Genomic DNA, 72089 nt, shown 5'->3' with positions numbered 1-72089 from the left:
ATATTGCCTCTGTTTATCTAGATATGGTGTGACCAATACATTTCTTAAATGTATTTCAGACTATTTGCATATACAGCAGATGCATGCAATTTCCAAAAGTATATTTGAAAACATATCCGCATTTTCTTGTGTGACATAAACATGAATCCTAGCCAGTGCATGAAACATACAACGTCGCAGAAATGAAGGATCTATCAGAATATTCAGGCATATAAATAGTTTTATTTTTATCTTGTAAACAAGCACTTAGATTACCTGTACTGGCTCAATGTTCAAGACTTGGCCCAAATTCACCTCTAACACACTATAGGCTCCAGCTTTGGAGTGTGGCATACACTGTCACATAAATAGTCAGCAATCCAACGATCTGTAACGTTTCAAAGAATATCCTGATGCGCCCTGCAAACTTTACTTGAGCTGGACATAGATGTGGAAAGATGTATCACTGGGATGCACATGAGGTATGAAAACAAGAAAGAAATCTGTTAGAGTTCCACCTGCAAATAGAATGGTTACTGAGAACACTGTTCTGGTTGGCATGTCTCCAAGGTATGGCTGCCTATTCCAAGTGTTGTATTCAACCCTGGAAGTACTCCTATGTACATGCATGTAAAGGGAGATGCATGCGAGTCTCGGTCCCATTTGCTGGTCAGTTGGAATAGGGACAAGGCCGGAATAATGACAGCTGTTGTTAATAAAAGACAATAAAGTTGACCTCAGATGACGTCTCTTTGAAGTTATTTCCGCTTATTTCCTTGATAAAAGTGTTAACCTGATGTGATGATTTGCTGAATCAGACTTGCTTGATAGTCGGATATGTCGAAACATTGATAGTCGGATATATCGAAACATTGATAGTCGGATATGTCCAAACAGTTACAAATGTCACAAAAGTAAGTTACATCGAAAGAGTAAGTCATAAAAAATAATGCCGCTCTCTTATGTCACTGATAATTCGATAATTAACGCAGATAACCGAATAATATGTGTGCTTTACTTTGGTGGCTTTTAATGTGCTGTTAATTGTTTGAATGTGACATCCTTTTTCATTTTGACTATATGAATCCAGTCTAAAAATGAATGGATAGACTGAATGCTGTTTCTATAGATCTAGCCATTAATTCGTTCAGCATCATCAGATTTATTGCTACATTTTTTCGTTTTTAATTTGCTGCTGAAAACTTTACATAGTGTAGTACTTGCTAAGATGGTGTTTGTCCAGGCCATTAAATAATGTATTGTAATCATTCATCTTCTTTCATCTTTTTATTCTTTTATTGAAGTTAACATTAAAAGAGACACCTTTTTCCTTTTGTTGTTATTTTTAATTTTTTTATATTTTAATTTTATTTTCTTCTAGTCGCTTTCCAATAAGAGTTTCCTCTGTTTATCCGAATTCTATGGGATATATACGTATCATTGAACATTATGCGAATCAGCTGTCTCAATGTCAAGTCGACTGAATGACTTAGATAGTAGTAGATAGAGTACCGAATCTCTGTTCAACACGTCTTAAGCTTATAAAAATCTTTCTTCTGTTCTTGAGAATCTGTTTCTACAGCTCTCTGATTCTGGTGTCTCTGAGTACTTATTCTGTTCAATAACGCTAATATTAGTAATGTATTGTCAACTTGTTATAATCATGTCCTGATGTCTTGCATGTTGTTTTCATTTAATTAGTAGAAAGTCATCGGTGTGAATCTGTTTTCAAAATCTGAATAAGATGGGCATTGTGAAAGATGACAAGCATATTCTACTTGACTATTCTGTCAAACACACACACACACACACACACACACACACGTTCTTGCAAAACCTACAAAATGGGGACATATGATTTTGACTATGAAAACGGGGACTTTTTTTAGACAAATAATGAGGGAAACATATTAATTTTGCTATGCATTTAATATATACATCTAAATATTGCAGTAATCTCACCGCATGAACAGTTCCCATCGCTATTAAGAAACTAATGACTGTAGTCATCGGGTCCCTAGATATAGGGCAAAAGAAGGAACTTAAAGCCAGAAAGTAATCAAGCAAACAAGAAGGAAGAAAGGCAGAGAGAGGACAATGTGGATATATCGATCGATCGCTCGATCCATCGAGAGAGAATATAAAAAGGTACTGACTAAACCAGGACAGAATGAGAAGTGTTCAATAATTGACCTTTGAGTCAAACGAAATTTATATTATTATTTTGTTTCACATTATTTATGCTTCAGCTAGCATGCACATTTAAGATACATCGATAAACACTAAATAAGAGTATGAACAATTTTATTTTCAGCATCTTAATTGGTGTCATGTACAAGTTCTTACAAATCTTATTTTTATTCCTTATTGGCTCAAGCTTGTCTTGTTGGATTTAACTTTAACGTGGATAATTGGAGGATAGAATGGTGTTATGTTTTTTTTTTACCATATAGACTGTTCGTTATGTTGCTTCCAACCACATTCGAATGAACTAAGATCAATGTTGATTTATTCCTCTGTATTTCTTATCCAAATTTAAATGGCTCAGAATTAAATATAAGTTAAATATACAATAATAGATGAACGACTAGAATATCTTAAACCGTGTATAATATCCGTTCTAATTTGGCGAAATGTGTTCTGAACGTTCGACTAGAAATTAACATACATATATATCGATATTGCGCTGTCTGTTAAAAATAAACTATTTCATACATATTTGTCTATGTTTACATAAATGATTTCAATCCTGTTAGCTCTTCTTGATGCCATCTTCGGTGAGTATTTCTGAAGCAAAGTGTGCAAGCCGACAGCAAAACTGTGTGAATTTTTACCGCATAAACGTGGATGCAACAAGGGTATTTCTTTCTAAGAAAGTCACTGGTGTGAATCTGTTTTCAAGATGTGATGAAAATGGGCATTGTGAAACGAGATAAACATCTTCTACCTGACTCTTCTGTCACACACACACACACACACACACACACACACACACACACACACACACACACTCTTGTAAAACATACAAAACAGGTATATATGACTTTTACCATTTTATTCAGTTTTCTTGTGTTCTTGTTCTAATTTGGCGAAATGTGTTATGAATATTAGACTACATTTAATAAACATGTATATCGATATTGCTCTCTGTGTTAAAAGAGAAACTGTTTCATTTATATTTGTCTATGTTTACATAAATGATTTCAATCCTGTTAGCTCTTCTTGATGCCATCTTCGGTGAGTATTTCTGAGGCAAAGTGAGCAAGCCGACAGCAAAACTGTGAATTTTTACCGCATACACGTGGATACAACAAGGGTATTTCTTTCTAAGAAAGTCACTGGTGTGAATCTGTTTTCAAGATGTGATGAAAATGGGCATTGTGAAACGAGATAAACATCTTCTACCTGACTCTTCTGTCACACACACACACACACACACACACACACACACACACACACACACTCTTGTAAAACATACAAAACAGGTATATATGACTTTTACCATCTAAACGGGGAGATTTTTATCATAAAGATCTATTTTACTATGCATTTGATATATACATCTAAATATTGCAGTACTCTCACCTCATGAACACAGTTCCCATCCAAATTAATAAACTAATGTCATCGGGTCCTTAGAAATAGGGCAAAACAAGGGACATGCAGCCAGAAAGAAATCAAGCTAGCAAGACGGAAGAAAGACAGAAGGAACAGAGCCGAGAGAGAGAGAGAGAGAGAGAGAGAGAGAGAGAGAGAGAGAGAGGAGAGAGATACAGACAGACAGAAAGAGAAAGAATATTAAAAGGTACTGACTAAAAGTGGTAAGAATGAGAAATGTTTGATAATTTACGTCTGAGTCAAACAAAATTTATATTATTATTTTGTTTCACATTATTTGTACTTCAGCCAGAAAGCACATTTTAGATACATCGAGAAACACTAAATATGAGTATGAAAACTTGTACTTTCAGCGTCGTGACTGGTGTCATGTACAAGTTTTTACAAAACTTCTTTTTATTTCTTATTGGTTCAAGCTTAACTTCTAACGCGGTTAATTGGAGGAAAGAAATGGTATTATGTTGTTTTTTTTTTTTAACACGTAGACTGTTCGTTATTATTCTTCTAACCACAGGAACTAACATCTATGTTGATATTTTCCAGTGTATTTCTTATCCAAATATCAATTGCTCAGAGTTAAATATAAGGTAAATATACGAGGAACAGATGAACGGCTAGAATCCTTTGCCCATCGAAAAACCGTGCATAACATATGCATCAAACCTTTTATTCAGTTTTCTTGTGTTCTCGTTTTAATTTGGCGAAATGTGTTATGAATATTAGACTACATTTAATAAACATGTATATCGATATTGCTCTCTGTGTTAAAATAGAAACTATTTCATTTATATTTGTCTATGTTTACATAAATGATTTCAATCCTGTTAGCTCTTCTTGATGCCATCTTCGGTGAGTATTTCTGAAGCAAAGTGCTCAAGCAGACAGCAAAACAGTGTGAAAGTTTACCGCATAGACGTGAACACAGTTTTCCGACTGATACACGCAAAGTTTTGAGTCGAGTGATACGTGGATATTGTTGTGTATAACATAATCTGAAAAAATGCCGACAAAACAGAGACATGCTCAGATACGCCTATTTCAAAGTTTGTATCATTAGGTACCGGACTGGCATTCCATTTAAGCCGACATTACTAAAGTGTGTACATCCCGGTTTCGAGGTGTGTACCCGCACTGTTGGTGTGTATTCACATATATGTCCCCATTTCGCACATTTTACAAACGTACACACACATATGTTTGTATGTATGTATGTATGTATGTATGTATGTATGTATGTATGTATGTATGCATGTATGTATGTATGTATGTTAAATAAAACAGAAAAATATAAAATTGACTGTAGCGGAATGCTTTTTGTCATTTGTTTACATTTTAATTCCATTTCTGAATTAAATTATCTTTAAGATATCATTTTCCGAAGATAAATATAACTACTTTGTCATCTCCAAGAACCTGTACGTACGTATTATAGCCCAAACCATGTCGGAATTGTATGCCCTTATCTTGCGTAACACACTTGACTTCGACTTCCTTAGTTCGAATCTGTTCATATTAATAAAAATTCAACAGCCTGTAATGCATGTTTGTGCAGACTTTTGCGAGTATTTGGTATTCTTCCGTTGCTTTCTTCCAAATAAGTGTCCGAATGAAGCTTAGTACGTTGAATTTATTCACTAGATATCACCTGCTTTTATTTACCGTATAATACCACTTTTCCTTATTCCTCAAAAATACACTATTTCAGAATACACTAAGTTCAGTTTTTGTCTAAATTAACACATTCCAGAAGGTCACAGCATAATGTTTTTTTTGTATTTTATCTGTTTAAGGAAATTATTAACGATATCTTAAGTTTTCACCTTTCGTTCCTACGGTGGACTTATGGAGTGCATACAATCCTATTAAAGTCCTTCTTTTTAGTTCAGGAATATATTTTTGTGGGACAAACAAAATCTATGACTTATGCTAAATTTTGTGAATAAGTGAATGGAAAAGACTTCAACAAGAAGCTACAAATAAAGATTAACATATTTTTCAAATGCACGATAGTGTGACGACTTGATACCTTCGACAATTTGAGCAACAGGTGTTAAGATACAACTTCCTGATGGAACTAGCCTCCAAACGCCTTTAGTCAAGACGAACTTGTTTAAAATTTATTTGTACAAAAGACTTAAAAGACTATTACTCAATGAAATCTTCTCCTTTTGGATCATGAAACAACCAGCGATTATATTACTTAAATTAATACATCAATATTGTACCAATCGAGTACTATCTACGTTTATTATTAGAACAAATTTTGCATCAAAGACTTCGACTAGCTTGTAATATAATAAATGATTACCTATTCATATGCTTGAAGATAAACAATTTTAATTTTGTATTTACCTGACACATCTAATTTTACACTCACTTAAATCCCCGCATTAATCACATCAATAAGCTGTGCTGAATATAATGAAAGAAAATAATTAACCTTTTTGCTCTCAATGCAGTTTGCATTTAGAAATGTTTTCTAGACCAATTATTACTTGCAAAAGATTAATCACAAAATACTAATTATTTTTGCAGTTTTCCTGCGGAGTCTGAACTTGTAAGCGTTTTACAATTTATTAGTTAACTTACTGTTTACTAGGATATTAATAACTGTTTTGAGTTGTGTGGGTACGTGAGATCAGGTCAATTGGTGCTCCTACAGTCTGTTGTACACTCGACAGCAAATGCCGGTTGCGTTTGCTTGGTCAATGCAGGATGTGCTGCATTTTCCAGATTTACCTTGTTCACCTTTCTGTCTGACTCTTCAATTTTCATCAGTTCAAATTCTTGAGCTCCAGCATGGATGAGACTGCCCCAGGGGAGGGATCCTGTGCGAGATCATCCAAATGCTCAAGGACAGTGTTGAAGTATTTTAAGGATGACTTGAAGGAATCTGTGAAGCGTTAATTATAATCACTGTGAGATCACTTTCCCTCCTTGAGCTGAACATAGACGATCTTCTTGTTGGTAGCCCATCTGAGATCCTGATATCCTGGCGATGGGGCCTGCCTGTCTCCACTGTAATTTCATTAGCACAGTGCGTATAATTGGAATGTTTGCGCGTCTGAGAAACTCAGATGCTGCGACCCTGTTCTGCCATCTTATCCTCACGAGTTTCCTCAGCAGCCCATGAGAAAACCATTGAACGTCGTGGCATACGCTAACATATAACAAGTTTGGCAACACGGTGGCTTTGTAGGCCTTCAGTTTTACGTGTAGACTGATACCTCTTCGCTCCCACACGTTTGCGCGTATTCTGCCAAAGGCCACACTTGCTTTGCCAATTCAGCCGTTTCATCATCGAAGTGGACAGTAGGTGACAGTGTGCTGCCGAGATAGGTGAACGTGTCACTGGCAATAGTGATTACACATGTGCTCTAATGGTTGGCTATATGAACTGATTACCTGCTGTCGTTTTGATAGATTTTGAGACCGTAATAATAACAAGCTACAAGAAATGATCCATACCGTTTTACATGTCAAACTTATAATTGAGATTCAGGGAACATTCGTCGGCAAATATAAGGCCACGAACAGTAATATTCTGTAGCTTCGTATTCGCTTGCAGTCTGCGTAGATTAAAGCAAGCATGCCATGATGGGATAGATATACGACCCCACATCTCTTTGCTTAAAAGACTAAGTCAATTTCGACGAATGTGTGAATATCATTTTGTTTTAAGCTGTCCTGTATTCCTCTCACATATGGAATCTTGTATTGGTCCTTATTATTGGAAGACACCAAGCATGTACAAATTACTTTAATTACCCCAAAATGAAGTTTTACCAACTCTAAAATACTTAGGTAAATATGTTGGTAATGCATTCCAACTTAGATGATTTTCTCTCGCTGTCGAGTTCTCACTTTGTCTGTCTGTCTATCCCCAAACATTTATTTGCACATTTTTTATTGCCATTATTAATTTATGTATTCTTTTATTTAGGAAACAGAGCATTTGCAATGAATTATGTACTATACTGACTATGTGCTCTTTTGCACACATCAAATCAAAGAATTGTTCTGTTGTTATGCAGACTTTATGATCTGCATACACAGAAAATGTAAACTTTTCTAAGCGTCGCTGGTTGTGATCCGTCATTTGGTGAAGAATATCACAAGTGCAAGGGACTTAATGCTTCGGGATGTAGTGAGTGTGTCAAAATAATTGTAAACGCTAAATAGTCGGTTTGGTGTCAGGATAATGTTCCTGGGTTGGACATGATGCTTTATATCTGCGGCATGATGTCTCAGGGGGCCCCGAGTGGCCGAGTGGTCTAAAGCGCTCTCCGTTACGGATCACTGCCATCTCTCCTTTGTCTGCGTTGGTTCGAGTCTCGGATTCGGACAATGTGGGTATGTGAGAAAGCTTGCCAGTGGCTTCTCGTGGGTCGGTGGTTCTTTCCGGGGTTTTCCCGGGTTCTTCCTCCACCAATAATACTGGCCGCCATGTATAGCCTATGGTGTGCTGAAAAATGGCGTTAAACCCCACAACAACAACAACAATGATGTCTCAGTTCTAGACACCACTATAAACTGTCAAACTGCAGACATCGTAGCGATATGACTGCAAAATTGCTAAAGCTAAGTTAAAAATACAAATCACACACAAATACACACTACATTAATAAACGCCCACATTAATAAAATTGTCATGCCCTTGAATGTACTACTTAATTACTCCCCCACAATAACCGTGTCCTTGATTTTACTACTTCATCACTTTACTTACTACTAGTTAAGTGAGAACAATTGAAAGACATCAAATGATGGAAGGTACAAGTGGACAATGAGTTACTAATAAGGCTAATTGAATAGAATGCCCAGAAAATCCACCAAAATCTCAGTGTTGTAGAAATTGAAATTGATTTACAAGAGCATAAAACAGTTTTAGAAGCTGAAGGCGAGTCAAGATAGAAATTCAGTACTTTATTCTACTGCTATTCAGATCATTCAATCGACAACACTAAGAGCAGATGATTTGCTTCACCACGCATGATATATACAACCCATGGAATCGATTATAAACAGAGATATATGTTCTAGGCCAAGAAATAATAAAAATTGAAAAAGAATTAAAACATATCAGGATAATTCTGACACTTTTACTCTCAACTTGAACATAAGAATCAAAAGATAGAAAAAGATGAATTATTTCAACTTACACATTACTGTACTGGAAATAAATATCGTGTTCGGGCTGGATAAAACGAGAAAACGTAAAGATAGGAAAACTTTAAGGTAGACGAATTGATGATAAGACTATAAAAAAAACACGCAAGCTCAGCAATAACAACATGTGTACATTACATGTCCACTTTAAAATATGTAATCAAGCCATGTATTGTTTCTTATTGTCATTTGATTATTTCACCTTTGTCTATATATATATATATATATATATATATATATATATATATATATATATATATATATATATATATATATATATATATTCATCTTCTGTATACATTCATTATTTATCCATCTGTCTGACCATCCACGCATCCATTGATTGATGCCAACATGGCCTAGATGCCTCATAATGTGTTGTGATTTACTGGCACATGTGTATGACTGCTGGTATTATATCCAGTTAAATCACTAGTTTGTTTTTAGATAAAGGTTTTTACGTGCTAGTTGTAGATGTGGCTTGAGAGATTATTATCTAGGTCAATACTATATATATGAGTTACTTTGGCTTTGATACCTGAATTAATATGAAATTTGTGTATCACTGACTATTAGATTCAGATTCTTTTTACCTGATAAATTCCTCAGGTGTACCAGGGTCTTAAATGGATAAAGCTCAAACCTATGTTGCAGGGCCAGATATATTGTCTAACACTTTATATTCTGGGTCAAAGGAAAATGTACATGTAACATCAGCCAGAGATGGATTTGATACAAGTTTTAATATGGTTACGTTATAGGAGACAGAAAGAGTGACTATCCTGAAAACGTTCAGTACATTGTAGCACGTAGGATCCCATGATCAAGGTTGGATGAGAAGAATGTAATGAAAAGGAATTCAGCTTTCGAAGCTATGATGATTATAAGAGGAAAGTTTGGTATTTTATCATGAACCAATAAATTCACAAGAAGTCTCTTAGTAATTAAGGTACTTACTCACAACACTGAATGTAAGATATATTTTATTTCATGTATGGTTGATCGCCATGGAAGAAGGTAGAGACCTTGAGGACTTCAGCAAGATTTGATTGAGAAAATCCAAGAGCAGAAGGTATAATGGATTGAAAAATTTGGTGTCGTCCGTGATTTCTCTTTCCAGGATGTGAGTGAGTCACATGAATGCATAAGGTACCACCCTGGTAGCCTAAGTGGTTAGAACATCTGACTCGGATGTTGGAGGTCGCAGTTTTGAACCCTGGCCAAGTCATACCAAAGACTTATAAAAATGGTACTTGCAGCTGCCTCACTTGGTGCTCAGCATTAAGATGTTAGTGTTAGGACAATTTGACTGGGTGGGAAATGATGCTACATGTTTTCAGTATGATGCTCCAGTGTTAGATATCATATAAACTACCACACTCTAGATATCGTAGCAGTATGACTGCAACATAATTACAGCTACGTGAAAAATTCAAATCACACACACGCACAAACACAGAGCCAAACATAAGGTTATATTTGTGCATCAGCTCACATTGTTCACCGGCTTGGTTGATGCTATTTTGATTATGATTTGCATGGCTTCCATCTGCCCTTAAACATGTTAATGTTATCGGGATAAATTGAGTAAATTTAATAAAATATTCAGACCAGTAGACGCATATTTAATACAGACTTCATATACATTTAGTACCAGTATTTTATCTGTAAGCTTTTGGAGAAGTGTAAATGACACCAGTCTCTTGAAGATATATTGACTTGATTCTGTTTTAGTCTTAATTTGCTAATATGTTCTTGTGGATCTAATAATTTCAAAGATTAGGAATAAATATTGGTACCTTGGATAGGACATAGTCATTAGAAACTTTTATGAAGTCCATGATGTCATTAATTGAGATGTTTGTGGAGTTATGGTTATTGCCATCATTATTTGGGGTAATTAATACATTTCAGCTTTTAATTATTTTCATTTTACTGCTATGTTAAGTTATACATATTTGTTTTAATTAGTAACCTAAACAATGGAAAACAAGGATCCATGTGACTAATATCAAAGCTATATATATGGATAATACCATTGTGATACATCAAGACTGCTGACATATCAGATCAATAAACACGACTGATACGTAGGCACATTCGAATCCTGAATTTATTCGAAGCATTCTATCTTTTTTTTTTGACTTATGAAAGAATTTTCAGGATTATTTGGGATTTTCTTCACAACACTGCAAGTTTCTTTAAAAATTTGGCTTTGTATTCAATGGAAACACATTATTTGTTGAAGGTTACTAAAGTGTTTGGTATTGCTTTCTCTGTTATGTTACGACCTATACTCTTAAAGTACAAATCAGAAAAGAGTGAAGACAAAATGCGTTGTAAAATTAACAAATATTTTATTTTCCTAGAATACAAAATGAAAATGAGAAAAAAACTTTGAGTATTGCGATTTAAATCAACCCAAAAAATCCAAGAATTACAGACACAAGTCCTAGTAATTTCAAGTCCTGAATAAACTTCAGTAGTAGTCAAAAATAAATCCAAAAACTGACGGCGATGATGTGTCTTTTATAACTCTTAGTGTGCCTATGTACCAACAGTCTTTTGTTGTGTCACAGAAATATAATTCCAGGTTTGAATACACTATAAATTGCAGTGAATGTCTTTATCAAAGAATTATATCAGAGCACTTTTGTAGTTCCAGCGAAAAAAATCATTAGAATAACTACTTTTTTCTATGATAAAAAAACAAACTATTACCTGATGGTAAATAACCTAGTAAGAAGAACCTAGATTATGTATAATTTACTTCTCTATTAATAATAATACTGATTTTAAACCCATCCATACTGAGAATAAATAGTTACGTATTAGTTGTTTACAATTAATAAAATAAAGAAGTTAATCTGGGTCAAGCAGAAATGAGCTGAATTTTGGACAAGGTTAAGAACAACATACAATGTTACATTACAATAGCATGTAATGCAAAAATCTAAAATAAAACTAACAAACAAAGCTAATTAAATATTCATAACAGTTACTTAGAGTCTAAGAATATTTTGTGTTAGTGTGAATTTAATTTGCATATTGTGCAGGCTTTCTGGCACTATACATACTCAAGATGTTTAGATTTTGAATATCATAACTTGTAAGAAGAAGGAAGAGATATCACAACTAGTCAAATATTTCAATCACAAAAACTAGTTCATCATTCAGACACAGAGCAGCATTAAACCCAGTCTTTGGAGGATAGTAAACTACAGTGAAAACGAAACATGACGATTCTCTTTTATATGATGATTCAATAAATATCAATGATTGGCGAGTGGTGTGATTGGGAAGACATAATCTGTTGCAATATATTTTGACATTTTGTAAACTATTTTATCGTATCTGATCGCAAAGCAGTTCCGATTCAGCAAAGCACAACATTAGGTTTATCACTTTTGTCAAGGAGGGAAGGAGATATAATTTCTCGGTGGGGCGATTGGTTTGAAATAAATTAAGCAACAATTAATTTCCACTACTGAAAATTGATGCCATTTTTAAGTTGTTATTGCTCAAAAAGTGCATTTTTTCTGCATGAATAACTTCTGCAGGCACACACAATGAAGCGCCCAAAGATATGATGGAAAATCTGATATTTTCATCTATAAATATACAAGGATATTTATGCAAGAGTGAAAATATTGGAATCAGCAATATGTAATTATTTCACCAACAATAGGTTATACAGTTCGCACCTAAGTATATGATGGAACGGTACCCTGTGTCATCATTATTAGGTATAAAGTTTAGTACTTTGATGAGGAGATGCTTATTTTAATATGACAACTTGTGATGGAATACTTTCGTCTTTTTGTATCTTTCTAAAATTCTGATTACAGTTTCGTTAAGCAGAACCTCTGTAGTTGCCTGCTAAGTGATGGTCACCACTATTTGTTTGAAGATTCTCACTCGCCTTTGATAGGAAGTATTTATCTGTTACTGATATTGCATAGTATTGCTGACTTAAATGGGATGGAAGCACCAACAGATGTGTTTGGAGTTCTCCAAATCCATTCTTCACATCCGCAAATTATCTTTCCCTGGCAATTAATTTCATTTTTATTTCTTCACACATGGAATTAAACAAATACAATGCTATATTTTTCTGTCAGATTTTTTGTAGATCTTTGTTTGTTTTCCCTGCAAAAGTAATGGGTTCTCCCCTTATCAAATGATATAATTTGGTGTAGTAAACATCATGCCATATGTAAAACTATGAACATTGCACACATCAAAATACTGAGTGGTTCTCGTGTTCTCCCTGTTCCATTTATATCTGCAGATGGCTGTACGTGACAATAACGTCAACCTCCACTTCAATCTAGCAAGTCCCGCTTTCTGATGTAGATTATGGACGTTACTTCTTTGATCTGGGTAAACCAAATTATCTGATGAGCATTAACATGCATTACATCTATTTCTCTTGATATGGTGTCACCAATTCATTGCTCAAACGTATTTGCAACTATTTGCATTTACAGAGCAAATGCACGAAATATACAGAAGTAACTGCATGCTTATTTTCTTGTGTCTCATAAAAATAAATCTTTGCCAGTGCATGAAAATATACAACTTTCCAGAATTGACGAATCTACAAGAATATTCACACAAATAAATATTTTAATTTTTATCTTGTAAACAAGCACTTAAATTACCTCTACTGGCTCGATGTCCAAGACTACACCGGAATTCACCTCTAACACACTATTGGTTCCAAAACGTGGACAGTGGCATGGACTGTCACATCTACCATCAGCAATCCAACGTCCTGTAGATTTTTCAAAAACTATCCTGATGAGCCCTGCAAACGTTTCCTAAGCTGGCCATAAATGTGGAAAGATGTGTCACTGGGATTCTCATGAAGTATGGGAAAGGTAGTCTTTCTGTTGCAAGTGTTTTATTCGTCCCACCGGTTGCACTCCTGTTTACTTGTAATCAAAGGGCCATGTACGAAGGTCACGTTCCCTTAAACCGGTATGTTGCATAGGTACAAGCCCAGAATAATGACAGTAGCTTCCATAAAACACAATAAATATTACCTCAGACATACTGGTCTCATGTAAAATCCATTATATATCAAACATGGTAATAGCACCGTTGGCGTATTGGTTAGAACGACCGCCTTGGATGCGAGAGTTCGCGGGTTCGAACCCAGGCCGAGTCACACCAAAAACTAATAAAAACGGTACATGCAGCTGCTTCGCTTGGCGCTCAACTTTAAGTGGTTCGTGTTTTAACTGGTCGGTCTGGTGTCAGGATAATATCTGCGGGATGATGCATCAGTGCTAGATATCACTATAATCTGTCAATCTGGAGACAGCGTAGCTATATTGCTGCAAATGTTTTTTAAGCTACGTTAAAAATGAGAATCACACACACATACGCACAGCATGGAATTCATTTTTGCTAAAGACATTTGACTCGCACCGTTGGGGTCTCTGTGAAGTTATTTCCCCTTACTTCCTTGATAAAAGTGATTACCTGATGTGATGCTTTTCTGAATCAGACTTGCTTGTTCGTCAGATATGCTCATATTGTTCACAACTTCCAACAATGCAATTTACATCGAAATTAAATCATCCAAACTCCTACCGCTCTCTCATGTTACTGATATTAAGATGATTATCCTATGAAAGCAAATTATGATATTTTAGTTTCACTTTGGTATATAATGCTACAAAGATTTTTTTTGGGTTTAATACTGCTATTTGCGTGAATCATATACCAGTCTTTGTGATTGAGATATCTGAGTCACGAGGAGGAATATCGCTTCCTTGATAAGAATTACGTATTTTCTGAATGTATACATATTAGTTATTTACTGTGCTGAAAAAGCCTAGAAGCGATGTAAAGAAAATTGACACATACAAACAATAAGTATTCGTATCTCACGTGCTAATCACAAGGATTGAATAAATAAATTATCTGAGGTGGTCTTTTGTTTTCAAATATTGTCTTATGCCACGCGTATCAACATCACAATACGTAGACGCATATATGGAAAAAGAACCGTCCAGATTGCTCAATGTACTTAGCAACCAAACCATGCTTTCTCAATCCTTCAATCAAGTCGTCAAGTGTCTATGTTCTGTTTTCACCGTATTCGCAAGTGTTTTGCCCGTACTCTTCATTTCTTTCAGCAGTTCGATCAGTGAACTTGAATAGATATTTGACTTTGTTTTGAAAAGTTAGACCGTCAGTTATGTATCCTCCACACATACTTTGATACTGGTTCCAATAGTTGTTTTACATGCTGACTGAAGAGGTCGTCTTTTCCGCTGTAAATATTAGGTACTGATATGTGTCTAATGTCTTTTGAGTATGCAAGAGTTGGTTGCTAACCTCAAATGCAATGGAAGAAATGAGGCACAAGGATTTTACATGGTCAATACTGAACTTGATAAAAGTTGTAAAAGAGCTTTGTTTTTAATGAAAACTATCCTTCATCTATTGAATGTAACACTTGTATTCAGCAAAACGTGAAACTATAGTTAGATTAGTGAAATGTATTTAATTAATTTATATATTTCTTTGTTTTGCATTGTTTTGTTATATTACCAAATAACCCATTTATCACTTGAAATAATTTTCTTGTCTACTAATTACAAGTGTACATTTAAGTAAATCGGTTAATATTACAAAAATCAGGATACTCATGACCAGGAACAAATGCGAAAATTGTAAAACAATATGACACTGGTATTAGTTTCATTTTGCATAACTCTCTTGTTTGTTTTTATTGATCGATTTTTCATTTCACCCTTTCAAGTTAAACGCAATATTCTTGATGCCCATTTTCCGTGTTTGATTCGGTCTGAATATCTGTATTTCCTTTCTTTCGGCTTTAATTGCATGAAGCCTAACACTTAATGCATACATATTTTCACCCACTTGGGTATTGATTCCACCTAAATCTATTGTAAACTTTGATCGAAATCATTTAAATGTTTTCTCATTCTATCGTTATGTTATCTATTTCCCAAATACTACCATGCACAACATCAATATTAAGAGACCCCATTCCGATCTTCAAAATCGTTTGCATGTGGTTTAGATTGTGACTTGTATCGCGTTGCAAATTCTTGGAATGTAACATCTTGTTTCGTTTTGATTAAATCAGTGGAGTCTGAAAATGAATGGATAGTCTGAGTGTTGTTTCTATAGATCTATCCATGAATTAAATGGCAAGATCATTCTGCTGCCTGAACACTGTGCAAGAGGTAGTGCTTGCTATGATGTTGTTTGTCCAGGCCATTAATTATTGTAATCATTCATCTCCTTCGATCTTTGGTTCTCCTTTGAAAGTTCATATTAATAGAGGCACAACTTTCCTGATCATTTCTCCATTTTTAAATTTTTATTTTGGTTATTTATTTTATTTTCTGCTTGTCGCTCTCCAATAATATTTCTCTCTCTTTATCCTTAATTCCTTGGGTTGTATATATCAATGAACGTTAAGCGAATCATCTGTCTATTTGTCAGGTCGATCGAATGACATAATTAGCAGTATATAGAAAGCTGGATATTTGTTTAACACTTCTTAAGCATATACAAATCTTTTCTCTGTTCTTGTAAATATGTTTCTACAGCTCTGTGATTTTGGTCTTTCTGGTATTATTCTGTTCAATAATTCTTACATTAGTAATGTATTGTCAGCTTGTTCCAATCATGCCTTGATGTCTTGCATGTTGTTCTCATTTAATTAGTAATAAGTAAATTGCTGAAGTAACAATGTCAGGAAGTTCATTAATACAGTAGCAAGCAAAGTAGTCACGTAGTGAGATATTGGACATGGTGACATTTTTTGTTTTGTTTTGCACTGAAATATACGGCAATAGGTTAAGTGATCTGTTCTCTTCCTTGGTGGTAGTATTCTTTGTTTTTCACAAAGTAGTAAAGAAAGTAGACCAGCATTTTTTTGTTTGGGAGGTGGTTTGTGGTGGGATATTGATGCACTGTATGGAACGTGGACTCGTAATGTCCTTTTCTTTACGCAATATAAAATGAAAATGACAGCCATTTTATCTGTCTGTATGGAACGTGGGTTCTTGCCTATCATGTCATTGAATTAGGAAAGAAAGTGGCTCAGTCCTACTGGAAGCGTGCTAGTCTTGTCTTGTTGTTGTTCTAGTTGTAGTTTGTTGGCTCTGCACACAGTAGTACCATAAATGGTCTATGCCAGTTCTTACTATTTAAATTAAAAAAAGACATCGACATTCTATACATTCCTCGATCTTTACTAGGTCTGTCTACATCATGCCCTAAAGCGATTAAAAATGAACAGTGTTGCTTTCACACTACAAAGACGTCATTGCATAAAAAACTCTCAATAAAAAATTAAATTCGTACAATTTGTATTTTTGTTTACAAAAATATTGATTTTCAAAATCAAACGAATCAATTGAATAATACGCAGCAGAATTTAAAACAAATACTGACTTGTATTTTGTTTTTCGTTCGATATGCTATCATTTACCATTCTACTAATTGTGCCTGCTCTATGTTCATTTCAAGAATGGTGACCTACGCAGTTTCGTTCGTTTTCAGAAGGTGATATCAGTCCAAATATATCTTCAGAATATTAACAAAATATCAGGATATGAGAAATAAATCAAATTGTGTCACATTCGTGTATCTCATTATGATTTAGTTTCCTTCTTTGAACTTCTTTGAACAAAAACGTATTCATTATGAAACTACTTGTGGAGACCAACGCTTTATTCTCAGTAGTGACACTAACACATCCACACGTACACATAAATATTTACAGGGCTGTCGAAATCATTACTTTCTCATTTTTGAGCTATGCGTACACATTTACATGCAGTAGGAAATAAGACTTGCTGACGTTTTATGTTGGAGATAATATTTACGTAAACTGATACAATTCTGAGCGACGTAGATCAAGACGTTTCGTCGGGTCTTGCGTCGGGGTTCAATGTCTGTGTTTTCTTTGTAGTAAATTCATGATAAACAGTTAGCATCTAAAAGAAAAAGAATGCAGATAGTTGTGTTTAAGTTTATTTCAATTCTAGCTTATAATAAGGCTCAAAGAAAATACTTTGTTTTATTCAGACACTTGCCCAGTGCAAGTGACTGTATACAAATCACCAGCACTGTTTCCAATTCTGCTAGTGCAGTCGTCAATTCATTGAGCTCAAACGGACCTATTCCTCGTTAGTATTTGGACCTAACTTGAAATTGGCAGTACTTTAAATATGAAAAGAATAAACAAGATTCATATTAAATTGACTCACTCGCCTCAGAATATATTTTACATAAAGGAATGTTTTTCTCTAGGACCTCATAATAACCACTGTCCAATTGTTCCATTGCTAACATAGTGTTTCACACACGTCCCAGTGCAAATTTCATTTAACAATATTACCTACCATGACTTAAAATCTTCTTGCCCGAGATGGCCTTAGCTTTTTCTGTTATTTTACACACTCATCCCATCCACACAAAAATAATCGTATGTCCCTTATACTTGTGATATTGCTGACTGAACAAGGCGCTGAACTGAACTGGCACTGAACTATTAGACCACAACGAAAAAGGTTTCCAAAATTTCACATGCGCTGATAGTAAATTCTGAATAACTGTGCTACACAACCATGCTCTTGTAATTTCTGACTATACCCACTGTTTGACGTACAGAGTGTATTTTGTCACGATATTTATGTAGGGATAGGCATTCGGGAGCCTTTGAGTATTTTCGCTTTTTAACGAGTTTTTGATCAAAGTTCAAACAAGAAAAGAAGTCGGATATTCATTAATAATTTTGAAATCAATCATTAGAAAAGGTAGCTTTAAGTTCGTAATTAGTTCCTATAATAGGAATGTGTCAGATATAAAGACAACACTAACTCAATAGCAGTCAAATCAACGGCTACCAAGTCTTCGAGCTAAATTACTTTTTGTAATAACCTCAGGACCATTAGATCAAAGAAAAAAATTGTCTTGTGGGATTTTAAAAGTTTCTAATCTCCTAACTTAGTTTGATTTTCAAACAATCGCATGGGCACTGCTGTATATATTTAACCAGCAATATATTACCACGCTCGAGTGAGTAATAGACATAATATTGTTATTCGAAGCTGTTCATGTAAGTGCAAAGCATATGAAATACGTCTAAAAGAGACGATACTCTTTCCCCCATTCCAATGATACCTGCTTCAATTTTGTACACAATGAAGAATTTTGATGTGGATAAAATTTATCAGACGATCTTTAAACGTTGAGGGATTTACAGACCGGGTCCTGCAGGGAGCTAAAGTATTAATGCTTTTAAATGTCTTTCAAGACCTCCAAACTAAAATGCAGCATTTCTTTGGCGGGCTCAATGTTCCTTTCAGACAAATTATAATCATTCGTAATGTGAGAGATACCCGATCTTCATTTTAATCGACCCCGTGAGTCGCCCTGTCCACAATACTGAAACTACTCTTGTAAAAGTAGTTAATGACATTCTCTCTGTGTTGGATAGCGGAACGATTACAGTCCTCACCCTCCTTGATTTGTCAGCAGCATTTGACAAAATAGACCATGATATATTACTTCACCGTCTCCAGCATGTATTTGGCATTCATAATACAGCCTTAATGTGTTTCAAGTCCTACTTGGTCAACAGGACACAAATTGTATCTGCAAATGGAATACAACCCACCCCAGTTGATATATGTTGTCGTGTTCCACAGGGGTCTGTTCTTGGACCTGTTCTCTTCATTCTTTACACTCAGTCGCTCTCAAGTGTCATAGATGATCATGAAGTGTCTCACCAATTGTACGCTGATGACGCCCAAATATACAAATCTAGCCACCCAACTGAAGTTGATGCTACCATCCAAGGTGTAGAGAGGTGCATTTCTGATGTGAAATCATGGATGACATGTAACATGCTGCAGATGAATGAGGATAAAACTGAGGCCATTCTGATCACAACACAAAGACTTTCTCATTCATATCCTTTACCTCAAACAATAAATATCAGTAACACCAACATTAAATTCACACAATCCGTACGAAACCTAGGTGTCACTCTGGACAGTACCCTCACATTGCACCAACATGTCATGAACATATGCAAGGCTGCATGTTTGAGCTGAGACGCATCATCTCAATTCGCAAATATCTTTCAGTTGATGCCACTAAAACACTTGTATGTTCATTAGTACTTCCAAGACTGGACTATTGTAAGTCAGTTCTGTCTGGTTCATCTCAATATCTACTCCAGAAGCTTCAAAAGCTTCAAAACACAGCTGTTCGGATCATACTAAGAGTATCACGATCAGAGCACACCTCCCCGCTGCTCTGTACCCCACACTGGCTATCCATTCGATCCAGAATCAAACACAAAATTTGTTCTCTGTGCTACGTTTCACCGTCGGACTCTAGTCCAACATACCTATCTGACCTCACCAATGTGTACACACCAGCAAGATACTTAAGCTCCTCTTCTGACAATCGTATACTCATTATTCCCACTATGAAAACAAAGTCATATGGATAGTGTTCTTTTGCATACCAGGGCCCAGCAACGTGGAATGAATTGCCAACTGAACTTAGACACAAAGACACAGTGATCACATTCAAGAGGGCTCTGAAAACTCACTTATTTCGACCGCAAGAACAAACCTAAAGACCTAATAATGTTTCCTACCTGAAATATTCTCAGCATGGTTTTTATTTTTTAACGTTTTTCTAATTTCATGGTGTTTGTTTTTGTAATAATATTATTATATGTTTTTATCTTATAGGTGTTGTCTAAAGTTGTAAAGCGCTTCGAGCTTCTAAAGATTATGCGGTATTCAAAGTCCTCATTATTATTATCATTATTATTATTATTATTATATAGCAACTGTGAAAGCGCCAACGCAATGATATTGAAGTTCATGACACTTTAGAAATTTCGGAGATTTAAATACGGAATCTGCGCAAGGTATAATAACTTATTTTTTTCTTGTGTGAAACTAATAACTTTGAACTTCTTGATTAACTAAGAAAGGCGATCAGTGTTGTATACTGGACTGCATTTTAGCATCGTTGTAAATTTTCCGGTACTTAACATTATTTCTGGATTTGATACTTTCAGATTTTGTGTACCTGTTTTATTTTATTTGTCTTCTTTCATAAATGATGAAAATGGAATCTTTTGTATGCTGCATCACATATTCTTCGTGGATTTTCCTAGTTAGCAATGCACTCGAGTATGCCAAAGAGTCATATGGTCTGATTTTACCTAATAGAGTAACTTTCTGTGACGTCACAATTACGGTTACGGGATCTGAATGAATCAAGGACATCAACCGAAAGCTTCGACTCCAGGAAAAACAATTGTCTCCTAAGTCCTCTTATTTTTCCTTTAAAAACTCTCAGGAGTCTAAAAACAGCAACCATTCCCCAGCAAAAGAACCTAAGCTGCTGATGTTTTATTGCTTGTACGAAACTATGTTTTACGCCCATACTTATGCAGCACAGAACGTATGGATGAATATTATATTTTATCATTCCTTAAAATGTAATATTTTGCCACATTTTGCAATACATAACAATATTGTTAACTGAGATGCTAAGGAAGGTGCTTGTTGAAATATATATATGTGCAGATATTATTCTTATTCGGATCGTGGACTCACGATTGTACGTTTTCATGCATGTGTAAATCCATTAATAGAACAGGGAATTTCATTGCCATTCAGAAAGAGTGTCAACTTGCTATAATAATTGAAATAGATATATAAATATGCAAAACGTTTCTATAACATTTGATCAATCCGTTCGGTCGGTATGGGAGGGGAGGGAACTAGGATGTTATTTGCAATCGTATATGTAACGCATGTTCTGTTTATTGCAATTAGCATCAAAATAGTGAAATTAAAATTTGGGAATAATAATAAAAAAACAAAACAAAGAAAATAAAAATGTAGTATCATACTTTCAGTAAAATATACATATTAATTCTAAACTATCTCCATTCAGACAAACACATGAATTACAACTGCATCCGTTTCAAATGCAATAGGAACAGCAAAATTAAAAGGTTCTATAAATTGATCATAAATGCGTCCCTTTATGAAGAAGGAATATTGTAATAACTAAAGCGGTTTATTGCGAAAGTCGCGATTAACACGAATCAATATGGACCTACTTCATTTTGCAGTATCCTATTTGTACAAATACCTTTTTTTCCCGCGACATCTTAATAATTTTGTATCATTCTTACTGTGAAACTTTTCTCCTTATTTTTATGTCTGTATATATCATGGATGTATGATATCCGGCATATGTATACCAATTTATTCCTTCTACATGATTGGTGGATCCGTAGATTCCATTTAAGTTTGAATAATGGCAAGCATTGTACCACCAACCGCCTTTGTAGCTACTGGCACAATTTGATGAATTGGTTTTGTCGTTGTCCCAATCCTTGGTGGTGAATTTCATATCAGAATGATAAGAGAAAGAGTCGCCTGCTGTTCCACTGTAGCCTTTTACGATGAGACGATATCCACTACTTTCGTCTCCAACCGAGAAAGTATCATACATGGCAAAGCTGGTATTTGTATTTGAAACAGCCAAGTTTATATGCAGCTGGTAATCGGCCTGAGCCGTGAGGTCATGTATATTGTCATTTCCGAGCCACATGTTTCCATTTGGATCACCAAAACCCTCTTTATAATCAATCCACTCACGAAAGAAATCAACATCTCCGCTGATTCTTCTCTGAATGACAGTCCATCTTCCACCGGCTGTACGCATGTCACATCGAACGTAAATACCATTAGTATGTCCTTTGGGATAAATAATGTAGCCTCCAGTCTTTGTAAAACCCATTTGGTAAATGTCCTGGCAGTCAATTGGTTTTCCAAAAGAGACATTTTGGCATATAGATGAAGTGACGTTTCCACAATTAATTTGAGGATGTCCGCTTGTAAGCAATTTAGAGAACGTCAGGAAAGCGAAGAATAAGCGAACCATTGTCACGGTAAAGAACACTGAACAAAACATTGTCAGTTAAGGATTGTTCTAGCGTATAGCTGGATGTTGAAATGTTTAAGAGGGCTGTCCATATTTATAAGAAACATAAGTGGGAATACACAAAAAGGGGGTGTTGCTTGAATAATAATTATCCAATTCGACGCATTGATTTCATTGGGTAAGAATGCTAAGACGGATGTAAACAATCCACTATAAATTCATCCGAATAGACTTTGTCAGCATAAAATATAACTATTTTTCTAGACGAGAAAGTATTTTTTCTCCAACGAGGTGAATTGCAGCCCAACTAATACAGTGAATTGTACAAATTAACCTCACTACGAATAAAGTGATACTCAAATACGAAATTAAGTTCTGGCATACAGAAATAACATAACTAAACACTGCGGCTAAAATCTAGTTCAATATACACCAGAACTAATAATTTCATATTTTCGTAGAAACAAAACCTACAGAGCTATCTGTACTATCTCTTGGCCTTCATAAACTATTTTGGATGACATTTTGTTTGCTATATAATATTAAGTTCGTACTAAATCACTCGTATTTATATACATTAGATTTGGAGTGAAATATGGAACTTGGAGAGAGACTGTGAATTTCACAAGCGGTAAGGTTTTAGGGTTATAAGATAAATGATGGATAAAAAAATATTAACCAGGTATTGAAATTCAACCTGTCTCCTCATTCTTTTCTGCCTTATTTGGACACGTAATATCATCAACTTTGGGCTAATAATATAATCAAAACGAAACGTGAATAGTGAAAAGGTCCTTCTGCTGCTGGTAAACACTCTTATAGTTTTATCTCGTATACATCATTTTTGACATGCATTGTGATTGAGATATTGCAATCGTTTAAAACCAAAGAATAATAATGATCATTTTACTATCCATACCTTCTGCTGCAGATGCTATCTATTGCAATGTCCATGAAAGCGATATTTGGAAATGTGGAGCATAAACATACACCAACATAACAATGGCTCAACAATCACAAATGTAACAGTGAAATGAAAAAAGCGAAAAAATGAAGAATCAATAGTAGAAATACTTTTCAAGACGACATTGGAAAAATATCAAATATATATTACATACGGGTGAAAGAGATATGGTGTGACAAGTACTAATTAGTGAATGATATTTCCATTGAAGCTCTTCTCTGGGATGCTGAAATGCCATATGGTGCAAGTTGAGATATTACGCCTGAATTCGTTTGAGAAAATCCCTGTGGAGAATATGTTTTCACGATCTGAATAAAATGGGCATTGTGAAACATGATATTTGCCTTGTGTCTCACACTCACACGCACACAATGCTCAATATATACGCTACTCTAAAGTCATTAAGAGATGCGTTGGTTACTCAATGGCTACGTGTAATGCAACTGTAGTGGGATGCTTTATGTCATTTTATTACGTTTGAATTCCATTTCTGAATTAAATTGTCTTTATGATATTTTCAGATGGTAAATACTACATCTACAGTAATAGGTAAAATAGGACAACTTTGTCATCACCTACAGCCTATACGTACCTGTTATAACCCAAACCATGTGGGAAGTGTATACTATTAAAATTTGTAACACATTTTGACTTACCTGGTTCGTCGAGTTATTTTCAGTGTTCATAGCATTGTCATGAATAGCAATTACCATCCATCATAATCCAGTATTAATTTACAGTAATAGGTAAAATACAGACGTACTTGGTCAGTATTCTCATTGTGTCAGCAGGGAGTATGCTTGTTTTCTAGGAAGATTCCATATCTAGTAAAACTCTTACCATTTACGTTTTCAATTGCTTATGAATATTGTAGCCAAATATCAGCGGCATCTATTAATACAAATGCGATCATATTAATAACAGTTCAAATATGCCTAATGTATTGTACAAAATAATCCATTTTTGTGGACACTTTGCGTGTAATGGGTATTCTTCCTTTACTTGTTTCCAAATAAGTGTACGAGAGAAGTTTAGTCGCATGTATTTATAACCAAATATGATATGGACTTGTCTTCCGTATAATACTACTTTTCCATATTCCTCAAAACTACACCATTCTAGAACGTCACAATAATATTATGTTACTTTGTCCGTTTAAGGAATTCTTTTACAATATCTTAAGTGTTCACTTCATGTCTTACTGAGAGCCTATGAATTGCATACCTTCCCTTAAAAGCCTTTTTTTATTGCAGGAATGTTGATTTGTTAGACATCAAAATCTATGGTTGATTCTCAAATTTAAGGAGGAACAAAAAAGAAAAGATTGCAAGAAGAAGCTACAAATAAAGAATGAACACATTTTTCAAATGCGTGATAAAGTGATGATTTGATACCGTCCACAATTTGAACAACATGTTATAGATAACGATTGTGTGATATAACTAGTCTTCAAACACCTTTATGGGAAGACAAACCTAGATCAAAATTAATTTGTACCAAGGTGTATTACTGAATGGAAAATTCCTGCATTATTCCAAGAGTTCGTTGTGCTGAATAGTGAAGAAACAATTAACCTTATTGCTTTGAATTCAGGTTGCTTTTACAAATGGTTGCGAGGCCAATTATTACAGTTTTCATGTGCAGTGGTAAGTTATACATTTCCCATTTCATAAGTTAACTTGTTGTGCATCCTATGAGTTCGAAGATGACTAAGATATCAGTAACTGGTTAGAAGTCTGTGAATACATGAGATCAGGTCAATGTGTGCTATTTACAGACTGTGCCACACTTGGAAGCATGTGCAGGTTGGGATAGATTGATCAATGCAGGACGTGCTGTAGTTCCGAGATTTACGTTGCTGGCGCTTCTTTCATGCCTCTTCGTTTGTCATCTGTTCAACGTCCTTAGCACCAATAGGGATGAAACTGCGTCAGGGGAGGGATCCTGTGCGAGATCATCCCAAGGCTCGTGGTCAGAGATGAAGTGCTTCAAAGATGTCTTGACGGCATCTATGAAGCGTTTCTTTTGACCACCCTTAGATCAGTTCCCCTCCTTCAGCTCAACGTAAAATTGCTTCTGAAGTAGTCGCTCTTCTGACATACTACCATCCTGGCGATGGGTCCTGCCAGTCTTCACTGTGATGTCATCAGCAGAATGTGAATACTTGGAATGTTTGCCCTTGTGAGAGGCTCATTTTCTGAAACCATGTCCTGCCATCGTATCCTAATCAGTTTCCACAGCGGCCAATGTGAAAATGATTAAGCTTCTTAACATAGCGTTTTAGCAAACATATAATAGGATTGGCAACACAGCGGCTTTGTAGACGTTCAGCTTATTTGTAGAATTCGCACCCACACGTTTGCTCGTAGACTGCAAAAGCCCACACTTGCTTTAGCAATTATGGTGTTGGTTTTATCATTGATTAGGACTGTAACATAAAACCACCACCTTCCCTTATCAGTTTAGGTCTGCATCATTCACAGCACAAACCAAACAATATAATAATTGCAATAATTACAAGCTGACAACAAATGATCCATAGACTCAGATGAGGCATTCAGGTAACAGTCGTCGGCAAATAGTTGACCACGAACAGTAATTTTATGTCTTAGTCTTCGCTTGCACTCTCCATAGATTCAAGATCTTGCCATCAGTGTGGTATCGGATACAATCACACTGTCATGGTCACAGGAAGCATAAGTAAGCATAGCAGAGAACGTCATACTAAAGAGGATTGGGGCCAACACACAACCTTGCTTGACTCCATTGGTGACATGGAATGATTCACATGACTATTCGTCTTCTATGCAACGAGCGTGCATGCCATGATGAATTACCGAACTATCACGATGAATTTATCTGGGCAACCGATATTTGTCATAGGACCCAATAGCTGACTGCATGCAAGACTTTCTACATACTTCATTGGTTACCTAAAATTAGCTAATCCTTGTACAGCAAGAATAATATAATTTGATATATGGCTCACTCTGATATGGAATACATTGATGACAAGAACAGTATCTATGTGGTTGTTTGACAAATAAGCAACGGTAGGTGATTAGAGATAAATAAAAAGTCCCCAATACAAGGTTACTGTTCAAATTTTAAAGGAAATGAGATCTTTACATGGTTTTTAAGTCGATTTAGTTTACAGAGTTATAACAACTGATTTGATTGATACGAAGTGAGTGTTTTTGTATATGTGACACTTCAACAGTACTATCACAGGAAATGCTCACTAACTTGAAGCCACTGGTTTTGTTATTACATTTTGATTAATGATCAATGCCTCTCCGACTTCAGGGCATACAGTCAGACTTTGCAAGAGCAGAGGTGTGCGCCACATTACTTCTGAATAATGCTAACATTCTAGAATGTCTGGTAAATATAATGGTTCAATTATTTGAAAATTCACGTCTCCAATGTTGTCTTATGGCTGTGATATTTGGGGGTTAGAAAACAGATAGTATATGACGGGTACATAGAAAACATTACTTCTGAATAATACTAACATTCTAGAATGTCTGGTGAATATAATGGTTCATTTATTTGATTAATTTGAATCTCCAATATTGTCTTATGGCTGGGTGGTTTTGAAAGCAGATAGTATAGGACGAGTACATAGGAAAAAGTGCATGTAGATACTAGATATTATACATCCTGCCAACAATATGTTTGAAAATGGATAGCTGGGCCCACATGTTCTTTATTTAAATATATACGTGCGCATCATTAAGCATTGGTTAAAACTGCTAAACACAAATAATTAAATTGTTAAAAAATATAACAATTAATGCTTACAGATTTTATAAGAGAGAATTGTAAAAACTGGGTTTTCAGTGTGATAACTATTTTATTGACTTCACGGTCATGGAGATGTGGTAATATCCTAATATATCTTGCCTTTTATTGTTTTGTAACCAGAGACTAAAATACATATTTCATTTTAATTTATTTTGATCCTTATTACTGGCAGAAACCAGGTATGTACCAATTACTTCAATTACACAAAAATGAAGATTTAAGAACTCTAAAACACCTAAGTAAATATGCTGATAATGCATTCCAACTTAGATTATCGTCTCTCGCTGTAGAGTTGTATTTCTCTCTGTCCATCTCCGATGATTTATGCGCACATTTGTATAGGCATTATTGAGTCAAATATTCTGGCATTTATGCAACAGTGTATTGTGCATGAATCATGTATTATATTGGGTATGTGCTCTTTTGCACAGGCCAAATAAAAAAGTATGTTTCGCTCTGTTATTCAGATTTTATCATCTGCATATGCAGAAATTGTGAACTTTTGGGAACCTCGTTGGATTTGAATTCCTCGCTCAGTGAAGAATATCAGAAGTGCATGGAAGGTAAATTTTTCTTGATGGGGTGAGCGTCGAAATAATACTAAACACTAAAGTCACTTCGGTCGTGTGCGTGTGGCGTTATCGGGAATATAACGTTGGTCTACATCTATTTCAGGTTGAGTTCTCGTTACAGGTCCTGTTGTCACGAAAATTTAATGTAAGGTAATCAAACAAGTTACATGTTGAAAGATGTTTTATAATCAAACGTAGGTCAAAGTGACAATGATGTTGCTGACAGAAATAGTTTCTTCACTGTAGTCATAAGTGTAGCATATGAATATACATAGGATTTAATTACAGTTGATTCTGGAGGAAACGAGTGTGCAAATGATTATTTTATTTCTGCTATCTAGATTTTAAAACTTATTTGGAAGCAATTGTTTGAGTGGTATACATTTTTTAAATCTATAGGAACTACGATGATCACCGTGCTAGAAATAAACATGGAACAACTTAATTATTAGAATCATAAATGATACCATGAAAACACAGTTCTGTTATTTTATTTTTATTTGTTTAATTCTACTACACATTACCCCAATGAGTCACTTGATGTAGCAAACCCACACAAATAATAGTTAACTACCTTCCTCACTACTGTATCATAAACAAAGCAAAGCCACCACAATTTAATATACCTTACAAAAGAACCACGTTCCGTATTTCTTAGGGTAAAATAAAGAAACAAATCAGATCGTCCTTTACTTCACTACATGATTAGCTCACTTTCAGCAGCAATAACAAACACCCCACAAAACCATGCCTTTGAATTTACTACTTGATTACTTTACTTGCTACTAGTTTAGAGTGAACGATTTAAAAGACATCAAGAGATGAAGGGAACAGGTGGACAATAAATTACTAATAATCATTATTTAATAGAATGACAAGAGAAGCCGCCACAATTCCATGGCTGTAGAAAGACATCCACCAGAGCAGAACAATTTTAGAAGCTGTTGATGTGTCTAGATAGAAATTCAGAACTGTATCGACTACTTTTCAAGTCATTGGATAGACAAGACAATCATCAGAAGATTCGCTTTATCTTCGATGATATATAACCTATGGAATCGAAGATTAACAGAGATATATGTTCTTGTTGAAGAAATAATTTTAGAAAAAAAGTATTCCAAAATATCGGAAAATTCTGACCCTTTAAATCTCAACTTGAAAAAAAGAATCAAGTTATTGAAAAAGATGAATGATTTCAGCATATACATTACTGGCCTGAAACAATCAATATCGTAGCTAACACCGACAACAGCACAGTTCCCAGGCAGCAGAAGAAGAGACTTAGAAGAGAAATAGAACAGTTAAAGAAATAGAAGTGAATTAATTCATGGTAAGATATATGAAACTGACATGCAAACTGTCCATTCATTTTATACTGGATTGATGAAATCCAAACGATATAAGATGTTAGATTCAAAGAATAGTACAAAACATAAACTATGCAGTCTAAGTCGTGATCGGGATGTTGTGTCTTGATATCAGCGTGGTGGATGACAGTATTGACGAAATAAACAACAGTAGAATGATACACTACAGTGGGTGTTATTATAGAAAGGTAGACAGATGTAGCTTTACAATGATACCAAATAATCTGGAATATCTAGAAAATGCAGATTAAAAAAATAATTTTTGGCTCCGACTGTCTTAAACCCAAAATTCGCCAGTGTTTTCGGAGACATTTAAATGATTTGTAAGGAAGGTTTATAGAAGATACAGGTTCACTCAAGACACAAGTGGTTAACAGACGTATGCATTAAGTGCCCGCTTTAATGCAATTAAAGGCGACAGAAAGGAAAAATAGATATTTCAAATAGAATACAACACGGAGAAAGTATTACATTGTAAGTAAAATCGGTTGAATTTGAAAAATTAGTTGTCAAAATCGAACAAGAATGTTATGCAAAATGAAAATAACACTATTTTGAAATATCTCTTCGAATTTTGCATTGTATCCTTTGCCACTAGTATCCCAGCTAAATTATATTAACTGATTTAATTAAATGTAGATTTCCAATTTGTAGACGAGATAATGTATTTCAACTGAAACATGCGTTAAATGATAATTTTGTAGCTGAATAACACTAAACAAAGAAATATATAAAATAATTAGCTGCATTTTATGGACCTATTTATGCTCCTATATGATGTGCTGAATACATCTTATACCCTATAGATGAAGGAGATTCGTCATTAAAAAAATAAAGCAAGATCGTTCACAATATTTGTCAATTTGAGAACTGACAATTTAAATAATTTTGGCTTTGATTTTATTATTTGGACCGTGGAAATCATACAACAATTCCACTCGAAAAAGACATTAGGCAGAGATCATTGACTTAAATTTACAGCGTTAAAAGAAAAAAATGAACAAACTAATTAATAGAACTCTGTTTTAGTCATTTGAGAGTAAAACAAAAGAGAAGGTCTTGAATCAGCATGTGATACTAGGAGCAGTACTAAAGTTTGTTCCTCTTGAATGAAGCCTATAGCCTCAGTAGCAATTACTACAGGAGAATCAATAAGTAAAGATTTCGCATTTTAAAATAAAAGCAACTTTATATTCAAGTTAATTATCGTTATGCTGAAGAAATAAGTTAGGCATGAAGGAAATAAAGAATAAATGAAAAACATCGATAAAACCTAAACAGTTGACTACTTGAGTGAACGATTGAAAAAGCAACTTTTCGTCGCTAACTATATTTAACAATCGGGACGGTCCTTTTCCTTTATATGCGTCTACTCATAGTGATCATACTAGTCATGGTTTAATCGATACACTAATACCCGAGAAACAAAGAGCACGTGAAATAAAGGGTTTACACGTACATTGTGATTAGCAAGTAAGATATGGGTTCATATTATGTATATCTGTACTGTGTATTTAATTTTTGGCCATGACTGAAAATTGCTACTGTCTTTTGTATGCAACACATTATATAGATAGCACATGTCCAGTATTGTAGATTTTACTTTTAGATAATATTCATTTGTAAACAAAATGTTTAGTTAGATTTGAGTTCAGTACTCTGATTTTCTCCTTGGAAATTGTATATGGTCTCCTTAGTTGCTTTAGCTGATGCGAATAGACATGAATATATTTACGAATTTGATGGAAATTTCCATTGAAAATTATCATCATCCTGAACATCTTATTGCGTCTTATACTTTTATATAGGGTTCTGAAGTAAACAAATTGATCTTTGCTATTTTATCACCAGTCTGGGAAGATTATGTTTACTTGTATAAGATGTAATTTGAGAGGAATTATTTATTTATATTATTAATTGAAATTACTAAGTGCTCACTGACATTTTAGGCTAAATCATTCTATTGGATTATTGTGAATTCATTGAAAGATATTCTAGATTATATCATTGTGATACATCAAGACTGCTGACATATCAGCTCATTAAACACTATTGATACTTAAGCACAATAAAAACCTGGAATTCAATCAAAGCACTCTATACTTTTGGGCTTATGATAGAAATGTTAAAATTGTTTGGATTTTAATTCTCAACATTAAGTTCTATTTAAAATTCCCTGTGTATTTTAGAGAAATACATTATTTGTTGAAATTTACTAAATTGGTTTAGCTTGCTTTCTCTGTTTCTTAGAGTCAAAATATTATTTTATGTTAGTGTGCATTTTTCCAGATATTGTGTAGGTTTTTTGGCACAAGAAATACCTATGATGTTTACATTTTGAATATACGTAAATCTTATTAACGTAGAATAGAGATATTGCTCCGAATCAAACAAGGAGGAAGAAATATTGCTCTGAATCAAATATCTCAATCACAAACTCTATTATATCATTTACGTACACAGCAGTATTCAACCCAGTATTCTCGCTCTCCTCCGATAGAAAAATATTTATCTGTCACAGATATGTTATTGATAAGTTAAACGAACTTCAAGTACTTATACAATTTTTTTAAATCAGTGTTGGAAACACCCATTGACGTTTTTTGAAATGCTGTAAATTCGGTTACTCAGATCCTAAAAGTTTTGTTCCCTGGCAATCAACTGATTTTTATTTTTTTTGCACATTTAATTAAACATATTAAAGCATATTCTTCTGTCTGATTTGATGTAGGGCTCTTTGTTTGTCTCTACCCTGTAAAAGTAATAGGGTTCTTCCATTATCAGTTGGTGTAGTAAACAATGTGCTATAAACACATCTATGGCAACATGCCACACTTCAAAATAGTGAGTGGCGGTCAGGTTCTTCCTGTTTCATTTCTATCTGGACATGCTTATATGTGATATTAGCTTCCACATCTACTTCATAGTTCGGAAGATTGTCAATCAATCTAGGAACTCCCATTCGCTCCATGTGTATTCTTTTCTTTGCTTCTTTGATTTGGGAAAAACGAATTAGATGAGCAACATTAACATATGTTACCTTTGTTTATCTAGATATGGTGTGAACAATACATTTCTTAAATGTATTTCAAAACTTTGCATATACAGCAAATGCATGCAATTTCCAGAAGTAAATTTGAAAAGATATCCTTATTTTCTTGTGTCACACAAACATGAATCCTAGCCAGTGCATGAAATAAACAACGTCGCAGAAATGAAGGATCTATCGGAATATTCAGGCATATAAATAGTTTTATTTTTATTTTGTAAACAAGCACTTAGATTACCTGTACTGGCTCAATGTTCAAGACTTGACCCAAATTCACCTCTAGCACACTAGTGGCTCCAGCTTTGGACTGTGGCATAGACTCACATAGATAGTCAGCAATCCAACGATCTGTAACGTTTCAAAGACTATCCTGATGCGCCCTGCAAACTTTACCTGAGCTGGACATAGATGTGGAAAGATACATCAATGGGATGCACATGAGGTATGAAAACAGAAATAAATCTGTTAGCGTTCCACCTGCAAATAGAATGGTTACTGAGAAGACTGTTCTGGTTGGCATGTCTCCATGGTATGGCTGCCTATTCCAAGTGTTGTATTCGGCCCACAGGAAGTATTCATATGTACATGTATTTAAAGGGAGATGTATGCGAGTCTCAGTCCCATTTGCTTGTCAGTGGCAATAGGGACAGCACGAATAACGACAGCAGTTGTAAATAAAAAACAATAAAGTTGACGTCAGATGGCGTCTCTTTGAAGTTATTTCCGCTTATTTCCTTGACAAAAGTGTTAACCTGATGTGATGATTTGCTGAATCAGACTTGCTTGATATTGGGATATGTCGAAACAGTAACAAATGTCACAAAAGTAAGTTACATCGAAAGATTTGGTCATAAAAAATAGTGCCGCTCTCTTATATCACTTATAATTCGATAATTAACGTAGATAACCAAATCATATGTGTGCTTTACGATGGTGGCTTTTACTGTGCTGTTAATTGTTTGAATGTGACATCCTTTTTCATTTTGACTACATGAATCCAGTCTAAAAATGAATGGATAGACTGAATGTTGTTTCTATAGATCTAGCAACTAATTCGTTCAGCTTCATGAGGTTTATGGCTATATTTTTTCGTTTTTAATTTGCTGCTCAACACTTTGCAAAGTGTAGTGTTTGCTACGATGTTGTTTGTCCAGGCCATTAAATAATGTATTGTAATCATTCATCTTCTTTCACCTTTTATCTTTTGTTGGTATTTTTAATTTTTTTAAATTTTAATTTTATTTTCTGCTAGTCGCTTTCCAATAATATTTTCCTCTGTTGATCCGAATTCCATGGGATATATACGTGTCATTGAACATTATGCGAATCAGCTGTCTCAATGTCAAGTCGATTAAATGACTTGGATGGTAGTAGATAGTACCGAATCTCTGTTAAACAGGTCTTAAGCTTATAAAAATCTTTCTTCTGTTCTTGTGAATCTGTTTCTAGAGCTCTGTGATTCAGGTGTCTCTCAATACTTATTCTGTTCAATAATGCTTACATTAGTAATGTATTGGCAACTTGTTCCAATCATGTCCTGATGTCTTGCATATTGTTCTCATTTAATTAGTAGTAAGTAAATTGTTGCACTAACAATGTCAGGGAAATGATTATTTTAGGGAGTTCATTAATACAGTAGTAAGTAAAGTTGTGACGTAGTGAGATATTGGACATGGTGTCATTTTGATTATTTTGTACTGAAATATATGGAAAGTGTTTAAGTGATATGTCCTCCTCCATGGTGGTAGTATTCTTTGTTTTTCAAAAAGTTTTAAAGAAAGTAGACAAGTATTTTCTCTTTTGGGGAGTGGCTTCTGACTTGTGGTTGAGGTATGGATATACTGTTTTGAACGTGGACTCGTAATATTCTTATACGTATGCAACAGCAAATGAAAGTGGCCACATTTTATCTGTTGAATTGAAGATGAGTCAGTGTTTATCTTTTATTTGTGTTAGTAAGAAAAGTTGCTCAAACCTAATGGAAGCGTGATAGTATCGACTTATTGTTGTTCTTGTTGAAGTTTATTTCCCTTTCAATCAGTAGTTCGATAAACTTGTCTATGTCAGTTCTTGCTACTTAAATTTTAAAAAAAGACCTCGTCCTTCTATAAATTCCTCGATCTTTACTAAGTCTGTCTCTAACATTCCCTAAAGCGATTAAGAATAAACAGTGTTGCCTTCAGACTACAAATACGTCATTACACAAAAAGCTGTCAATAGAAAATAAATTGGTATTATTTGTATTTTTGTTAACAAAAATATTGATTTTCAAAATCAAACGAATCAATTCAATGATGTGCAGCAGAATTTAAAACAAATACCAACTTGTGTTTTGTATTTCGTTTGATATGCTTTCATTTACCATTCTACTAATTGTGCTTTCTCTATGTTCATTTCAACAATGGTGACCTATGTAATTTCTTTCTTTTTCAAGAGGTGTTATAATGCCAAATATTTCATCACACTATTTAAAAAATCAGGATATGTGAAATAAATCAATATGTATCTCCATCGCCATTCTCATCTTGATTTACTGTCCATATTTAAAGTTATTTTAACAAGAGCGGTTGCATTATGGAACTCCTTGTGGAGACCAACGTTTTGTCATCTATAATGACACATACACACGCACACACACACACCACCACCACCATCACCACCACCACCACCACAGAGCTGCCGAAAGCTTTACTTATGATCTATGCGTACATGTATATCTTTACATGGAAAGAAACGTACTGGCATTTCACATTCTAGATAAACATTTTTACGTAAGCTGTGATGTAATTTTGAACGACGTAGATCAGGACCTTTCGTTGGATCTTACGCCGGGAGCTGATGTTATGTCTTCTCTTTGAAGTAAATAGATGATGAATAGTTAATAGTTGAAGATAAAAGAATGCAGATAGTTATGTCTAAATGTATTTCAATTCTATCCTACAACAAGGATCAAAGAAAATATTGTTTTTATTCAGTCACGGGCCCAGTGCAAGCGCCTGTTAAAAAGTCAACAGCATTCTCTCCAAGTCTGCTAGTGCAGACGTCAATTCATTGAGCCCAAAATGGACCTGTTTTTCACTAGTTTCTGCACCGAACTTGGAAATTGCAGTAATTTAAATATGAAAAGAATAAACAAGATTCCTATTCAATTGACTCACTCGCCTTAGAATATACTTTACATAAAGGAATATTTTATATTAAGCACATGAAATACATATAAAAGAGATAGTACTGTTTCCCCATTCAGAATGATATCAGCTTCGACACAACTAAGCAGACGATCTTCATAACGTTCCGGGATTGACAGGTGGGGTCCTGCAGGTTGCTAAGTATTAATATTAAGTGTCATTCAGGATCTTCAAACTAAATTTCCACATTTCGTTGGCGGTCTCGATGTTCTTTCAGGCAAATTATCTAACATTTCTTTCGGTGTGAAGACCAACGAAATATTCATCCATAATCTGAGAGATGCCCGACCCACATTTTAAGCGTTGAGCTCTATGAGTATTTGAAAGTATTTTTTTCATTTAAAACAAGCAAAAGATTGCGTCATTGACATGAAACTACCGATTACCATAATTAAAAGAGTTAGCTGTGTTTTCCAAACAAAATGCTGAAATGTAGTTATCGCCCTCAGCAAAAACAATTCTGTAATAAAGCATTTTGTTTAAAATAAAGGCTTTTGTTACTGGTTTCCAGCAGTATCTTACTCATATTGGGTAAATATATTATAATACCAAACTGTATTTTTAGTATGAAGGGTCCTAACGTGATGTCCAAATGACGTACATAAACATGCTTGAAACACCAATCCAAGTCAATTAGCTGGTGTAATAGTATTATAATGGCTCATGTAACACATCCTATTAAAATACTTTGTGCAAGGAGTAGTAATACACATCTGTTGCCTTTTTTGGACCTGAAAACTCCGATGCAGCAAATATATAATTTTTAGATGCACATTACGTTACGTCAATTTTTATTTCCTTGGAAGTTCATAATTAGTTTTATTTTCCTAGTATCTTCAACAAATAGGTAGAAAATATAGAACGTCTTTGGCTGAGACGGATCTTGATATGTGAACTATGCTTTTTGAATATTCTCACTCTCACAAGAATAACTTTGATCGAGACTATCGTTCTCGATCTGATAACTTATATAAATCTTTTATATACATGCTAACTACTTAGAAGGTAAATTGTGGTAGAGAAAACAATCATTGATTAAGAAAAAGATGAAACATAGATTATGCTAGTTGACAATGACCCTGAGACTGACTTTCAGTGTGATGAGCACGCGCAGATATTGCGTTAGATATCACTGTGTTTGGCGAAAAATTAGGAAAATAAGTGAAAACCTCGTGAGTTAAGATGAATTGGAATAATTTGTCCGGATCCTGTTACGATTGTTTTGTTCTACATCATAGTAGATAAACCATCATGCAAGAAGATTAAACAGCAATAAATACGATTACTGTGTCAATGCAACAAAGGTTTGTCTGTCTACCTTGAAAGCAATTGGTGTGTTCTACATGATATTGGGTCAATACCCATGCAAATACTCTTGTTTGCTGCAAATGATAAAAGATGTACGAATACATATACTCTATTAGTGCACTTAAAACAAAGGTTTGTATCGCAACCGTGAACGTTTGCAAGCGCCAACCCAGTGTTATTTAAGGACAAGCCAAGAATGATCAATGTCACTCAAACTTCATTTCTTCATTCAGCTTGATGTGGAAACATTAAGATATTTGCCGTATTTTGAAAGCGAAATTGCTTCATGACCCAGAATATTTATCACACATATATCTTTATTGAAATACAATCAGTACATCGAGCATATGGCATACAGTCAATGTGTCTCGTGGCTGTGATATTTCGGGATTTTGAAAGCAGTAGAGGACGGGTACATATAAAATAATGCATGTTAATACTAGATGTTAAACTTTCTACGAACAATATATTTGACAATGGAGAGTTGGACCGACAAGCACTTTATTTAAGCCGACAGGTACGTATAATTAAGCATTGAATCAAACTGCTAAACTCAAATAGTTCCGTCTAAAAAATATAACAATTAATACTTACAGATTTGAAAGAAAGAATTAGAAAAACTGAATTTTCATTGTAAGGACTATTATATTGTCTTCAGGGTTTTTGATAAGCCTGCTATTATCGTACTTTGTAACCAGAGACTAAATGTCATAGTTCGTTCTGACTTTCGTTGAGCAACTGCTTCGAAAAAATCTTTTTGAAGGTAGAAGATATGTTAAATACCACTTCGTATCTTGGGAATAATTGTTAATGCCAGTCACATAAAATATTTAAGTAACTTGAGGGTTTCATCAAACCTTTAAATATCGAGACTGGTAGACAATTAGGAAAATAATAACATACACAAATGTTTGAGCTATGCCAAAATAATGAGAGCGAATATGATATAGTTTTGTCGTAATCTGTCCTCTATACCTCTCACATAGACCATCGTATATTGGTCCTTATTGTTGTTAGAAACCAAGCATTTACAAATTACTAGAATTACCCAAAAATGAAAATTAACAACTTTAAAATACCTATATGAGTATGTGAATTTGTCATTCCTAATAGATTATCTCCTCTTGCCGTCGAGTGTTTTGTCTGTCTGTGTGTCTGTCCCCGATGATTTATGTGCACAGTTTTATTTAGTCATTATTTCATTTATGTATTCATTAGTTTATGCAAAAGACCATTTTATATCAATTATGGATCATGCTGACTATGTCGCCTTTTGCACACATCATATCAAAGATTGTTGTTATTCAGACTTTATCATCTGCATATGCAGAAAATGTAAAATTTTCTGAGCCTCGTTGGTTGTGATCGCTCATTTAGTGAAGAAGATTACAGGTGCAAGGGACATCCATTTAATTTTTCTGGATGTGGTGAGTGTTTCAAAATAAGAGTAAACACTAAGGCCACCTCGGCATGTTCGTGTTTCGTTATTGACAATAAAATGTTGGCCTACATCTATTTCATGTGGAGTTCTCGTTTCAGATGTTATTGTCATGGCAATTTCATGTAAGAAAGTCAAATAAGTTACAGCTAGGAGATATTCATGTTGAAAGAAGTATAATTATCAAACGTAAATTACTGTAATAATGATGAGGCAAATAGAACTAGTTTCGTCACTGCTGGCATCATTATAGTATATGGGTTTACATAGGATTGAATTGCAGTTTATTCTGGAGGAAACGATTGTACTCACGCTTAGGTTATTCCTCCATCTAGATTTTAAAACCTATTTTGAAGCAATTTTTTGAGAGGTAGCATAGGTCACCGTGATTGAAATAAACATGGAGCAACAGTAATTATCAGAATCATAAATGACACCATATTGTACGAAACGAAAACACAGGCCGGTTATTTTTATATTTGTTTAATAGTGAACCTTACCCAAATGAGTCATTTGATTTAAAATATCAAACATTTTAATAACCAAAATAAAAACGCACCAGTGTTATTTATTTTCGACAGGTTTTTATTTTAAAATAGTAGTGTGGTCTGAAAGCAGCACTGCTTTTAATCATTTTACTGCATGTTGGAGAAAAACTTGGTAAAAGTAGAGGAAAATATAAGAGAACGTGGCCTTTAGCTATATTGAAATGGTAAGGACTGGCACGCATAATTTCTCGTACTTGTATGTGAAAAATAAACAAACAACAACAAGAACAACATCAAGACAAGACTATTGCACTTACATAAGAATATAACCAATTTCTTTACTACTATAGCTCCGTAAAAAAAATTGTGGTCACTTTCATTGCAAGAGCATACAAATAAAAAATCACGAAACGACTTCTGTACTCTGTGATAAATACCCCACCCAAGCCACATCCTACCCAGACCCCTCAAAAACAATGCTGGTCTACCATCCTTAATACTGTGTGAAAAATAAACCAAAACCGCCACCATGTCTTATATCGTAGAACAGAACCACTTTTCTAAGTGAGAAATAAAAACCTCACTACTTGACGACCTTACTTACAACGTAGACCCGTAGAAATTGATTTACAAGAGCAGAACAATTTTAGAAGCTAAAGACGTGTCAAAATAGAAATTCAGTACTTTATCGAATATTATTTAGGTGTAGTAATAGTAGTACTTTATCGAATACTATTCAAGTCATACAATCAACAAGACTAAGAGCAGATGATTCTCTTCACCTTGCATAATAAATACAACCCAACGAATCGAGGATAAACAGAGATATATGTTTCCGGCCACGAAATAATAAATGTAAAAAAAGAATTAAAAAATATCAGGATAATTCTGACACTTTTAATTTGAACTTGAACAATCAGAAGATATAAAAAGATGAATGATTTCAACATATAAATTACTGGCCTGGAAAAACAATATCAAAAGTAACAACAGCACAGTTTTCGGGCTGGATAAAAAGGAAACGAAAATATAGAGAAACTTGGAGGTAGACGAGTTGATGATAAGATCTATAAAAGTAACATGAACTCTGTCTATTCGTTTTAGATTGGACAGATAAAAATCATAACGACATAATATATTTCGTTCAAAAAATTCTACAACACATTGCAGGCGGCATATGCAAAACAATTATGAAGATCGGGAGGTGTCCTCTTAATATCAGTGTGGTTTTTAAATAAACAGACAACATAATAAAACAAAGAGGAAGCATTTAAACGATTTGGAACAAAGGTGTACACTAGATACAGGTACTCTCAAGACAGAAATGGATAGAAATGGATAGAAAGACATGCGTTAAGTGTTAGTCTTGATGAAATTAATACCGATAGAAAGGAGAAAGATATTCAAAATTGAATCAAAGATGGACAATTAACGTAGCCATGAGTATCATGTCTAAATCATATTAACTGAATGTTTTAAATGTAAACTTGTAATTGATAATATATTTGTATTTGAAGTAATGAATGCATTAACAGCTAATTTTGTAAGTGAATAACACTAAGAAAAGCAATATATATAATTTAATGAGCTGCAATTTTCGGATACATTTATGCTAATATATGCTGAGATAAATACAAGTTACACTCTATAGATGGAAGAGATTGTCATTAAACCAGTAAAGCAGGATCGTTCAGAATTTTAGTCAATTTTAATATTGACAATTTAAACTTTTCAACACTTACATCCTCAACAGACATTATACAAAACTCAGTGCCTTAAATTTATAGCGTAAAAGAAACATATGCACACTATATGGAAGAGAACTCTGTTTTAACCATTTGAACGTGACATAGAAGATGACATCTTCAGTCAGCGTGTGATATAAATACTAGAAGTATTAACGTTTCCTCCTCTGAAATGCAGCATACAGCGTCCTGAGCAATTACTTGAGAAGAATCAATAAGTAACCATTTCGCATTTCAAAATAAAAATAACTTTATTTTCAAGTTCTTTAATCTTACTGCTGAAAAAATAAAATTAAGCATAAAAGAAATGGAGTATACGTAAAGACCATTGAACAAAACATTATCATTAAGAAATTGTTCTAGTGTATAGCTGGATAAGGAAATGTTTAACAAGTGTGTCCATGTTTTTAAGATGCATAAGTGGCAATACAAAAAGGGGTGGGATTTAAATACTAATTATCCATGTCGACGCGATGCTAAGACCGATATGAACAATTCATTATAAATTCATCTGAATCGGCCTTGTCATCATGCCATTGATTATGAGATACCGAAACACTCTAGGTGAATAGTCGATAAATTATATGCACTATAATTAATAATTTTATATTTTTCTAGAAACGAAACCCCCAGAGTTGTTGGTGTTATCTCTTGGCCTTCCTAGAATACTTTGTATGAAAAATCTGTTAGCGTTATAATATTAAGTCGCATACCAAATCACTAGTATTTAAATACATTACATTTCCAGCTAAATATTGAACTTGCAGAAACACTGAGGATTTCACAAGCAGCACCGTGTTAGTTTTATATGATAAATAAAGGAAAAGGAGGATTTTGACTAGGGTTGGACATATAATATGTCGCCTCGTTCTTTTCTACGTTATTTGGACATGTACTTTCAACAATGTTGGGGTCGTAATATAATCAAAACTAAAAGTACATAAATAACATCTATATTTGCTGGTGGTGAAATCTTTCATTGACTTTATCTCCTGTACAACATTCTTGTCATGTATTGTAACTGAGGCATTGCAAACTTTAAGAGGATAATTTGGTCATTTTGTCATCCATTCACTAGAATATGAAACAAATTGAAAATGAGAAAGGTAACTGCTGCTAATGTTTTCCTTATCTACCTACTGCTGCAGATACTAACTATTTGAATTATCACGATAAGAGTTGTTTGGAAATGAAGAACATAAGCATGTATTTCACCAATTGCATAATAATGTTCCAGCAATCGAATTGTAACAGTGAAATGAAACAAGCAAACGCGTGAAGAACCAGTATCAGAAATACATGGCAAGATGATATGGAAATAACATTGAATTGCTGTCATATCACATATACAGGAAAGAAATATGTTGTTAATGACAAGAATAATTAGATAATTATGCGTCCATTTAAAATCTTCTAAAGGATGCGAACAAGACGTATGATACAAGTGGAGATATTACGAGTAGATTATTAAACGTTGTTAAAGAATACAAGGTTTCCTAATAAGAATATGTCTTACCATGAAAGTCATCGGTGTGAATCTGTTTTCAAGATCTGAATAAGATGGGCATTGTGAAGGATGACAAGCATATTCTACCTGACTCTTCTGCCAAACACACACACACACACACACACACACACACACACACGTTCTTGTGAAACCTACAAAATGGACATATGATTTAGACCATGAAAACGGGGACGTTTTTATTTTAACAAATAATGGGGGAAACAGATTAATTTTGCTACGCATTTGATATATACATCTAAATATTGCAGTAATCTCACCTCATAAACACAGTTCCCATCGCTATTAAAACACTAATGACTGTTGTCATCGGGCCCTTAGAGATAGGGCAAAACAAGGAACTTAAAGCCAGAAAGTAATCAAGCAAACAAGAAGGAAGAAAGGCAGAGAGAGGACAATGTCGACAGATCGAGAGAGAGAGATCGAGAGAGAGAGAGAGAGAGAGAGAGAGAATATAAAAAGGTACTGACTAAACCAGGAAAGAATGAGAAGTGTTCAATGATTTACTTTTGAGTCAAACGAAATTTATATTATTGTTTTGTTTCACATTATTTGTACTTCAGCTAGCATGCACATTTAAGATACATCGATAAACACTGAATAAGAGTATGAACAATTGTATTTTCAGCATCTTAGCTGGTGTCATGTACAAGTTCTTACAAATCTTATTTTCATTTCCTATTGGCTCAAGCTTGTCTTCTTGGATTTAACTTTAACGTGGATGATTGGAGGAGAGGATGTTATTGTATTTTGTTACCATATAGACTATTCGTTATTATGCTTCTAGCCACATTCGAATGAATTAAAATCAATGTTGATTTTTTCCTATGTATTTCTTCTCCAAATTTGAATGGCTCAGAATTAAATATAAGTTAAATATACAATAATAGATGAACGACTAGAATATCTTAAACAGTGTATAATATCCGTTCTAATTTGGCGAAATGTGTTCTGAACGTTGGACTAGCCATTAACTTACATGTATATCGATATTGCGCTCTCTGTTAAAAATAAAATATTTCATACATATTTGTCAATGTTTACATAAATGATTTCAATCCTGTTAGCTCTTCTTGATGCCATCTTCGGTGAGTATTTCTGAAGCAAAGTGTGCAATCCGACAGCAAAACTGCGTGAATTTTTACCGCATAAACGTGGATACAACAAGGGTATTTCTTTCCAAGAAAGTCATTGATGTGAATCTGTTTTCAAGAAGAGTCACATACACACACACACACACACACACACACACACACTCTCTCTCTCTCTCTCTCTTGTAAAACATACAAAACAGGTACATATGACTTTTACCATCAAAACGGGGAGATTTTTATCTTAACAAATTATGATCCATAAAGATCTATTTTACTATGCATTTGATATACACATCTAAATATTGCAGTAATCTCACCTCATGAACACAGATCCCATCCAAATTAACAAACTAATGTCATCGGGTCCTTAGAGATAGGGCAAAACAAGATACATACAGCCAGAAAGAAATCAAGCAAAGAAGACGGAAGAAAGACAGACAGAATGAACATAGCCTACAGAGAGGGAGAGAGACATACAGACAGACAGAAAGAGAGAGAATATTAAAAGGTACTGACTAAAAGTGGTAAGAATGAGAAATGTTTGATAATTTACGTTAGTGAAACAAAATTTATATTATTATTTTCTTTCACATTATTTGTACTTCAGCCAGAAAGCATATTTAAGATATATCGAGAAACACTAACTATGAGTATGAACACTTGTACTTTCAGCGTCGTGACTGGTGTCATGTACAAGTTTTTACAAAACCTCTTTTTATTTCTTATTGGCTCAAGCTTAACTTGTCGGATTGACTTAAAATCTACTTGCCCGAGATGGCCTTAGCTTTTTCTGTTATTTTCACACACTCAACCCATCCACACAAAAATAATCGTATGTCCCTTTGACTTGTGATATTGCTCACTGAACAAGGCGCTGAACTGAACTGGCCACTGAACTATTAGACCACAACGAAGAAGGTTTCCAAAATTTCACATGCGCTGATAGTAAATTCTGAATAACTGTGCTACACAACCATGCTCTTGTAATTTCTGACTATACCCACTGTTTGATGTACAGAGTGTATTTTGTCACGATATTTATGTAGGGATAGGCATTCGGGAGCCTTTGAGTATTTTCGCTTTCTAACGAGTTTTTGATCAAAGTTCAAACAAGAAAAGAAGTCGGATATTCATTAATAATTTTGAAATCAATCATTAGAAAAAGTAGCTTTAAGTTCGTAACACTTGTGTGCTCATTAGTACTTCCAAGACTGGACTTTTGTAAGTCAGTTCTGTCTGGTTCATTTCAATATCTACTCCAAAAACGTCAAAACGTTCAAAACACAGCTCCTCCTATCATACTAAGAGTATCACGACCAGAGCACACCTCCCCGCTGTTGTGTACCCTACACTGGCTATCCATTGGATCCAGAATCAAACACAAAATTTGTTCTCTGTGCTACGTTTCACTGTCGGACTCTAGTCCAACATACCTATCTGACCTCACCCATGTGTACACACCAGCAAGATATTTAAGCTCCTCTTCTGACAATCATATGGACAGCGTTCTTTTGCATACCAGGGCCCAGCAACGTGGAATGAATTGACAACTTAACTTAGACACAAAGACACAATGATGACATTCAATAGGGCTCTCAAAACTCACTTATTTGGACTGCAAGAACAAACGTAAAGACTTAATAATGTTTCCTACCTGAAATATTTTCAGTATGTTTTTTATTTTTTAATTTTTTTCTAATTTCATGTTGTTTGTTTTTGTAATAATATTATTATATGTTTTTATCTTATAGGTGTTGTCTAAAGTTGTAAAGCGCTTCGAGCTTCTAAAGATTAGGTGCTATACAAAGTCCTCATTATTATTATCATTATTATTATTATTATTATTATTATTATTATTATTATTATTATTATTATTATTATTATTATTATATCGCAACTGTGAAAGCGCCAACCCAATGATATTGAAGTTCATGAAACTTTAGAAATTTCGGAGATTTAAATACGGAATCTGCGCAAAGTATAATAACTTATATTTTTTTTGTGTGAAACTAATAACTTTGAACTTCTTGATTAACTGAGAAAGGCGATCAGTGTTGTATACTGGACTGCATTTTAGCATCGTTGTAAATTTTCCGGTACTTAACATTATTTCTGGATTTGTTACTTTCAGATTTTGTGTACCTTTTTACGCTATTTGTCTTCTTTCATAAATGATGAAAATGGAATTTTTTGTACATTGTGTTACATATTCTTCGTGGATAATCCTAGTTAGCAATGCACTCGAGTATGCCAAAGAGTCATATGGGTCTGATTTTACCTAATATAGTAACTTTCTGTTACGTCACAATTACGGTTACGGGATCTGAATGAATCAAGGACATCAACCGAAAGGTTCGACTCCAGGAAAACAATTGTCTCCTAAGTCCTCTTTATATTCCTTTAAAAACTCTCAGGAGTCTAAACACAGCAACCATTCCCCAACAAAAGAACCTAAGCTGCTCATGTTTCATTGCTTGTACGAAACTATGTTTTACACGCATACTTATGCAGCACAGAACATATGGATGAATATTATATCTTTTATCTTTTCTTAAAATGTAATATTTTACCACATTTTGCAATACACAACAATATTGTTAACTGAGATGCTAAGGAAGGTGCTTGTTGAAATATATGTATATATGCAGATATTATTCTTATTCCGATCGTGGACTCAAGATTGTACGTTTTCATGCATGTGTAAATCCATTAAAAGAACAGGGAATTTCGTTGCCATTCAAAAAGAGTTTCAACTTTCGATAATAATTGAAATGGATATATAAATATGCAAAACGTTTCTATAACATTTGATCGATCCGTTAGGTCGGTATGGGAGGGGAGGGAACTAGGATGTTATTTGCAATCGTATATGTAACGCATGTTCTGTTTATTTTAATTAGCATCAAAATAGTGAAAGTAAAATTTGGGAATAATAATAAGAAAACAAAACAAACAAAATAAACATGTAGTATCATACTTTCAATAAAATATACTTATTAATTTTAAACTATCTCCATTCAGACAAACAAATTAAAATTGCATCCGTTTCAAACCAAATACTGACAGCAAAATTAAAAGGTTCTATAAATTGATCATAACTGCGTCCCTTTATGAAGAAGGAATATTGAAATAACTAAAGTGGTGTATTGCGAAAGTCGCGATTAACACGAATCAATATGGACCTACATCAGTTTGCATTACCCTATTTGTACAAATATTTTTTATTCCCGCGACATCTTTATAATTTTGTATCATTCTTACTGTGAAACTTTTCTCCTTATTTTCATGTCTGCATGTAACATGGATGTATGATATCCGGCATATGCAAACCAATTTATTCCTTCACCAAAATTGGTGGATCCGTAGATTCCATTTAAGTTTGAAGTATGGCAAGTATTGTACCACCAACCGCCTTTGTATATACTGGCACAATTTGAAGAATTGTCTTTGTCCTTGTCCCAATCCTTGGTGGTGAATTTCATATCAGAATGATAAGAGAAAGAGTCGCCTGCTGTTCCACTGTAGCCTTTTACGATGAGACGATATCCACTACTTTCGTCTCCAACCGAGAAAGTATCATACATGGCAAAGCTGGTATTTGTATTTGAAACAGCCAAGTTTATATGCAGCTGGTAATCGGCCTGAGCCGTGAGGTCATGTATATTGTCATTTCCGAGCCACATGTTTCCATTTGGATCACCAAAACCCTCTTTATAATCAATCCACTCACGAAAGAAATCAACATCTCCGCTGATTCTTCTCTGAATGACAGTCCATCTTCCACCGGCTGTACGCATGTCACATCGAACGTAGATACCATTAGGATGTCCTTTGGGATAAATAATGTAGCCTCCAGTCTTTGTAAAACCCATTTGGTAAATGTCCTGGCAGTCAATTGGTTTTCCAAAAGAGACATTTTGGCATGTAGATGAAGTGACGTTTCCACAATTAATTTGAGGATGTCCGCTTGTAAGCAATTTAGAGAACGTCAGGAAAGCGAAGAATAAGCGAACCATTGTCATGGTAAAGAACACTGAACAAAACATTCTCAGTTAAGGATTTTTCTAGCATATAGCTGGATGTGGAAATGTTTAAGAGGGCTGTCCATATTTATACGAAACATAAGTGGGAATACACAAAAAGGGGGTGTTGCTTGAATAATAATTATCCGATTCGACGCATTGATTTCATTGGGTAAGAATGCTAAGAAGGATGTAAACAGTCTACTATAAATTCATCCGAATAGACTTTGTAAGCATAAAATATAACTATTTTTCTAGACGAGAAAGTATTTTTTCTTCAATGAGGGGAATTGCAGCCCAACTAACACAGTGAGTTGCACTAATTAACCTCACTACGAATAGTGATACTCAAATAGGAAATTAAGTTCTGGCATACAGAAGTAACATAACTAAACACTGCAGCTAAAAGCTAGTTCAATATACACCAGGACTAATATTTTCATATTTTCATAGAAATGAAACCTACAGAGCTATCGGTACTATCTCTTGGCCTTCATAAACTGCTTTGGATGACATTTTGCTTGCTATATAATATTAAGTTCCGTACTAAATCACTAATAATGGGAAAAAATATTAACTAGGTTTTGAAATACAACCTGTCGCCTCATTCTTTTCTGCCTTATGTGGACACGTAATATCATCAACTTTGGGCTAACAATATAATCAAAACAAAATAATGAAAAGCTCCTTCTGCTGCGGGTGAACACTCTTATAGTTTTATATCGTACACATCATTTTTGACATGCATTGTGACTGAGGTATTGCAATCGTTGAAAACCAAAGAAAAATAATGGTCATTTTGCTATCCATTCACTAGAAGTTAAAATAAGTTATCAATGAGAACGGCTGCTAATATTTCGATTATATACCTACTGCTGCAGATTGTATCCATTGCAATGTCCATGACATGGGAGTTTTGGAAATGTGGAGCATAAACCGACACTTGCATAACAATGGTTCAACAATTACAATTGTAACAGTGAAATGAAAAAAGCGAAAAAGTGAAGAATCCATAGTAGAAATACTTTTCAAGACGACATTGGAAAAATATTAAATATATATCACATATGGGTGAAGGAAATATGGTGTGAAAAGTACTTATTAGTGAATGCTATTTCCATTGAAGCTCTTCTCTGGGATGCTGAAATGACATATGGTGCAAGATGAGATATTACGCCTGAATTCGTTTGAGAAAATCCCTGTGGGGAATCTGTTTTCACGATCTGAATAAAATGGGCATTGTGAAACATGATATTTGCCTTCTGTCTCACACTCACACGCACACAATGCTCAGTATATACGCTACTCGAAAGCCATTAAGAGATGCGTTGGTTACTCAATGGCTTCGTGTAATGCAACTGTAGTGGGATGTTTTATGTCATTTGATTACGGCTGAATTCCATTTCTGAATTAAATTGTCTTTATGGTATTTTCAGATGGTAAATATTACATTTACAGTAATAGGTAAAATAGGACAACTTTGTCATCACCTACTGCCTATACGTACCTATTATAACCCAAATCATAAGTGAAGTGTATGCTATTAAAATTTGTAACACATTTCGACTTACCTGGTTTATCCAGTTATTTTCAGTGTTCATTGCATTGTCATGGATATCAATTACCATCCAGCATAATCCAGTATTAATTTACAGTAATAGGTAAAATACAGACGTACTTGGTCAGTATTCTCCTAGTGGCAGCAGGGAGTATGTTTGTTTTCTTGGAAGATTCCATATCTAGTAAAACTCTTACCATTTACGTTTTCAATTGCTTATGAATATTGTAGCCAGATATCAGCGGCATCTATCAATATGAATGGGATCATATTAATAACAGTTCAAATATGCCTAATGTATTGTACACAATAATCCATGTTTGTGGACACTTTGCGTGTAATGGGTATTCTTCCTTTACTTTTTTCCTAATAAGTGTACCAGAGAAGTTTAGTCCCATGTACTAATAAGCAAATATGATATGGACTTGTCTTCCGTATCATACCAGTTTTCCATATTCCTCAAAACTACACCATTCTAGAACGTCACAATAATATTATGGTACTTTGTCCGGTTAATGAATTTTTTTTACAATATCTTAAGTGTTCACTTCATGTCTTACTGAGAGCCTATGGATTGCATAACTTCCCTTAAAAGCTTTCCTTTTATTGCAGGGCTGTTGATTTTTTAGAAATCCAAAATCTATGGCTTATTCTGAAATTTAAGGAGTAACAAAAAAGAAAAGATTGCAAGAAGAAGCTACAAATAAAGAATGAACATATGTTTCAAATGATGTAATGATGATTTGACACCGTCCACAATTTGAACAACATGTATTAAGTAACGATTGTGTGATATATCTAGTCTTCAAACACCTTTATGCGAAGACAAAACTAGATCCAAATTAATTTGTACGAAGGTGTATTACTGAATGAAAAATTCCTGTATTATCCCAAGAGTACGTTGTGCTGAATATAGTGAAAGAAACAATTAACCTTATTGCTTTCAATTCAGGTTGCTTTTACAAATGGTTGCGAGGTCAATTATTACTTATAAAGTAGAAATTGATTGTTTGATTGATTGATTATTTTTAACGGCGCATCAGCACTGTAAGGCTATTTAGCGCCAAACAAAATGTTGTTTGTATAATCTTTTAAAAATTATAAAAAGTCTCATATCGACCAGCGATATAAAAAACATAGTTGAAATTAAAACGGTAAGACGGTAACGGTGGAAAATAAAGCTTCCCGATCAACGGGGGATGTAATTATTCTAAGTTAATGAAAAATGATGAAAAGGTATTAAAATGGGACGGTATATATATTGCATAAAACTCCACAAGGTGATATCATAAAAGTTAGAGTTTAGAGTAAATATTTACTGCTTTCAGGAACTCTATAATACGAGTGATGTTTATAGTATCAAAACGTTCTTTCATGTCATGAACAAGGTAATAACGATCGCGCGTAGGTTGCAGGTCAAAGCACTCTATCATAAAGTGCTTGACAGTGAATGGTTCATTGCAAGAAACGCACTCTGGTGGGTCTTCTCTTTTAGTATGTGGGAGTGGGTGATGTAAGTATGACCAATTCGGATTCTTGCAATGAGTATTTCCTCCCTACGAATGGTTCTGTAGGAAGGAGTCCATTCTCCTAGAGTTGGCTTGATTGCATGCAGTTTGTTATTCAATGCATCATTCCCTGATGCCTGCCACTTCTGACGAAATAACTTTTTGATACAAGGTTTAAAATCAGTATGCGGTATTTTAAAATCAGATGGTTCTTGAGTAAGGGCCATTTTAGCAGCGCGATCTGCTTTTTCGTTACCTTTAATACCAATGTGGCTAGGTAACCAACAGTACATTATATTGTGGGAGACACTCAGCTCGGTATTTATGACGAGTATGTTTTTCAATAATGGGTTCTCCAGTTTTCTATTGTGTAGTGACTGGAGCACTGATAGCGAGTCGGAGAAGATGATACTGTTTAAAATAGGTTTCTTTTCTATATGTTGCAGAGCAAGGTCTATTGCTCTGATTTCGGCTGTAAAAATTGATGCTCCATTTGGTAAGCGAACTTGCGTTGTGTGATTTCCACAAACAAAGGCTGCTGTAGCCTTTTCATCATCCTTTGATCCATCAGTGTAAATTCTGGTGTAGTTTTTAAATTCGGTGAGGAGTTAATGGTGAGAGTTGTGGAAGACAGAAGGGTTTGTTTCGGATTTTTTTCCATCGTGTAGCGTAAAACGTACTTTTGGTTGTTTAATTAGCCAGGGTGGTGTTTCGGAGATAGACGTTTTCTGAATTTTAGAAAGATCTATATTTGTAGTGTCAAGGCTGGAGGATATTCTAATGCCAAAGGAAGGTATGGCGTTTGGTTTATTTTCGTATAAAGTTTTGTATTTGGGTTGAAAAACAGCCGAAAAAGCAGGATTCAGAGGGTTTGATTTTAATTTGAGAGCATACTGTGCGGAAAGCAGTTCTCTACGATGCGATAACGGTGGTTCGTTCACTCAGGTAGAAGGCTTTCACACCGGGATGTTTTAAATGCTCCCAGAGCCAGTCTTTTAGACCTAGATCGTGCAGGTCTATTAGTATCCCGTGCTTCCATGCTGTTTCATAGGCCTTTTCTAAATCAAAGAAAACCGCTACTAAATGTTCTTTCTTGATGAATGCATCGCGAATGAATGTTTCTAGTCTAACCAAACGATCGTTGGTACTCCGTCCATATGGAAAGCCACTTTCGAAAGGAGATATTAAGTTGTTAGTTTCTAGGTACCATACAAACCGAGAATTGATCATTCGTTCCATTGTTTTGCACACGCAGCTTGTGAGTGCAATAGGTCGATAGTTGTTAGGATCTTCGCTATCTTTACCGGGTTTGGGAACTGGTATTACTGTTGCTTCTTTCCACATCTTAGGTAGATTACCAGTAATCTATAAATCATTGAAGAGTTTCAAAAGAGATGTTAAAGATGATTCTGGAAGATGTTTTAAAAACTGGTACTGTATTTCGTCAGGCCCGACGGAAGTATCATGGGCCTTGTCTAAAGCCTCCGTAAGTTCTGATAGTGAAAACAATTGGTTGCAACTTTCCGAGTTGTTGGATGTGAATTTTAAACGTGACTTTTCTTTCTGAGTTTTCAATTTTTGGAAGGCTTCGGAATAATTAGATGATGAGGAATTTTTAGAGACTGTATCACCAAGAACATCTGCTATGTCACGTTTTGAGCTAAAATTGTTATTGTTCAGTTTCAGATATCGGAAAGAAAAGTATTTTCTCTTTTCGTTTATTTTGCGGATCGTGTCCCAAGCTTTCTTAATTGAGGAACGAGAGTTTAAAGTGGAAACATATTTCTTCCATGATGCTCGTTTACTTTCTTTGATTGTGCGGCGAGCTTTGGTCCGGAGAATACGATATTTACTTAAATTCTCGGGCGTCGGATGATTGTTAAATTTTTTCAAGGCTTCTCGACGTTGTCGTATGGCTTCCTTACATTCCTTAGTGAGCCAAGGTTTTAGGGTTCTTTTGAGTTTGTTGAGGACTTGAGGATAGATTCTTCTGCAATGTCGGTTAAAATAGATGTAAAATGCTGAATGTGGTCGTTAACATTGAAAACTGTATCCTCATTCAGCCTAGTTTTACAGAGTGTTTCAAACTTGGCCCAGTCGGCTTTCTTTAAATTCCATTGTGGAATTACTTCATCAATTGTAGAGTTAAGATTTACAAGGGAGATTGGGAAGTGATCGCTGCTGTGAAGGTCATCAGCAACCTTCCATTCATAGTCCAAAAGCAGCGAAGGAGAACAAATTGTCAAATCGATGCATGTGTATGTACCCGTGCCTGGGTGTAAATATGTCGGTGTTTTGGTGTTATATAGACACATATCGTGTCTAGAAATAAAGTCTTCAACTTTGTGACCTCTGTCACTTATATGATTTGATCCCCATAAAATGTTATGGGCATTAAAATCCCCGAGTAAAACAACGGGTGCGGGAAGCTGTTGAACAAGATTGTCGAGTTCGTTTGGTACTAGGCTAGTGTTTGGTGGTAAGTAAATAGAGCAAAATGTAATCACTCGATGTAGAGTGACGCTTACAGCAATGGCTTGTAAATTGGTGTTTAAATGGATGAAGCTATGAGGGGCTCTGTTGTTTACAAAAACAGAGACTCCTCCTGAGGCCCTGTCAACATTCTGTGAGTAGGTGTTAAACAGGGAGTAGGTTTTAAGTGTGATATTCTCCGTAGCTTTCAAAAAGTTTCCTGAAGACATAGTACTGCAGGATCATGTTCGTTTAGAAGCAGAAGAATATCATGGTAGTTGGCTTTAAGTCCTCTACAGTTCCATTGTATGATTGTGTTCTTCATTATACGTTTATATTGAGTATTCTGGAGCTAGGTGAGACCTTTCGCATAGGCAATGTGGTTATTTCTCTGAAGGAAGTACGGTGGTGAATTTTTTGTTGTTAGGTCTGGAGCTACCTTGAGGACATGGAGCAGATTCTTCTGCATCCATGTCCTCTAAGTCTGCAAACCTATTGTGCAGCTTTGTGCTGTCTATTTGTTTGTGACTTTTTCTTGCTATTTGGTGATCTTGGTGGTGGAGTATTGTTGAGTGTTTTTTGCGTCGATGTTGAGTTTTTCTGGGGTTTGTAGCGCGGAATGTTCGAGTCGGAATGGGATTCAGGTGGGTTCGTTTGAGTTTGGGCGTCTTACGTTGCTTTTTGGCTGCTTTTCACTACAGTTGAGAAGGATGGGCCGGGGAGTGATCTAGCTTGAACAAGCTTCGTGGCCTCTGGATAGGGGATGTTGGATGTGTATTTAACCCTCTGGATTTCCTTCTCTTGTTTCCATGTGTCGCATTCCTTTGAACTAGCATGGTGTTCCTTGCCACAGTTGACACAATGCGGAGTGGCTTTGCACTCTGATTCCTGATGGGAGGGGTCGCCGCATCGGCCGCATACTTGACTTCTAGAGTATCTGTCTTCATGATGACCTTATTTTTGACATTTGTAACATCGGAGGGGATTTGGTATGTATATCTCAACCTTAACTTGTAAGAATCCAACTTTGACCACTTTAGGTACTGTTGGCTTATTGAAAGTTAGTATAATAGTGTTGGTGTCCTGCAGATTGTTGTTTCGTTTGATACGAATTCTGCGGACTGCAGTGACACCTTCATTTTTCATGCCCTGGACGATTTCCTTGTCGCTAACTTCAGCTAGATCACGGCAACGAATGACGCCTTTTGATGTATTAAGTGTAGAGTGGGCGAAGCAGGTTACTGGAATATCGTGAAAGGTCTTAATTTTTAGGATATTTTCAGTATGTGCTTTGCGAACACACTCTACAAGTAGGCCGCCTGACTTTAGTTTTATTTTACACTTTTCGGCTTGCCGACTAATCCAAGTATAGTATTTTCGACTATAAATGGCGATAGTGCAGCAAGTTGTTTAGCCTCGTTTTTCGATTGGATGACCATAAAGCGAGGAAAGGATTCCACACTACATGGCTCATCATCAGACTCTGGTCCAGTTTTGGTACGTTTTTTTTTTTTTTTGTGGAATTATCCATGATGGCTTGAATAAAAATTCAGCACCCGTGCTCCCCACCCACCAAGGAGCCCAACAAGGGGACACTTTTCAAGTGTCAGGGATACACAGATGCCATACTCAGTTGATAAAATTACCTTTGATTGACCCTGAAGTCGCCAATTTCTAAGGTCGGTAAAATTACCCCCCGATTGACCCGTTGAGCCACCGCCTTCTAGGAAGTCTTCTAAGACTTGGAAAAGGGAAAGATAAAGGAATATAATATAGGGGCAACGGTGGTATTTATAAAGTAGAAATAACGAGTCACTTATGCTTTTTGCAGTTTTCATGTGCAGTGGTAAGTTATACATTTCCTTTTTTATAAGTTAACTTGTTGTGCATCCTCTAAGTTCGAAGATGACTAAGATATCAGTAACTGGTTAGAAGTCTGTGAATACGTGAAATCAGGTCAATGTTTGCTATTTAGAAGCTGTGTCACACTTGGAAGCATGTGCAGGTTGGGATAGATTGATCAATGCAGGACGTGCTGCAGTTCCGAGATTTATGTTGCTCGCGCATCTTTCACGCCATTTCGATTGTCATCTGTTCAACGTCCTTAGCACCAATAAGGATGAAACTGCGCCAGGGGAGGCATCCTGTGCGAGATCATCCCAAGGCTCGTGGTCAGAGATCAAGTGCTTCAAGGATGCCTTGACGGTATCTATGAAGCGTTTCTTTTGACCACCCTGAGATCAGTTCCCCTCCTTTAGCTCAACGTAGAAATGCTTCTTAAGTAGTCGCTCCTCTGACATCCTAACATCCTGGCGATGGGTCCTGTCAGTCTTCACTGTGATGTCATCAGCAGAATGTAGAATGTGAATACTTGGAATGTTTGCCCTTGTGAGAGGTTCAGTTTCTGAAACCATGTCCTGCCATCGTATCCTAAACAGTTTCCACAGCAGCCAATGTGAAAATGATCAAGCTTCTTAACATAGCGTTTTAGCAAACATATAACAGGATTGGCAACACAGCGGCTTTGTAGATCTTTGGCTTATTTGTTGAATTCGCTCGCTCACGTTTGCTGGTAGTCTGCAAAAGCCCACACTTGCTTTAACAATTCTGGTGTTGGTTTTATCATTGATTAGGACTGTAACATAAAACCACCACCTTTCCTTATCAGTTTAGGTCTGCATCACTCACAGCACGAACCAAACAATATAATAATTACAATAATTACAAGCTGACAACAAACGATCCATCGACTCAGATCAGGTATTCATGTTAGAGTCATCGGCAAATAGTTGACCACGAACAGTAATTTTATGTCTTAATGTTCGCTTTCACTCTGCATAGATTCAAGATCTTGCCATCAGTGTGGTATCGAATACAATCCCAGTGTCAAGGTCACAGGAAGCATAAGTAAGCATAGCAGAGAACGTCATACTCAAGAGGATTGGGGCCAACACACAACCTTGCTTGACTACATTGGTGACATAGAATGATTCAGATGACTATTCCTCGTCTATGACACGAGCGTGCATGGAATGATGGAATTACCGAACTAGCACGATGAATTTTTCTGGGCAACCGAAATTTGTCATAGGAGCCCCATAGCTGACTGCAAAAAAGACTTTCTGCATGTTTCATTGGTTACCTAAAATTAACTATTGCTTGTACAGCAAGAATAATATAAATTGATATATGGCTCACTCTGATATGGAATACATTGCTGACAAGAACAGTATCTATGTGGTTGTTTGACAATTAAGCAACGGTAGGTGATTAGAGATAAATAAAGTCCCCAATACAAAGTTACTGTACAAATTGTACAGGAAATGAGATCATTACATGATTTTTAAGTTGATTTAGTTTACAGAGTTGTAGCAACTGATTTGATCGATACGAAGTGAGTGGTTTTTGCATATGTGACACGTCAACATTACTATCAGAGGAAATAATTACAAACATGAAGCTACTGGTTTTGTTATTTCATTTTGCGTAATGATCAATGCCTCTCCGACTTCAGGGCATACAGTCAGACTTTGCAAGAGCAGAGGTGTGCGTCACATTACTTCTGAATAATGCTAACATTCTAGAATGTCTGTTGAATATAATGTTTCATATATTTGATTAATTTGAATCTCCAATATTGTTTTATGGCTGGGTGGTTTTGAAAGCAGATAGTATAGGACGAGTAGATAGGAAAAATTGCATGTAGATACTAAATGCTATACATCCTGCCAACAATATGCTTCAAAATGGATAGTTAGGTCCCCCTACTCTTTATTTAAATATATATGTGCGTATCTTCAAGAATTGTTCAGATTGCTAAACACAAATAATTAAAATGTTTAAAAAAGATAACACCTAATGCTTACAGATTTTTAAAGAAAGAATTGTAAAATCTGGGGTTTCAGTGTGAGAACTATTTTATTGACTTCACGGTCTTGGAGATCTGGTAATATTCTAATTCAGTCCATATATCTTGCCTTTTATTGTATTGTAACCAAAGACTAAAATACATATTTCATTTTATTTATTTTTTTGATCCTTATTACTGGCAGAGACCAGGTATATGCCAATTACTTCAGTTACACAAAAATGAAGATTTAAGAACTCTAAAACACCCAGGTAAATATGCTGATAATGCATTCCAACTTAGATTATCGTCTCTCGCTGTAGAGTTCTATTTCTGTCTGTCTCTCCATCTCCGAGGATTTATGCGCACATTTGTATAACCATTATTTATTCATATATTCAGGCATTTATGCAATAGTGCATTGTGTATGAATCATGTATTATATTGGCTATGTGTTCTTTTGCACATGCCAAATAAAAAAGTATGTTTCGCTCTGTTATTCAGATTTTATCATCTGCATATGCAAAAATTGTGAACTTTTGGGAACCTCGTTAATTTTGAATTTCTCGCTCAGTGAAGAATATCACAAGTGCATGGGACGTACCTTTTAATTTTTCTTGATGGGGTGAGTGTCGAAATAATATTAAACATTAAGGCCACTTCGGTCGCGTGCGTGTGGCGTTATCGGGAATATAACGTTGGTCTACATCTATTTCACGGGGAGTTCACGTTACAGGTCCTGTTGTCATGGAAATTTTATGTAAGGTAATCAAATAAGTTACATGTTGAAAGATGTTTTATAATGAAACGTAGGTCAAAGTGACAATGATGTTGCTGACAGAAATACTTTCGTCACTGTAGGCATAAGGGTAGCATATGAATTTACATAGGATTTAATTACAGTTGATTCTGGAGGAAACAAGTGTGCAAATGATTATTTTATTCTGCTATCTAGATTTTAAAACGTATTTGGAAGCAATTGTTTGAGTGATATAAATTTTGTAAATCTAAAGGAACTACGATGATTACCGTGTTAGAAATAAACATGGAGCAACTTAATTATTAGAATCATAAATGATACCATTAAAACACAGTCCTGTTATTTTATTTTAATTTGTTTAATTCTACTACACATTACCCAAATGAGTCACATGATTTTTATATACAAAAAATACCCCAATCCATCCACATGCTACCCAGCAAACCCCCACAAATAATGGTTGACTATCTTCCTCACTACTGTATCATAAACAAAGCAAAGCCACCACAATTTAATATACCTAACAAAAGAGCCACACTCCGGATTTCTTAGGGTAAAATAAAAAAACAAATCAGATCGTCCTTTACCTTAGCACATGATTACCTCACTTTCAACTGCAATGACCATCACCCCCCACAAAACCATGCCTTTGAATGTACTACTTGATTACTTTACTTACTACTAGTTTAGAGTGAACGATTTAAAAGACAACAAGAGATGAAGGGAACAAATGGACAATAATTACTAATAATCATCATTTAATAGAATGACAAGAGAAGCCGCCACAATTCCATGGCTGTATAAAGAGATCCACTAGAGCAGAACAATTTTAGAAGCTGTTGATGTGTCTAGATCCAAATTCCGAACCGTATCGACTTCTTTTCAAGTCATTGGGTTGACAAGACAATCATCAGAAGATTCGCTTTACCTTCGATGATATATAACCCATGGAATCGAAGATTAACAGATATATATATGTTCTTATCGACGAAATATTTTTTTAAAAAAAGAATTCCAAAATATCGGAAAATTCTGACCCTTTTAATCTCAACTTGAACAAAAGAATCAAGTTATGGAAAAAGATGAATGATTTCAGCATTTACATTACTGGCATGGAACAAACAACACCGTTGGAATCACCAACAACAGCACAATTCCAGGCAGCAGAAAAAGAAACTTTGAAAAAATAGAACAGTTAAAGAAATAGAAGTGAATGAATTCATGCTAAGATCTATGAAATTGACATGCAAACCGTCCATTCATTTTAGACTGGATTGATGAAATCCAAACGATATAAGATGTTAGATTCAAAGAATAGTACAAAACATAATCTATGCAGTCTGAGCCATCTGCAAATGATCGGGATGTTGGGTCTTGATATCAGCGTGGTTCATGATACTATTGATGAAATAGACAACAGTAGAATGATACACTATAGTGGGTGGTATTATAGAAAGGTAGACACATGTAGCTCTACAATGATACCAAATAATCTGGAACATCTAGAAAATGCAGATTTACAAAATTCATTTTTAGGACCCGACTTTTTTAAACCCAAAATTCGTCAGTGTTTCGGAAACATTGAAATGATTTGTAAGGACGGTTTATAGAAGATACAGGTTCACTCAAGACACAAGTGGTAAACAGACGTATGCATTAAGTGCTAGCTTTAATGCAATTAAAGGCGACAAAAAAGGAAAACAAGATATTCAAAATAGAATACAACACGGAAAAAGTATTACTACATTGTAAGTAAAAACGGGTAAATTTGAAAAATTAGTTGTCAAAAGCAAACAAGAATGTTAGTTTGAAATAGCTCTACGATTTTTGCGTTGTATCCTTTGCCACTAGTATCCCAGCTAAATTACATTAACTGATTTAATTAAATGTAGATTTGCAATTTGTAGACGAGATAATGTATTTCAACTGAAACATGCATTAAATGATAATTTTGTAGCTGAATAACACTAAACAAAGATATATATTAATTAATTAGCTGCATTTTATGGATCTATTTATGCTCCTTTATGATGTGCTGAATACATCTTATACCCTATAGATGAAGGAGATTCGTCATTAAAAAAATAATGCAAGATCGTTCACAACATTTGTCAATTTGAGAATTGACAATTTAAATAATTTGGGCTTTGATTTTATCATTTGGACCGTGGAAATCATACAACACTTCCACTCGAAAAAGACATTAGGCAAAGATCATTGCCTTAAATTTTCAGCGTGAAAAGAAACAAATGAACAAATTATGGAAGAGAACTCTGTTTGAGTCATTTGAGAGTAAAAGAGAAGGTCTTGAGTCAGCATGTGATACTAGGAGCAGTACCAAAGTTTGTTCCTCTTGAATGAAGCATATAGCCTCAGTAGCAATTATTATAGGAAAATCAATAAGTAAAGATTTTGCATTTTAAAATAAAAACAACTTTATATTCAAGTTATTTGATCGTTATGATGAAGAAATAAGTTAGGCATGAAGGAAATAAAGAATAAATGAACTAAAAACTAAACAGTTGACTACGTGAGTGAACGAATGAAAAAGCAACTTTTCGTCGCTAACTATATTTAATAATCTGGACGGTCCTTGAGTCTACTCATAGTGATCATACTTGTTCTGGTTTAATCGATACACTAATACCCGAGAAACAAACAGCACGTGAAATAAAGGGTTTACACGTACTCTGTGATTAGCAAGCAAGATATGAGTTCATATTATGTATATCTATACTGTGTATTTAATTTTTGTCCATGACTGTATATTGCTACTGTCATTTGTATGCAACACATTATATAGATAGCACATGTCCAGTATTGTAGATTTTCCTTTTAGATAATATTCATTTGTAAAGAAAATGTTTAGTTAAATTAGAGTTCAGTACTCTGATTTTCTCCTTAGAAATTGTATTTGGACTCGTTAGTTGTTTAAGCTTAATCGAATAGACATGAATATATTTACGAATTTGATGGAAATTTCCATAGAAAATTACATCATCCTGAACATCTTATTGCGTCTTATACTTTTATATAGGGTTCTGAAGGAAACAAATTGGTCTTTGTATTTTATCACGAGTCTAGTAAGATTATATTTAGTTGTATGAGATATGATTTGAGAGGAATTATTTATTTATATTATTCATTGGAATTACTTAGTGATACCTTACATTTTAGGCTAAATCATTCTATTGGATTATTGTGAATTCATTCAAAAATATTCTAGATTATATCAGTGTGATACATCAAGACTGCTGATATATCAGCTCGTAAACAAGATTGATACTTAAGCACATTAAAAACCTGGAATTCAGTCAAAGCACTTTATACTTTGGACTTATGATAGAAAGGTTAAAATTGTTTGGATTTTACTTCACAACATTAAATTATATTTAAAATTCCTTGTGTATTATAGAGAAATACATTATTTGTTGAAATTTTCTAAATTGGTTTAGCTTGTTTTCTCTGTTTCTTAAAGTCATAACATTATTTTATGTTAGTGTGCATTTTCCCCAGATATTGTGTAGGTTTTTTTGGCACAATAAATAGCTAAGATGTTTACATTTTGAATATACGTACATCTTATCAACTTAGAATAGAGATATTGCTCCGAATCAAACAAGGTTGAATAGACATTGCTTTGAATCAAATATCTCAATCACAAACTCTACTACATCATTTACGAACACAGCAGTATTCAACCCAGTATTCTCGCTCTCCTCCGATAGAACAATATTTATCTGTCACATATATGTTATTGATAAGTTAAACGAATTTCAATACTTATACAATGTTTTAAAATCAGGGTTGGAAATACATATTGACGTTTTTTGAAATGTTGTAAATTCGTTTACTCAGATCCTAAAATTCTTGTTCCCTGTAAATCAAATGATTGTTTTTTTTACACATGGAATTAAACATATTAAAAGATATTCTTCTGTCTGATTTGATGTAGGGCTCTTTGTTTGTCTCTTCCCTGTAAAAGTAATAGGGTTCTTCCATTATCAGTTGGTGTAGTAAACAATGTGCTATGAACACATGTGTGGTAACATGGCACACATCAAAATAGTGAGTGGCGGTCAGGTTCTCCCTGTTTCATTTCTATTTGGACATGCTTATATGTGATATTAGCTTCCACATCCACTACATAGTTCGGAAGATTGTCAATCAATCTAGCAAGTCCCATTTGCTCCATGTGTATTCTTTTCTTTGCTTCTTTGATTTGGCAAAAACGAATTAGGTGAGCAACATTAACATATATTACCTTTGTTTATCTAGATATGGTGTGACCAATACATTTCTTAAATGTATTTCAAAACTTTGCATATGCAGGAAATGCATGCAATTTCCAGAAGTAAAGTTGAAATGATATCCTCATTGTCTTGTGTCACTCAAACATGAATCCTAGCCAGTACATGAAATACACAACGTCGCAGAATGAAGAATCAGAATATTCAGGTATATAAATAGTTTTATTTTTATCTTGTAAACAAGCACTTACTGGCTCAATGTTCAAGACTTGACCCAAATTCAACTCTAACACACTATAGGCTCCAGCTTTGGACTGTGGCATAGACTCTCACATAGCAACGTTTCAAAGATTATCCTGGCAAACTTTTCTTGAGCGGGACATAGATGTGGAAAGATCACTGGGATTCACATGAGGTATGAAAACAGAAAGAAATCTGTTAGAGTTCCACTTGCAAATACAATGGTTACTGAGAGGACTGTTCTGGTTGGCATGTCTCCAAGGTATGGCTGCCTATTCCAAGTGTTGTATTCGGCCCACATGAAGTACTCATATGTACATGTATTTAAAGGGAGATGTATGCGAGTCTCGGTCCTATTTGCTGGTCAGTGACAATAGGGATAAAGCCGGAATATTGACAGCAGCTGTTAATAAAAGACAATAAAGTTGACTTCATATTTCCGCTTATTTCCTTGACAAAAGTGTTAACCTGATGTGATGATTTGCTGAGTCAGACTTGCTTGATGGTCGAATATGTCCAAACAGTAACAAATGCCACAAAATTAAGTTACATTCAAATACTAAGTCATAAAAAATAGTGCCGCTCTCTTATATCACTGATAATTCGATAATTAACGTAGATAACCAAAATCATATGTGTGCTTTACTTTAGTGGCTTTTAATGTGCTGTTAATTGTTTGAATGTGACATCCTTTTTCATTTTCACTACATGAATCCAGTCTGAAAATGAATGGATTGACGGAATGTTGTTTCTATAGATCTAGCCATTAATTCGTTCAGCTTCATCAGGTTTAGTGCTATATGTTTTCGTTTTTAATTTGCTGCTGAAAACTTTGCAAAGTGTAGTGTTTGCTACGATGTTTTATGTCCATGCCATTAAATATTGTATTGTAAGCGTTCATCTTCTTTCATCTTTTGTTTCTTGTATTGAAGTTATCATTAAAAGAGACACCTTTTTCCTTTTGTTGTTATTTTTAATTTTTGTTATATTTTAATTTTATTTTCTGCTAGTCGCTTTCCAATAATATTTTCCTCTGTTTATCCGAATTCCATGGTATATATACGTATCAATGAATATTATGCGAATCAGCTGTCTCAATGTCAAGTCGATTGAATGACTTAGATAGTAGTAGATAGAGTACCGAATCTCTGTTAAACACGTCTTAAGCTTCTAAAAATCTTTCTTCTTTTCTTTTGAATCTGTTTCTTCATCTCTGTGATTCTGGTGTCTCTCAGTACTTATTCTGTTCAATAATGTTTACATTAGTAATGTATTGTCAACTTTTTCCAATCATGTCCTGATGTCTTGCATATTGTTCTCATTTAATTAGTAGCAAGTAAATTGCTGCACTAACAATGTCAGGGAAATGGTAATTTTAGGGAGTTCATTAATACAGTAGCAAGTAAAGTAGTCACGTAGTGAGATATTGGACATGGTGACATTTATTTGCTTTGCACTGAAATGTACGGAAAATGGTTAGGTGGTCTCTTCTCTTCCTTGGTGGTAGTTTTCTTTGTTTAACTTAAAGTAGTAAAGAAAGTAGACGAGTATTTTCGTTTTTGGGGTGTGGCTTGTGACTTGTGGTGGGATATTGATACACTATATGTAACGTGGACTCGCAATTTCCTTTTCTTTATGCAATATCAAATGAAAGTGACCGCCATGTTATCTGTTTGTATGAAATGTGGGTTCGTGGCTATCATGTCTTTGAATTAGCAAAGAAAGTGACTGAATCCAGTGTCGTCTTGTTGTTCTTCTTCTTGTAGTTTATTGGCTTTGAACAGAATAGTTCCTTAAATGGTCAGTGCCAGTTCTTGCTATTTAAATTTAAAAAGGACCTGATCCTTCAATACATTCCTCGACCTTTACTAAGTCTGTCTCTAAGAAGCCCTAAAGCGATTAAAAATAAACAGTGTTGCCTTCAGACTACAAAAAAGACTTCACTACATAAAAAGCTGTCAATAAGAAATTAAATTCGTACTATTTGTATTTTTGTTTTAAAAAACATTGATTTTCAAAATCAAACGAATCAACTGAATAATACGCAGGAGAGTTTAAAACAAATACCAAGTTGTGTTTTGCTATCATTTACCATTGTACTAATTGTGCCTGCTCTGTGTTCATTTCAAGAATAGTGACCTATGCAGGTTCTTTCGTTTTAAAAAGGTGATATCATTGTAAATATTTATTCAAAATATTAGTAAAACATCATGATATGAGAAATAAATCAAAATGTGTCACATTCGCCATTCTCATCTTGATTTACTGTCCATCTTTAAACTTTTTTCAACAAGAACGTATTCATTATGAAACTACTTGTGGAGACCAACGCTTTATTCTCAATAATGACACTAACACATCCACACGTACACATAAACATTTACAGGCTGTCGACATTATTACTGTCTCATGTTTGAACTATGCGTACACATCTCCTGCAGTAGGAAATAAGACGTGCTGACGTTTTATGTTCGAGATAATTGTTACATAAACTTATGCTATTTTGAGCGATGTAGATCAAGACCATTCGTCGGATCTTAAGCCGGGGCTCAATGTCTGTGTTCTCTTTGAAGTATATTCATGATGAACAGTTAACATCTAAAAGAAAAAGAATGCAGATAAATATGTCTAAGTGTAATTCAATGCTAGCTTATAATAAGCCTCAAACAAAATATTTTGTTTTATTCAGACACTTGCCCAGTGGTAGTGACTGTATACAAATCACCAGCACTGTCTCCAATTCTGCTAGTGCTGACGTCAATTCATTGAGCTCAAACGAACCTTTTCTTTTATTTTGACACATTCACCCCATCCACGAAAAATTAATGGTATCTCCCTTATACTTGTAATATTGGCCACTGAATAAGGGGCTGAACTGAACTGGTCACTGAACAAGGAGATCACAACCAAGAAGGTTTCCAAAATGTCACATGCGCTGATGGTAAATTCTGAATAACTGTGGTACACGACCATGTTCTTGCTATTTCTGACTATACAACCTGTTTGATGTACAGACTGTATTGTATCACGATATATATGTAGGGATAGGTATTCTGGAGCCTTTGAGTATTTACGTTTTCTAACGATTTGTTGATCAAATTTCAATCAAGAAACGAAGTCGGATATTCATTAAACATTTTTAAAATCAATCAGTACAAAACGTAGCCTTAAGTTCGTAATTATTTGTTCCTGTAATAGTAATGTAGACGTGACAGATATACATATAACACAAACTTAGTATCAATCAAATCAACGGCTACCAGGTCTTCGAGATAAATTATCTTTTTTGTAATAACCTCAGTACCTTTAGAGTAAAAAAAATGATTGTCGTGAGAGGTTTTACAAGTTTCTACTCTCCTACCTGAGTTAGATTGACAAACACTCGCATGGGCACTGCGCTATTTATTTAATCAGCAATATATTACCTTGTTCGAGTGAGTAATAGACATGATATTGTTATTCGTGGCTGTTCATGTAAATGCTAAGCATATGAAATGCGTATAAAAGAGATGTTACTCTTCCCCCATTCAAATGATACCTGCTTCAATTTGTACACAAAGAAGAAGTTTGATGTGAATACAATTAAGCAGACGATCTTTATAACGTTTATACTCGATCTGTGCGTCGAGCTATCTGATTACCTTTCTAAAACAAGCGAAAGATGGTGTCCTTGGTGTGAAATTAACGAACATCACACTTAAAAACATTCGATGTGTTTTCCAACCAAAATAATGAAATCGCCCAAAGGAAAGACAAATATAAACCTCAGTAAATAGCTAGCTAGATAGATTTGTAAATTATATAATCATTGGACTTTTGAACACTTGCCATAATTCAATCGAGAAAAATAACAGTCCCTTCCTTGTACTCAGCGGTTATTGAATTAACATGCCTTAAGCTCTAAACGCTTCCATTCCAAGAGTAATAGCAACAGTACGTCATCAAGTGGCATAAGCTCAACCACATAAAAGATTGTATGCGTCTTTGAGAGAATTATTAAGGTATGTTGATGCATAATTAGGGGTGTTGATTAGACAGTGCAAATATAACTGAATGTCAGAACCCTCTTATTTTATGTTCATAATTAATTAATGAGTTTCTTTCGTTTTAAAAAGAAACTAATCTTACTGGAGTGAGGCAATTTACCGCTATCCTTGACATAGTTGGAAAACTGTGATGAACATCAAACAGAATAAAACATACATATTGCCTTGGATTAATAACTCTATTCAAGCATCGACTAGAGTGGTCGTTCCGTGTCATTGTCATATTCACTGAAACAAGGAAACGACATTGTCCTCTCCAACCGGTTGTTAGCAGCATTGTTTCTGAGCAGAAATGCACAAAACTTTTGTCCTTGCATGTGCAATTGCTAGACTGGCAGAACCAAAAAGAGCCATTCCTACACTGCACAATGTCTGCTTGGATAAACAGAAGACTGATAGGATAGGCGTCTACATAATTTATCCAACGGGGATCGTAACGGTATCTACGTTAGCTGTGACATCGATACTACTGGTAGAGGACGGATATTCTTTCATAAGAAGCATCAAAAGTGATGCTGAGTTCTTTCATGACTGAATAGATGATAAGAAGGGCTTTGTTCTCAGAACTAATATTCCTCCTCCTACAGATCGATTACTGATCTAGAACAAAATTTCGTAATAAAGCATTTTGTTTATAATATAGAGTTTTATTACAGATCTCAAGTGATACTTTAGGCCTACTTAATAAAAAATTAATAATACCAAATTGTACTTTGAGTATGAAGGATCATAACGTGACTTCCAATTTAAATGCATATACATGTATGAAATACCGATCCAAGCCAAATATCCTGAGTAATTGCCAATGTAACATATTCTCTTAAAATATCGTTCTTTGTGAAATCAATACTTATACATGTCTGTTCGCTTTGGTTGAATCTGAAAACCCCGTTGCAGAAAATATGATTTAGATATTTTTGTTTCCTATGGAAGTTCAAAATTAGTTTTTCTTTACTTGTATCTTCAATAGAGCAGCAGAGAGGGTGGACAGACCACTTAATTCGTCACGTACGTTTTTTAGACAAAAAAAAATAGTGACCTTCATAGAGGTCACTAACATTACCGCGTCATTGATTGATCTAATCAAAGATGCGGTCGTCACCCTCTCTGCTGCTATTGTTATTCTGAGTAATCCTGGGAATCTTTATCAGAGTAATCCTGAGGATCTTTGAATCTCAAATGATACTCTATCTCTGTTGGTGGTGTTTCTATTTTTGTTTTTGTCTCTTCTATTTTTATATTATATCATTAAACTTCTATATCGATCTCCACCGCAATTTGTACAAATCTGATATAATCCTCTAACGTCCTTGTGACATCCAACACAATGTCGTGAATCAGCACGATTATTTTTTAAATAAAATATAATTATGTCTCCTGCAATATTCTCCATGGCACCTTTAATCACATTTATTTGTTGTTCCTTGAATCAGCTACGCACAATTGTGCATTATATTAATGATATATGTTTAATTAAATTTACACCCTCTCTGCTGCTATAATTAAATCATTATGTTACATTAAAATAATGGTACATCCGGAATCTCATACTGCAAGGATAGCTCGAGAACGATTAGAAGCAATGAAAAATTTTCTTACGAAGAAATCACTAAAAAACTGTTTAAACCCGTCACTGCAGCTACTGAGACAGTTACAACTGCCATCAAAGAAGATCGTCTTCCGGTATCAAAACAAACAGCAGAACAAACTGAACAAGTAGCAAGAAGAACTAAACAGACAAAGATTTTACGAGATCTTCCAACTGATATACCTTCTGCTCAACCTCCATCTGTTGGTGAAGAAATACTTGAAGGTATTGGAAAACTTCATACTGAAGTCGCCGACGTGAGAAAAGAACTTGCACCTAAATCTAAACCAGTAAAAGAAAACGTAGAATTGATTGCAAGATTTAAGGAAGGGTTTGTCGAAGATATTAGAAATACTAAAAGAGGAAAATTACCTGAAAAAATGTTAACTAGTATATTTAATAAATCTGATATTTTAAAACCCGGTCATGAAAAATTAAATGATGATAATCTTATTAAATGGACATATCGCGTATATAGAAGCAAAAGACAAGCTAGAGATGATGATTTAGAATATAGAAATCTTGATGAAAAAGTAAAAAGACTTTATAGAGAGCAAATAAAACAACTAGAACAACAACAACTCTCCCAGCAGAAAGCTTCATATCAACTTCCTCCACCTCTGCAACAAATAGAACAACAACAATCTTCTTCACCGCAAAAAGAGATGATGTTGAAACCTTCTAGAGAGGAAAGGAAACAGATGGCAAAAGAAATGATGCTAAAAACAGAAGAAGAATGGAAACAAAGAAAAGAAATATTCAGAGATATTGAAACTAAACAACGGGAGAAATTACGTTCACTGGGTATAGAAAGAGATCATGGGGATGATTCTTTTGACGCTACTCGAAGATGTCTTTCTTCCCTGAATACAGTGGGAAATAATTTTGTTTGTCCCGATAATATCCTCAATGATGTGTCTCGGTTAGAAGTTCTCATAGGGGGATAACGTGCCGGGAATAATTCACTAGAAATAATTAATGAAGCAGCTGATATTTGTCGGCGATTATTTCAAGGTGGTATCATGGATATCGGTGTTTACCGAGAACTTATCGATGAACTTGTTGATGATTATAGTGACTAGTTGTTAGATAAATGGTAAATAAAATAAGATGATAGTACACAATAATCATCGTAAATCCGTACAGGTCAGAGTGGTATACTCACGATTACCAATCTACAGAGCTATTTACGGAGATGGACTTGGTGATGTTGTACGGGTATTATTTACAAGGATAGCTCCAAAAGTAGCACCTGTTACAAAACAATTATCGATGAAAACTGTTGATAATGTTCGTGAAAAAACTCCTGGTGCAATTGTCAATATTGCTGGTATGGCGTTCTCGGCGATCAAAAATAGACTAGCACAATTAATGCGACGAAAACGACAACCAGTAAAATTACCAAGTGCTGAAGTGATGCACGCAGACGTAAGTAAAATAATAAATCAAACTGCAAATCAAAAACTGGCAGCGTTAGCAGATCAAGGACTCTGTGAACCAATGAATAATATTTCATGTTTGTTATCAGGAAGTGGAACTTCCCGAAGTGGAACTTCCCGAACGCGGTAATCAACGTGTAAAACGGAAATAATTATAATAAAATGTTCAAGCGCGTATCCGACGAAGCATTTGATATGGAAGCACCTGTCCTTAAAGATGAATCGGTACGTGATTATCAGTTTTATTCTTATGACGCACGAACACCAGATCAACGTGGAAGAATTGAACTACAAGTTCATGACACAAGTAGATACTTTTTACCCGCTGAGGCTTTTATTGAGGTAGAAGGTACAATTGTAAGAACAACTAATGCTAATTACGCAAATGAAGTAAAAGTTGGTTTTGTCAACAACGGGATCATGGCATTATTTGATAGCGCCACATATATGATCGATGGAAAAAATATTGAATCAATTCAGAAAGATGTCGACGTTGCTACAACAATAATTGGTCTAGCAAGATATTCTGATGATTATACAAGATCAGCAGGTCCCACAATGATGTTTGTGAAAGATAATTCTGGTCACCCCAATGATGATCGGTATAATTTAAGACGACCAAAAAATGCTGATAATACCGCTGATGCTGCTGTGTGGCCGGTTGTTCATCTTTCTAATCCAGATTTCAATTTGGGATTTGCAACGCGTAGAAATATGTTGCTAGGAAACAATAGAAGTTTTTCATGCACAATTCCACTATCGCATATTTTTGGATTTTGTAAAATTGTTAGAAAGGTTATTTTTGGAGCTAGACACAGTTGTTCTTGTAAGAAAGGGTGATGATAACGATGCTCTGTGGAGACCTGCGGGTGATGCTGGTAAAGTAGTATTATCGAAACTATCGTTGTGGATGCCGGTAATGACTCCAACGATCGCAGAAGAACAAAAGTTGATTTCTTTCATGGACACAGGTGGTAAATCCTTGTTATCATGGTTAACAACAAGCACAGATAGTATACAAACTAACGTTAACGGTCAGTTTACATGGTATATAGCATCACAACAAGGTGTTTCTGCACCACGGCATATCTTTTTTGCGTTTCAGGAGACTAATCGTTTAGGTAATCAAGAACGTACTCATATGGTATTTGATAAACTAGGTATCACAAATATTTCTTTACGGATAAACGGACAACAAGAACCAACAGAGAACATACAACTAAATTATGAACAAAATAGTATAGGACGTGTATATCATCGATTGATGTCATTCATGGGACGTGATCAAAATGTAGATACTGGGTTACAAATATCACAACATGATTTCAGAACTTTGTATCCTATTTATTATTTTTCACTGGAGCATCTTGATCTATCAAAACAATCTGTCGTTGATATACATCTTAAAGCAACGTTTAATACAGGCGATGTTGATTATAGAGCAATCGCGGTTATACTCAGCGATAAAGCCATGTTACTTGAAGGTAGTTGTGGTCGAATGAGAGTCGGTGATGCACCAGTGGAAAATCTTTAATTATTATTTGGAGCGTGGCAAGTATTTATCATAAAATGCCATATCATCACGTTAGTGTCAGTCTGACTCCTGGTCAGATTAAAAACCTTCAATCAAATTCAGCAAAAAACTGCGGAATGAAAATATCACTAAAGCGAGATCAGATCACGGGTGGTCAAAATAAACTCATTATCAGAACGTCAACTTAAACATTTCGACGACGCTAAACAATCAAAAACAGGCGTCAAACTTAATCTCTCTGCGGGTGCGATTAAGGACTCAATTAAAACCGGTGTTTTTTTCCACTTCTCGCGACTATTCCAGCGTTAATAGCTGCTGACGCTCCAGCCGTAGCAAAATCAGCCGCATTAAGTGCTGTTGGAACAGCTGCTGGAATGGCTCTAAAGAAAGCGAAATGAAAAAGAACAAAAATAAGGGACGCGGCGTAAGATTACCGGGATCTAGTTGGGGAAGAGGTCTGAGGCTTCCAGGATCACTTCGTTAGATGCTCCAGCATCAAATTTTGATTTACTTGATGCTGCTAAACGATTAAAAATAAAAAACTTCAGAGATGTTTTTATGCGAGATCAATTACCGAAACAACCAAACAGTGTTGAAACAGGTATTATTAATCTCGACTCGAATTCAGGACCCGGTACTCATTGGGTATCATACGCGGTTGATCCACGTGGAATCATTTATTTTGATTCACACGGGTTAGCTCCACCGCGTGAGTTTATCAAGTATGTTGCACCACTTCACGCGCAAGTTTGCTATTCAACGCTACCCACACAAACAATGACAGATCCGCCAATATGTGTACGTGAGGCAATGAATGTACTTAAAGCTATATCAAAATCATCCAAACCGCCACATAAAGTCGTGCATGATTATACAAGCAACCGATTCGTTTTAAACAGATCTAAGATCTTAGATCTTATATAATGGTTGATATTTACGGAAGAAAATCTTCTTCACGCGTTAAGAAAAAGTCCGGCGAAGTTGCTCTGTCAAATTGCGCGACTAAGGATGACCTCGCTGATATTATGAACCTGGCTGGAGTTGACCCAAATGAGGTTGTTATTTTTCAGGATCGATATGGTAAACTAAAAATCAATATCAAATGGAATGATATAATTCGACGAGTACTTGGTGCATTTAGGGATAATATCCCTGTGTTTACTGACAGCGGCAGAATCAGGGATTCAAGTATATCGTTTACAACCATCAGAGATTAAATTACAGCCAGTGTTGCTAATCGCGTGAAAAATACCGGTGACACAATGACGGGTGAATTCAGTATGAACGGGAATAAGATAGTAGTTTTAAGAGATCCAAGATCCGACGAAGACAACACCGTAGATGGTAAACTATTCACTTTGCGGGCCGAGTATGATGTGCACGTAGGCGCTTTTGGAAGATTTCGAAGAAATTCTCAAAAAAAAACGATGAATCCATAGATAAATTCTTTGGCACTCCGCCCGCCGTTGACATAAAACTTTCTGATATCAAGACGAACATCGACACGATCAAACAAACACAGCAA

General features: G+C 34.9%; 2 pseudogenes; both read right to left on the bottom strand.

Moving 5' to 3' along the window:
* Positions 1-17782: 17782 nt before the first annotated feature.
* LOC149793750 (microfibril-associated glycoprotein 4 pseudogene) lies at positions 17783-22822 on the bottom strand (annotated as a pseudogene).
* A 23442-nt stretch (positions 22823-46264) lies between these two features.
* Positions 46265-47370, bottom strand: LOC149793749 (fibrinogen C domain-containing protein 1-A pseudogene; annotated as a pseudogene).
* Positions 47371-72089: the final 24719 nt, after the last annotated feature.

Source organism: Sinohyriopsis cumingii, chromosome 8, assembly GCF_028554795.1.
Source record: "Sinohyriopsis cumingii isolate HCF-2022 chromosome 8, ASM2855479v2, whole genome shotgun sequence".
NCBI lineage: Eukaryota > Metazoa > Mollusca > Bivalvia > Unionida > Unionidae > Sinohyriopsis > Sinohyriopsis cumingii.
Note: the sequence above shows the minus strand (reverse complement) of the source record. Positions and strands in the feature narration are given on the sequence as shown.